Source organism: Conger conger, chromosome 4 (assembly GCF_963514075.1).
Source record: "Conger conger chromosome 4, fConCon1.1, whole genome shotgun sequence".
NCBI lineage: Eukaryota > Metazoa > Chordata > Actinopteri > Anguilliformes > Congridae > Conger > Conger conger.
This window is the reverse complement of record NC_083763.1, coordinates 59,518,184-59,572,097: the sequence shown is the minus strand read 5'-3', so window position 1 is coordinate 59,572,097 and position 53,914 is coordinate 59,518,184. Positions and strand designations below refer to the sequence as shown.

At 41.5% G+C, this 53,914-nt stretch overlaps 2 protein-coding genes and 1 pseudogene across 5 annotated transcripts; all 3 read right to left on the bottom strand.

The window, feature by feature from the left end:
* Positions 1-4,577: 4,577 nt before the first annotated feature.
* LOC133126666 (serpin B6-like) lies at positions 4,578-13,644 on the bottom strand (annotated as a pseudogene).
* A 7,146-nt stretch (positions 13,645-20,790) lies between these two features.
* On the bottom strand, positions 20,791-23,962 carry LOC133126664 (zinc finger CCHC domain-containing protein 2-like). The gene is made up of 3 exons (XM_061239005.1): positions 23,959-23,962; positions 22,444-23,775; positions 20,791-22,038 (listed from the first exon to the last, which is right to left on the bottom strand). The coding sequence occupies exons 1-3, from the start codon at positions 23,960-23,962 to the stop codon at positions 21,977-21,979; spliced, it is 1,398 nt and encodes a 465-aa protein (XP_061094989.1). The 3' UTR covers positions 20,791-21,976.
* A 3,395-nt stretch (positions 23,963-27,357) lies between these two features.
* LOC133126930 (leukocyte elastase inhibitor-like) lies at positions 27,358-38,646 on the bottom strand. 4 transcript variants are annotated; one of them, XM_061239440.1, is made up of 7 exons: positions 38,479-38,646; positions 33,456-33,471; positions 32,772-32,893; positions 31,008-31,125; positions 30,476-30,618; positions 27,932-28,099; positions 27,358-27,756 (listed from the first exon to the last, which is right to left on the bottom strand). In XM_061239440.1, the coding sequence occupies exons 1-7, from the start codon at positions 38,644-38,646 to the stop codon at positions 27,358-27,360; spliced, it is 1,134 nt and encodes a 377-aa protein (XP_061095424.1). The 4 variants fall into 4 exon arrangements, with proteins under 4 accessions (XP_061095424.1, XP_061095421.1, XP_061095420.1 ...); XM_061239437.1 differs by lacking the exon at positions 33,456-33,471 and having other exon boundaries at positions 38,460-38,646; XM_061239436.1 differs by lacking the exon at positions 33,456-33,471 and having other exon boundaries at positions 32,772-32,932; positions 38,475-38,646.
* Between the last annotated feature and the right edge of the window lie 15,268 nt (positions 38,647-53,914).

The following is a 53,914-nucleotide window of genomic DNA, read 5'->3' as shown; positions in this document are numbered from 1 at the left end:
TCCACGCCTTCGTCTCCTCCAGGCTCGACTACTGCAACGCACTTCTCATCGGGATTCCAAGCAAGAGCCTTCAAAAGCTTCAATACATCCAGAACAGTGCTGCTAGGATCCTGATGAGAGTGCGCAAACATGATCACATCACTCCCATCCTCCACTCACTACACTGGCTCCCCATCTCCTCCCGTACAGAATTTAAAATCTCCCTGCTGACCTACCAATGCGTCGATGGCAACGCACCCCCCTACCTCAAGGAGCTGGTCAAGACTCAGCCCCCCACCCGCAGTCTCCGCTCATCAAACACTTACCTCCTCAAACCCACCAGGACTAAGCTGGTCACTATGGGAGGCCGGGCCTTCTGTTCTGTCGCCCCTGAACTGTGGAATGCCCTCCCTGCCCACCTAAGAGCACCACAGTCAGTCGACTCTTTCAAGAGCGGTCTTAAGACCCACCTATTTGGAAGAGCCTACCCACATTTTTAGTTTTAGTGATGATGATGTCTGGATACTACTGTTTTATTTTGCTGTTTTTAGTTATTTTTATTTTTATTTGTATTCTCTGATGTTTTTGACTCCTGTAGCACTTTGAGATTCTCGAATGGAAAGTGCATTATAAATTAAATCCATTATTATTATTATTATTATTACAGTCCAACTCAAACCTCTGGTCAGAGACTTAACACTCCTGACCTCTACTGGTTTGGAATGGTACACACTGGATATAATAGCAATGCAAAGGCATTGGAGAGTCTATAATGGTTGGCATTTATAATGAATCCCATTTAAACCCTCCTTATATCCAAGATAAAATAATTACCTAGCTTCCATACTGTAAAGAGATTTTTTTTACATTTTAAGAAATAAGTTAGTAAACATGAGGCGATGTCTCTCGCCAGTGTTCAGTGCAAAAAATACCAAAAGCCACAGCAAAACACCTCAGTGGAGACGAGAGATTCTCCCTCAACTACGACTGGGGAAGTATCAGGCACAATTATTCAGATTTGCCAGACCCTCAAGCACATTTAAAAATGTGAAACAGGACACGGGGGGGGGAGTCTCTGGAAATGTAATTGTTTTGCAGAATAAGAGAACGCTGCAGTGGTCTTCTGTCCCTTCAGTCAGCATTGTCAAGCGCTTCAGAAGAGTGAGGGGTAACATACTTCAGCCGAAAGCCACCTGAAAGACACACAGAGGAGGGCATCACTGCACGTGTTACAGGAGGAGACAAGGAAAAGAAAGGAAATAAAACAACACTACAACCACCATGGCCTCTACTTCACTGGCAGCAGATACTGTTGGGTGGGAAGAACCAGTTTCCATTATCTAGAAATTAAGAGCATTTGCAGTGCATTTTTTTAACCAACTGGCCAAATAGGCTATTGTTTTCGACTGCGCAGCAAAAATGCAAACCTGATACACCTGCAGATTCCTACACAGTCAAGCATGTTTCGTGGCATTTTTTCTCTTTTGTAATCTTTTGTCCCGTTCTTTATATCCAGATGGAAAATGTGTTGCATCATTAAAGGTTTATATTGTTATGTTTCTCCACCTTGCATATGACATGGAAGAGATGTTGATGAAAGCCACAGAAATAGAAAGGTAAAATAATGTTTACTTCTACAAAGAAATTACACCTGGTAAAAGTACTGATGATTTTAATGGCAATCTTGTGCCGAATTAAAATTTCTACAGCAAAGGCATGCGAGCAATCAAAATTGAAGACTGAGCTGGTCAAGCTGGACATTATCTGGTCTAGTAGACTATGAGCTGGTCAACCAGCATGGCCAAATAGCTGTCTAGCTGGGTATGAGCTGGTCAACCAGTGAGTGCTAGTGGCCTGACTAGCTACCAGCTAATAGCTGTTTCAAAACAGTTTGAGCTGGTCAAACCATGTTGAGCTGGGGGCTGGTCAGCTAGCTTGAGCTGTTTTTTTCAACGGGGTCTTTAGACCAAGTAATTTACACACATAGGCCTGTGCTAACAAAAAAATGTGCTTTTAAACAATGCAATAGGCTAGCCAACTGCATTTATTTACAGACAATAGTAAGAATATGAAGAGGTTAACCAACAGAGCTATCATTTAGGATTACATTACAGGCAATGTCCCCTTTCTCTGTGTTAGTTCAATGCAAAATTGTGATGCCAAAATAATAACCCCTTGTTTAACATAGCCATCATGCTAAATCAGTCACAGAAGTCAATCGAGAGCCTAGAAGAGTGTGTTGCCAGTCTAGGATGGAGTGTAGTCATCCTAGGAGGGTGGGTTGCCAGGCTAGGTTGCTAGTCGAGACGAGTGAGTTGGCAGCCTAGGCGAGTCATTAGCCAGGTGCGTATATACACTGGTTCTCATTTGCACCTGCTGGGTCATCAGTGGCTATACTGTCATTGGCTTAGTGTCATAAGTAAGTAGCCGCCTTCAAACTCTCATACATCTGATTTTTGGCACAAATCAAGCACCATAGTGAAAAATAATGGGACGCACCTATAGTGTCCAGTGTTCATATACTACGAGGAAGAGAAATTTAAGATAAGTATACAAAATTGCATGAGGCCCATTGACCTTAGCTGAGAGCCACCTGCAGCTCTTTGGGTGTTCTTCAATGATATTTTTTTACTTCTTGCATTTGTTGCTGTGCCCTTGAAAAATATTCAGCAGGCTGGCCATACCTGGGAAGGTTCACCAATGTTTCAAGTGTTCTCCATTTCAAGATAATGGCTCTCAGGGTGGCTTGGTGGAGTCCCAGAGCTTTAGAGTGGCATAGACTTCACTTGAGCCCAATAGAGATGCTGTGGCAGGACTATAAACTGTTTATGCTTGAAAACCTACCAACTGGTCTGAATTAAAGCAGTTCTGCAAAGAACAGTGGGTGAAAATTCCTCCACGGCGATGTGACTGATATTAAAATATAGGAAACAGGTTTTGTTATTTCTGCTGAAGGTGCCAGTTATTTAGGGGGTGGGGGTAAACAAATAAAAGAATACAAGTTTTGAATTTTGTGGGCAGTGGGTGGGCCCAGCTGGAAACCAGACACAGGAGTCAGCAATATTCAGAAAAAAATCAATCTTTTTTTGGGGGTTTTGCTGATAGCGCCCCCCCTCAGGGCAAGGGTAGGGAAAAACAGGAGAAAATAAAAGGGCCATTCAGGCAAAAATAACTTGGGGTCTTCCCAGAGCGGGGTATTCTTCAGGGCCTCCTTCCTCCTTCCCTCCTGGGTCGCGTCAGGGCTGGGGAAAGCACAAAGGGACAGGGTAATTTGAAGGCGCTTTATTATCCTCACATGTCCGTTGGTAAAGGTGGGGTCTCCCTTAGGATCAATCCTCCGGGTCAGTACGGCAGACAGTCAGTACGGCAGACAGTCCTTCCTCTCTCTACCTTCCTCAGAATAGGCGCCGACTGACTTCGTTTGCAGCCCCAACCGCACCTTAAATATCTCCTCTGCTCATCAGAGAAAAAGGCAGCAGCTGAGTCAGTGTTCATGGGGGTTCACTCACGTGCGCTGTCCACGGTCCTGGTCTGCAGGTAGAGGGATTGCTCTCCAGGGTGCTGATCTCCCCATCACCTCTCTGGGAAAATAGACACCTTCGTGTACCTCTCCTAAGGCATAACGTAGGCGTGGCTGCATTGCCCGGGTCCCTCTGGGGTTTTCCACCCACGTGGCGCAACATGCAGGAGCAGGGGCGCCACAATTTACTTGTGCAATAGTACATTTTGTCAAGAGATTTGAAACCATGCAGTGTGACCAACATGCAATAATAGAGAAAGGGGGAAATTTCACCTGACCATGACTTTGGGGAGCACTGTACATAATAATCCTTCACCATTGCTCACATAAATCATTTTGTCATATGAATGTTGTCTGCTTGAATTCATGTAAATGCTTAATGGTCACTCCGATGGCAAACTCGACTTCATCTCTGTCCCTGAAGAGGTGCTTTTATATGAAAACAAGCAGCTGGCAACTGAACATTTCAGAAGAGAAAGTGCTAATCTATGCCCCTCCCAAATTGGCTGTAGAGTTTGCAGCATGATCGTCTCTGCATCATTGTCAAGCATATGGAGACATTCAATTGTGGATTTCTATGAATCATGTGGCACATAATTAGTCATAGATTTAGCCAGATATGGAGACTTTTTTCTTGGAATGACTTTCACACAAAAAAATCTGATTGACTAGGCACCAGCATTCTGCAAGTACCAGCAGTGCATGAAATGTACTCCTCTGATGCAATGACTGAGCAGCTAAGTGAAAAAAGGAACTAACAAAGAAGGCTTTTGTACACTTATTTTCACAAATGAGAAATCTGATCTTAGTTATTGCTAGTTGTTTTTTGTAATTTTAGTGTTGAGTAAAATATAATGAACAGAAAGGAAACCTTTTGTCTTAAGCCAGGATTTATCTTCAAAGACGATACAATGGACATGAATGAAAACAATGCACTGCAGCAGGATTGTCTAAGCTCTGAGAAGCAGATAACAATGAGATATTATTTTAAGGCAAACAGCATTGCAGAGCTATTTAACATGCAGACAGTCATTCTTTAGACTACTGCTTATAACTGGAAACTGCAGAGTTTAAGACTTCAAGGGGAGCAGAAACGGCCATAGAAGAAGATGCTCTGAGTGGGGTTGTGTCTGATGAAGAACAGGAAGGGATGGTCTGCGATGAACTGATCTGGGGGTGGCCTGGCACATCCAAGCATCATGATGGCAGCAGTGGCAGCAGCAGCCTCTGTGCCCTCCTCGTTCACCCCCACAAAGACCTTGTGCACCACTTTGGACACCACCAGGTCATTGCTGGGAGACATGCCAGAGAAATCGCTTTTGGACACATCGAAGGCATCCTTCATCTCCATATTGACCAGAATATCTTTCAGGTCATAGCTCTCTTCCATCTTGAACTTGGGCACAGCCAAAAGTAACCGAATAGATTCCATCTTCTCAGGCTGTGTCCACTCGATGAGCTTGTTGTACGTGAGCTCCCTTTCCAACTGCAGGAGAAAAGAAGCCATTAATCCAGTTGAGAGTGGTGGATTTCTGAAAGCTTGTTCACTCCTTACCACATATTATCACACATTCTTATACTCTGACAAGTTTGAAACTACTGGGTATTGCCTCAATTCCCTTGTAGGCATCATTATAATTGAATTATACACCGAAATCTGTCTTACCCTCTCAAGCCCTGTGGAGTCATCCTCAATCTCACTAGGCAGAATAATGAGTGTGCTCAGCTCTTTACCAATGTAAGGCATCTCCAGAATCTGACAATTGACCTCAAACCAACGTCAAACCAAAGTTGCCTGTCTGTCCCATCATCTAAACTGGCTTACTTTCATTCTGAAAATTGAAGACGTTAAAGATCATTCAAATATATGTTTCAATCCATGTACAATATTAAAGCGGTGATATACTCACGCTATTACAGAAATATGTTGTGCTTACTGTAAGTGGGTACCCGGCAGGGGTTTTTAAAACCTCCTTTAATTTAGACAAATTATACAAAACATACAATTTCACCAGGGGTGCCCAAACCTTTGCATACCACTGCAAAAAGTAAATTTCTAAAATTGGAAAATAAAGCAGAAATTATCATTCAACTGTCATGGAGACAACGTTTCACTTCAAGACAAAGTTGGATCAGTGACCTAACTACAAACGAGGAGAGTAATCATGCTCTGGAGTCCCATCTTTTGCAAACTGATGTCAAGAAATGACAAAAGTGTGACTGAACAGCACAGAGGATAAAAGCCTTCCCCGCATTAGAGTAGGCAACAGTTCACAATTATTTTGCAGTAATGGAGTAATCTGGAAACTGAGTAAGCATGTTAGCTCATTCAATTTGAATAGCTGCTCATATGTGTCTCTCCCTTTGAATTTCTTGTCCCAATCAGCCTTAAAATAGATAGCATTCACCAACACCAGACTGGTCATATTGTCAACAGCCCCTTTCGACAGCAGGTTCTTGATTTTATCTACAAGAAAGCACAATAAAGCGGAAATATATAGATGGGATGGTGTCACACAAGTACATTAATTAAGATACCCAGCGACAGATATAATGCAGTATGTCTTGAATAATGCAGATGCGATTCATCGTCAACACCTACAAAATGCAGAACATAAAGTTTAACAACAAAGAAAGGCATCAGGTGCCAAATATGTTGTAAAAAACAATACTTCATAAAATATACGTGAAGTCAATGTTTAGAGTATTACAAAACATGAACTACATGTCAAGCAACTATGAAGATATTTTAGTCTAGAACATCGTTCATACAATGATTTTATGACATTATTGGAAGACGCTCTTATCCAGAGCGACAAACAGTTGATTAAACTCAGGAGACAATCCTCCCTGGAACAATGTAGGGTTAAGGGCCTTGCTCAAGGGCCCAATGGCTGTGTGGATCTTACTGTATCTACACCGGGATTAGAACCACCGACCTTGCATGTCCCAGTCATTTACCTTCACCACTACGCTACAGGCGGCCACGATGATTGATTGTTGCTGGAAGGCACTGGTTCTTCAATGTTTTAATATCAGGACCCAAATTAGAGGTTTTGTGCCTTTCAGGCCTTCCAATGTACTAGCACAGTCTAGTGGACTATAGACCCATTCCAGGACCCACTTTGCAGCCAGCACTCCTGCAACCAATTTTCAGTTTCAAGTCAGTTTAAAAAGCACTGCTGTAAAGCATTCACAATTATAATCATTTATCAGAGGCCAAACAATGGAAACCAATAACCGCAAGCAGCTGTCCACTTCTTGATCATTTCAGTGGAATACGTAGGACAGAGGATCTGCAGATTTCAAATGAAAGTCTCCTGAACCTGTAGATGTGTCTGTAACTGCAGTTATCTTGAGTCTGCTTCTCCACCCAACTGTTAATCCTCACCCTTTCATCCTCTGCTTTTGATTTGAAGTCAACAGTCTCCAGCTCTGCCTGTGTCCTGAATGTATTTCTACAGATTTACAAAGACAGTGAATGCTTAGCTGTGTCTGGCTTTCACCGAAAAATTGATTATTTCCAAAGGAATATATCAAGTTCTTATCAATGTTTGGGAGAAAATCATCCATCCATCCATCCATCCATTATCTTAACCTGCTTATCCTGAACAGGGTTGCAGGTGGCATGGAGCCTATCCCAGCAAACATTGGGCTAAAGGCAGGAATACACCCTGGACAGGTCACCAGTCCATCACAGGACACACACACCATTCACTCACACACTCATACCCACAGGCGATTTAGACTCTCCAATCAGCCTAACCTGCATGTCTTTGGACTGTGGGAGGAAACCCACGCAAACACGGGGAGAACCTGCAAGCTTGCAAACCGGGATTCAGACCCAGGACCTCCTTGCTGTGAGGCGGCAGTGCTACCCACTGCACCATCCGGAATCAATTAATTTGAATTTTTTATCTTTGAATTGAGGTCAACATCTCAAAATTAAAATCACAATAAACATGGAGTATGAAATAAAATAGGGATTCAAAGCAGGAGCACACCAGTCACTGTGTCATGAATTATGTGTTCATATTAAAATCATCATGTCAAGTTTAAGGTCTTTTTGTTAATTCCTCCAACTGCCCAGCGCAGTCACTGGACTTTAAAAAGTACCAGGTCACTGCAATTAAGGTGATATCCATAGGATGTGCTGTAGACCAGAGAGCTGAGTTAGTCATCAGAGATAGATGGAGCAAGTCTTTGAAAACACCAGTCATTTCGTTTATATGAAGTTCAAGGAGTACAGATTACATAGTGTTAAAAGCAATCTGGAAGGCGTGGTCCAGGGTAGGGGCACAGAATAAAATTTTACAATCTGGTAAAAATGAAGAATGTATAAAAAGCATACTGGGCCTATGGCAGAGTCAAAAATATGATACAAAAAAACCATCTCCCATATGTTTGCATGTTTCTGTGAGGAAAAACAGCGTACCCTTTGAATGTTACATTGCCATGTACACACATGCGTGAACATGCATTATGAGAAAGAGAAAGAAAACAGATCACTTTGTCCATCTAGAAACAGAGACTAAAAGACTACATACAATGTAAATGTAAATGTAAATGTACATACAAGATGCAAAAATGAATTCACAGATCATTGAACAAACTGATAGATGTGTTTACAATGAAAATAAATGAGAACATTTTGGGAAATATACCTTTTTTCCGACTTTCCGACAAGATGTTCCATTACATTTTAATTTTTGTTTTCATTGTCTAATTTACACAAGGTATTATGGGTGTTTGAAATACACGTGCAGGAAGAAAATGGTGCAAAACCGCTGTAGCCATTCATTTACGTTCCTTAAATGCATATAAACTCACCAAGCACTTTATTAGGTATTTATTGAGCTTATTTTTTAGACTTCTACTGCTGTAGCCTATCCACTTAGAGTCATGATGCATTGTGTGTTCAGACATGCTCTTCTGCATACCACTGTTGTAATGTGTGGTTATTTGCATTACTGTCACCTTCCTGTCAGCTTTGACCAGTCTGGCCATTCTCCTCTGATGTCTCTCATTAATAATAAAAATGTTCCGAATACATTACATTACATTATTGGCATTTGGCAGACGCTCTTATCCAGAGCGACGTACAACAAAGTGCATACCCATAACCAGGGGTAAGTGCGCTGAAAGACCCTAGAGGGAAGTACAATTTCAATTGCTACCCGTACAACAAAGATAAGGACAAGGGCCTATTTAAAAAAAAAAAAATTATTATTTTTTTAAATCAACAAATAAACAAACAAACAACAAAGCAAAAGTGACCAAACTTAACTATCCAAATACTGCTTACCTAGCCAACCAAAAATACCGAAACACTACGAAAATCACAAAGACAACAATTCAGGTTCACAGGGAGGTAGGGAGGGATGGGGAGAGGTGCTGCTTGAAGAGGTGCGTCTTCAGTTTGCACAGATTCTACAGTTCTGACCTCAATGGGGAGTTCGTTCCACCACCGTGGAGCCAGAACAGACAGTAGTCGTGAGCGTGAGGTGGAGGTTCTGAGAGGGGGAGGTGCCAAGCGGCCTGTGGAGGCTGAACGAAGCGGTCTGGCAGGGGTGTAGGGTCTGATGATTTTTAAGCTGGGGAAGACCCCTTAACTGCTTGGAAGGCTAGCACCAATGTTTTGAATTTGATGCGAGCCATGACAGGCAGCCAGTGGAGGGAAGTAAGCAGGGGGGTGACGTGTGAGTATTTGGGAAGGTTGAAGACCAGATGAGCTGCTGCATTCTGGATAAGTTGGAGGGGTCTGATGGCGGATGCTGGGAGGCCAGCCAAGAGGGAATTGCAGTAGTCCAGGTGGGACAGAACCATCGCTTGGACCAGGAGCTGGGTCGAGTAGGGGGTGAGAAAGGGGCGGATTCTCCATATGTTGTATAGGAAGAACCTGCATGGCCGGGTCACCGCTGCAATGTTCTCGGAAAGGGACAGTCTGCTGTCCATCACCACGCCGAGGTTCCTTGCACTGGGTGATGGCGTGAGTGTGGTATCCCCGAGGGAAATGGAGAGATCCAGGTGGGGAGAGGTATTAGCAGGGATGCATATCATTTCAGTCTTGCCTGGGTTGAGCTTTGGATAGTGGTTGCCCATCCAGCTCTGGATGTCACTCAGGCAAGCAGAGAGCCGGGCAGAAACCTGTGTATCAGATGGTGGGAACGAGATGAAGAGTTGGGTATCATCCGCATAGCAGTGGTAGGATAGCCCATGTGCAGTGATCACAGGGCCAAGGGAATGAGTGTAAAGAGAAAAAAGAAGCGGGCCTAGGACTGAGCCCTGGGGAACTCCTGTGGCAAGGGGCCCAGGTGTCAATACTGTACCAGCCCAGGCAACCTGGAAGGAGCGACCAAATAGGTAAGATTCAATTCAGTCCAGGGCTGTGCCACAGATGCCCGTTGCTGACAGGGCGGACAGGAGGATGGAGTGATCCACAGTGTCGAAGGCAGCAGAGAGATCTAGAAGAATGAGGACAGAGGACAGGGAGGCTGCTCGTGCGGCATGGAGCGACTCACTGACGGAGAGGAGCGTGGTCTCTGTCGAGTGGCCCGATCTGAAGCCAGACTGATGGGGGACTAGCAGGTTGTTGTTAGAAAAGAAAGAAGAAAGTTGAGTAGAAGCAGCTCGTTCTATGGTTTTAGAAAGAAAAGGAAGAAGAGATACCGGGCGGTAGTTCTGGATGATGGAGGGATCCAGGGTAGGCTTTTTTAGCAACGGAGTGATGTGGGCCCTCTTGAAGGATGCAGGAAAACAGCCGGAAGACAGGGAGGAGTTGACAAGGGAGGTGACAAATGGGAGAATGTCAAGGGCACAGGTAGGGCGGTGAGAGAGCAGGAGTTGAGAAACATCAGAGTCTGTAAGGGGGGAGAAAGTGGAAAAAGAAGGGATGGGCCTAGAGGGGGGGAAGGGCACAGTGAGGGGGGCAGCGGTTATAAAGGATCTGCGGATGACTGTGACCTTCTCATCGAAAAAGTCAGCAAAGTCATCAGCAACGAAGGAGGACTGAGGTGGAGGAGGCGGTGCGTTGAGGAGAGAGGAGAAAATGGAGTTTCCGGGGGTTAGAAGTGGAGTTCTGAATTAGTGCTCAGTGAGTGGATATGGAGCACTCTCTTTTCAGCCCTAGTGCTGCATTACAATAATTGCAATATGTTTTAACTAAATGCTCACCTCCTTCAACTGAGGAATATAAAATAAACTATTGTTGATACTGTGCTAAAATTGCAAATAAATAAATCCAATCTTAAAAGTATGATCCATTTGGTCAGCATCAGTGAGTACAGGCTGGAGGCTTACAACACAGAAACTGTTACAGAGAACAGATCACAAATCACAGTGCAATTACTACCTGATTTCCACACTCAAAGTGTGTCATTCTCAACTCATCTGATCCTGCAATAATCAATTTTAACTTTGTCTTCTGTCCACTGTGCATACATTCCTTTACAAGTATGTGCATGTATTGGCAAATGTATTGGCAAATCTGTGCTATTCATCAACAAAACATTACCTCCACAAACTCGTAAGACTGCTCCCCATACGGGCGATTTGCCAGGCTCAGTGCTGTAGGGGTCCTCGCACGGGACTCCAAATTATGTAGGGTCCTCGCACGGGCCGCCAAATAACGCAGGGATTTTACTCTCTACGAAACCGGGGCGCCAGTTAAACGTTGTGTAGCAGTATAACTGCAAAAAGTAATCAGTCTCATAAAATTACTATTATCAGAAATATCTAACCACAAATTTAGTATTTTAATTAATAATTAAAGTAACCAATATTAATGATTAAACATACCGATAACCTGAAGGTTGGAAGTTCTTCGAAAGACTGCTTTAACTCGGCTCTCATGTCTATGTGATTCCAAAACGGACACCGGGGTTTAATAAAATATATTTATTAAACAAACATACAAACACATAACAGATAAACTAACGGGAAGTTAGTAAGGAAATTTAGTTGGGTAAATTAGTAGGTTACGTTAGGGCGTGTATGTGTGTGTGTGGGCGCGCGCGAGCGCGCGTGTCGCTTGAACAAAGGAAAGGTGGGAGTAGCTAGCTTGAGTAAGCTAGAGTTCTGGATATGGTAATGAGTTAGAGTTAGCTGTGAGATGGGACTACTTGAGTAGTTTTACTCTATATATGCGCAAAAGACGGCGAATCAATTCACGTACATATATATGTAGCTAACCAAACACATTTCAATAGTAGGATGGTAAATATAGAAACACAGATTCACGAAAACAGCTAAGACTAAACTAAACACTGGCTATGCCTGAATGTTTGTTCTCTTACTGAGTCCATACGCATTGGATCCAAAAGACGTGCTGTCCTTATGGGAGCCACGATGGTGCTGTGAATGCGTGTCCTGGAGAGATGCGCAGGCTGGGGCGTCTTAGCCGCGCGCTGTCGTCTGGTCCACTCGGTTGCTGGAAGGATGTTCGCTTGTCCCTTTTCCGGGTGGAAAAGTTCGTTGCTGTTGTTCGATGGTGAGCTTTGCAGGAGTAAACTGATGTAGCGTTCCGCGTACACCAGTTTCCACTCGCTATAGGCGACGAAGTTACCGCGAGGTAACTGGGTGTGTCCGTAGGCCTGGTAGTGCGCTGTGCAGCATTCAGCCTCTGTCCGAGTCTCGGAGCAGATGAGCTGAAGCGAATGGCCAAAAAGGGTGCGTCGAAGAGAAGAAGCAGAAGAGGCAGAAAAAGCAGAAGAGCCAGAAGAGAGATCCCAAGAACGTGTCTTGCTCTTATACGGGACCGTTTATTGCTCCCGCCATTACGGGATTGGCTGAACCAAGTTAGACGTCATTCGTGGTGGACGTCGCAGAATTTTCCTGTGGGAATGTGGAAGTTGTAGTCCCTACAGTGCATACGGGGCACCCTCTTTGTTGAGTTCAGACATCAGTTTGTTGAATCTAGCATGAATGTCATCATCAGCTTCATGAAGGGGAGACTGAAGACAGGCACAGACAAGCACTTTGTGACACAGATTTCCTTACAGAAATGCAAGTAAGGCATCTCATGCTTCAATTTCTTCTGATTAATTAATCTTTTTTTTTTGTGATCAACTTTTTATTGCTTTTTATAAACAAGGGGGGGCGGGTAGATGGTTACAAAGGTACAAGGTATTTGTAAAGTACATACATCCAAGGATGGGTGGAAAGAGAAAAAAAAATTTAAAGGAAATTAAAATACAAGATAACACGTTATCATATTATACAGGGGATTCTTGAATTTTACATAAAAATACATTCCATTTTTGTAGAGTGGATTTCTTGGCTTTGTTTAATCTAGCAGTGTGATATTCCATGTTCACAACATCCACCAAGTAGCTCTTCCAAAATGTCCTAGGTGGTATATGAGGGTTGATCCATAGTTGTAAAATAACTTTTTTTGGAAGCTGTGAAACCTGCCATCAGCATTTTCCTTTGGGTTACAGTATGTTCTAGGTCAGAGTCATCATTTAAGAGGCAGAGGTGTGGTGTTTTTTGAATATAGACACCCAGCAGTTTTGATAGTTCATTCACTACACACGTCCACAGACGTCCATGTGCACAAATGTGCCTGGTAGGATGATACATATATTACAAATGTAGTTCGAAGCTCGTTTCACTTGAAACCATCTAAAAGGAATTGCATATGCTCTGTGGATAGTTTTGTAGCGGATTAGCTGGTGGGCTAAATTTTTGGAGCTTTGAGATAGGTTAAGCCAGATAGTATCCCAGTCTAGATCTTGATTAAATGCGGACAGTTCCCTGTCCCATAATTTCTCTATGTATAAACATGAAGCAGATTTATGTACCAAGGCATTGTAAATGGAAGAGACTCTGCCTCATAAATTGTCAGAAGGCTTAACCCATTGCAACATTGGATGTTCTCTTGGTGGGCTGTCCCAGATTAATGAATCATTTTGATGATCCCATTAGAACTTTCTATTATAACAAAAAATATATATAATCTGAAAGAGCTTGTTTCCTGACAAGATAAATTGTCCTATCTTTATTGTCCTATTAATCAAAAAATAGAAATAAGATCTACATAGAATACTAAAGGGTCCTTTGTATTAAGGACACTTAAACCTGGTAACTTCAACAAGCCAAAGGAAGAAAAATTACCTCGGCGATAATGTAGCTCACCCAAAATCCATTGTTAACACAATTTACAGACATCCCTTGTGGTTAGTAAATTCAGCTGCAGTTACATGTTTTCTCGCCTTCAGCATCCCTGGTGGAAGCTGTCTTTTTACTTCTTGTTGTTGCAGTCCAGGAGCTTCACGTTTCTTCTCTTTTCTAAAGCGAAGCACCTATAGCATCATCAACATTTTAACACTGTGATGACATGCACGTAGACATCTTTAGTAGACACTGAAAATCAAACGACAGTGTGGCTATAATCCTGTGAACATCATATCAACCCTTGCGTCAACATACTCTTAACAAACTTTTTATTTCACTCTGGATTGACCATATTCATAGGGGAAAAAACTTGGCAAAAGAGAACATTTAACATTTGGAACACTGATGTGTTCATATACCTACATTATTATGGATAGTACTGTATTGTACTGGTGATTGCGATTCTATAAATTTATGTTGCTATTTGACCCTGCCTTGGCTTGGTCTCATATGTAAAAGAGGTTTTAATCTCAATGTGACTTCCTAGTCAAATAAAGGTTAATATATTTGAAACTGTATAAATCTGGCATATTTAAAAGCTCTCTTGGAGCAAGCTCCGACTGTACATGTACAGTCCCCTCCAAAAGTATTGGAACAGCATGTTCAATTCCTTTGTTTTTGCTATACACTGAAGACAATTGAGTTTGAGGTCGAAAGATGTACATGAGATGACATATCCGAGTTTCAGCTTTTAAGAGGGGAAATCATTGGGGATAGCATGTACAACTGTCCTGAAAAAGAAAAAAATCATTGGTGTATCATCAAATAGGTTGATCAAGGAAAACAGCAGCAGTTGAAAGAAACATTGTGAGAGCTGTGAAGAAAAACCCCAAAACATCAGTGAGTGACATCAAATCTCCACAGGGCAGGGGTGAAGGTATCTTAATCAACTGTTTGGAGAAGATCTAGAGAGCAGCAATATAAAGGCTATACTGCAAGATGCAAACAATTAATTGGTAGTAAGAATTGGTAGGCGACATTACAATTAGCAAAGAAGTACAGAAATGAGCCACAAAAGTTCTGGAACAAAGTTTTATGAACTGATGAGACCAAGATCTACCAAAATGATGGAAAGCCCAAAGTGTGGAGAAAGAATGGATCTGCTCATGATCCAAAACACACAAGCCCATCTTTGAAGCATGGTGGAGAAGGTGTCATGGCTAAGGCTTGCATGGCTGCTTCTGGAGTGAGCTCACTCATGATGGTTGCAGCAGGATGAATTCAGTAGTCTTCTTTATCATGTAGAAAGACAATAACCCAAAACACACTGCCAACACAACATTGGCCTTCATTCATTTTATCTTCTGAAGAGGAGATTGAAGGGAAAAACCACCCGAAACAAACAACAACTAAAACAGGCTGCATTAAAATCAAATACTGATGCAACAGTTTGGTGAGGTCAATGGGTCGCAGGCTTGATGCAGTTATTGCAAGCAAGGGAGATGGTACCAAATATTAAGTGTTATTTATTTTCATTTACTTAAATACTCCAATCCAATCTGCTCACCTAAAAATGGGCAGTCTGATACCAAAGGTTCTATGTTCTCAGTAGTTTAACACATCTAGGTGTAAATACCAGGAAATAAAAGCTGAAATCCTGAAATCTTGTCTTCCTGTTCATCTCAACCCCAAATGTATCCACAGTATTGCACAAACAAATGAATTGGCCTTGCTATTTCAATTCTTTTGGAGGGGACTGTATCTCAAATAGTACTGTGTAAAAATTATTGCACAATTATTGCACAGGACAAGAGCGGCCCAACCCTGAACACACCCATTTCATAACCAGATTTTTAGCATGTTGGAAGACTCCCCTTATGACTGTGTTGCAACATGCAGTCTAGCACGCAGCTGACTTTGACTTCCAGCTCAATAATATTTTAGTTCAATCTCATAGATTTACAAAGGTGTATAAAATAGCAAATAACTTGATATAAGAATATAAACCAGTCATATCGGAGAAATGGAATCAACTATCTTTACTGGCAAGTATTTTTACTGTATCGTGAACATGAACAACATTTAAAATTCACTGTCAGTCTTGTCAATGGAGCAAATGAGCTTGTCAATGCACTACTGCCACATTTATCTTAAAATGTATGCAGCCATGTTGGTGTGTCCCTCTCAGCTGTGAAGATTGCAGACTGGGGATGGCGGTGGTTGCTGCTGTGGTCGTGGGAATGCAGAATGGAATTTGTGAGTGCATCCACTTGGATTTTTATTTAACTTTCTTTACTTTGTTTGGCGTCCCCCTGAGATGGACTGCAAGACAACCGCCAATGCAGCCTACACCCAGCAATGGCCCAGCCGTGTCCTGTGTCATACTCTGCCCAAAAAAAATTATGGGAACACTTAATCATCACAGTGTAACACCAAGTCAGTTAAACTTGGTCAATCAAAATCAATATCAATCTGTTCATTTAGGAAGCACAAGTGATTGTGAATCAGTTTCACCTGCTTTGGTGAAAATGAAAGTGACAACAGGTGCAATGGAGATGCCAAAGCAAGACAACCCCCAAAAAGGTCATGGTTTTGCATGTGGTGGCCACAGACAATTGTGCTCACAGCCCAGCACCGTGCAGCTCGATTGGCATTCGTGAGAGACCACCAGAAATGGCAGGTCTGCCATTGGCGCCCTGTTCTCTTCACAGATGAGAGCAGGTTCACACTGAGTGCATGAAAGAGTCTGGAGACGCCATGGTGAACGTTATGCTGCCCGTAACATCATCCAGCATGACCGGTTTGGCAGTGATTCAGTGATGGTCTGGGGAGGCATATCCTTGGAGGGTCACACAGACCTCCATGTCATAGCCAACGGTACCCTGAACGCTGTGTTAGGTACAGGGATTAAAATCTTCAGACTGATTGTGAGACCTGAGGAGCATTACATTACATTACATTACATTAATGGCATTTGGCAGCCACTCTTATCGACATACAGTTGATTAGACGAAGCAGGACAGAATCCTTTGATTGTAAAAGAAATTATGAATCTCATTTGGCTTCATCAATAAAAGGGTTCCAAAATATTAGAAAACGGTTTTGAGTAGGGTGATCGGGTGATGAGCTGCTTCCACTTGACTGACACACCTTGAGCAGTGACTCTCCTCCCACTTTGGCGAGCAGTTAGTCTCAAAATTACCAGAGGCATCGGGATCACCTGGAAAATATTAAATCAATTGCAAACCAGCTCGAAACACGCCACATACTGGCAGGAAAATATAGCCCCTAGTGCATTCACTTATGTATTATCAGTGGTTTCACAGGCAACAAAACAGCTTCCATTGTCATCTTTCTCCTGACAAATTCGACAATTACATTTCCATGTGTGGGATCAATAAATTGTATTTCACCTCTCCATTAATCAACCTCTACATTTTTTTTTTATATATATAAATTTATTTCTGATTTTTCACTTTTTCTCCCAAGTTAGTAGCCAACTGTACCCCTTCTACTCCAATTAGTTAGTGTTAGATACACCATCCACATCCGGCTCGAGGGAGAACCGTCAAGCTGTCTCGTCTCACAATCACGACCGTGATTCCGAGGCATCCAAGGTGCTTATTGTGCGACAATCAGCGAACCCTGCCAAGTCCCTCCCTCTGGAGCCAATTATGCCACTCCGCGTGAGCCGGCCAAACTTTTGGCAGGACCGGGAATCGAACCTTGGTCCTCTAACAACTTAGAGGTTGTGCAAAATCAACCTCTAAGTTGATTAATGACAGATATGCAGGATTTGAATGCTATGGAAGGATTCTGATCCATGAGCAGGCCTGCTATGCCAGGGTAAACTGCCAGGTAGTCTGGTCTGGAAGCAGCAAGAGCTGAAAGTGCTGGGCGTGTTTTTAGGTACTTGAAAATAAACATGAAAATAAATTGGAAAGGTGTGAGTGAAAAGCTTGTGCGGAAATGTCTAGGTGGCTTCCTTCACAAGTATCTTTTAGAGGTAGGGTGTTGATTTGAAATAACTTAATGGCATCAGGTAGTGGCACAAGTTGGCTCTGCAGACACCACCTGAAGGATTCCTCCATTCAGAGTAATGGTTCATTTCTTCTGTTCAGGGCAGCACAGGCTTAGGGCAGTGGTGCTGTATCTGCCCCTGCAGGAGGGAGTACAGGGGCTCATGGGCCTAGAGAGTCATGGCTTTCTGGTTACAGGAGGCTCCTGTATGAAATTGATGTGAGTTGGAAAGAGACTAGGTCTAGAGCTGGACTGGCACTTGTTCCTGATGGAGCTAGAGCCTACACACAGCTGGTTTCACTCACTTTTAAGTCTCTGTGTTGTGGGAATGGATCGATGCACTCTGTGCGAGACCATATGGACAGTAGAAGAACTGCTTTCAAAAAATCAGCCTACTCTAATTTTGGCCAGTGTAGGGGCCCAGTTCGAAAGGGCTGGTCTGACTTAGCAATGCATTTACGCAAAAAGAATAAGTAGTTCAAGATGGCATTTGCTTAGGTATATTCCGAGAAAAAATATAGTTCTCGAAAATGGTTGACGGATTACAAAATAAACTAGTCATAAAACAGTCATTACTTCATAACCAGGTGGGATATTTGGTTCCATAAATATGTCTGTATTGAATAATTTGCAAAAAACAAACTTGTATTTCTACCAAATATAATGAAAGTGAGATAAGAAAAATAAAATGTTCTCATATTGGAACATGATTTTCTGACATAGAGAAACGGTATCAAAGATAGTTAGTATAAGGCTTTTATTGTCTGTGGCGAGGTGTGGGTTGTAAACAGTGAGCATGGGAAGGGGGGGGGGGGGGGTTGGGATATGCGAAAAGAGACAGGATAAGGATTTGATGGGGGAGTTGCTAAGCTAACAAAGACGGCATTTAGTTAATGTGTTTTTAGCAAACACGACATTAGTCATTTTAAGATTTAAGCTAGCAATAAAGAATAGCTAGGCTATTTGAAATGCATCAGGCCTTCAATGTGTGGCTCCAAGGTGTTTCATTACTGTTGAATCGAGATGTTAATGAGTCTTATTTTCACTTGCATAATGCCTATTTCTGTTATTTAATCCAATCAAAATGGCAAATATAAATGTGTAAAACCGGCCCCCGATGGTAAGATATAGCCACAGGTGGCGATATAGGGTAGTCACCACTTGTATCCAAGATAGATAGGCTATAGTCCAGTGTAGCCTAAACATTTAAGGTACAATAGGTAAGATTTTTGTGTTAAGACATTGTTACAAGACCATTGTAAATCCCTTCCTATCATTGAAAAGGCTCACTGACATGTTGATTCTGGCTGTGTTTATAGTAAATTCTGGTTTCAAAGTGTACATTTGTCGGGCAGTTCTAGAGAAACTGTGCCAAAGCCAATAACCAACAGATTTTTGAGTGCGCAGCAAAAATATGCAAAAGAAAGATTGCCACAGCAATGTTTACTTGATGTTTACTTACTTTCCAGGTGTAATTTCCTGTATCTAAGTACTGATGATTTATCTAAATATCTAGGCCTACACCAGAGCCATGCAAATATTCTACTGAATTCTTTCCACATGCAGTAGTCATATATACTTAAATAAAACATGTGCTTTTAAACAATCCAGTAAGCTAGCCAACTACATTTAGTCACAGTAATGAGAATATCGAAGGTTAAGCAACAGAGACATGAGATTACATTACGAGCGATGCATTAGTTCAATGCAAACGTGTGGGTAATCAAACCCAACCCTACCTGCTGGCACAAGCAACGGATGGGAAGGTTCCAGTGAGAATGCTCAACACCAATGGTAAAACAGTTTACATTTCAATGTTTTCACATACCTTAAATTGAAAAACTGGTGCAACCGACAGGAAAACGCTCCTTCTTTAAGGTGAATTATGTTATAACACTTTAGGACTGAAGTAAAATAGTCAAAAGTTGTAGTCTACGTAAAAGGAGAGTGAACAAAACATCCCTTTCATTCGCTTTCCTCTAGCTACGTTAATGCATTCAAGCTGCGTCATTCACAATTTGTATCAGCAAGGCTAACAACTCCGTTTCTGCTTACAACTTCGCTTAAGCTTGATGTCGTTTAATGTTAGTAACGGTAGACTAAGGTGGTCAATCTTTGTAACTCACGTCAGCTATAGCTCCTATACTCTAATTAACTAACTACAAGCAGACCAACAGGGACCAAACTTCCGACATTGGTTGGAGCTGAGAAAAAAAAAAATCCCTCAGATCAGTAAAATCAGTTTCCGGGGTTAGAGGAAAGAGGAAGGAAACCCTCAAGGAGACTCCAAGGACAATTATTTAGATTTCTAGTGCCTAAACTGGGTCTTTTCTTGTCTGACAATTAAAAACAATTGAGGTCATTTCATGTTGGTTTTTTGACTGCTTTCTTATTCAATCACAACCCCGCACTGTGAATCTATTGGACAACATGCCACTAAAGAAAACTTTGGTGTAATATTGTAGGTGGTGCACAGATTACAACATTGGTGGTGTATTTTATTTATTGCTGTTAATTCCAGGAAAACAAATCAACAATTTGCATAAAATCCAAATTCTTTCTAGAAATATATTTGACCTTTCCAGTAACATTTAGATATCAAAGAATACAGTAAACATACAATGGAAGGTAAAAATATACCCCCTGTATATACAGTACAGTTTTTTCAACCTTAAAAACAAATACAACTGGCAGGTTCATATATACAACAGGCATAAAGGATCACATTGTTCTCCACCAACTTTTTTTTTTCCAATCTTGTTTTCCGATTTACCTAAATTAATTCTGCTGCTCTAGTTTTTCATATACACCAATACAAAGACCTCTCTACTTTCTTCAATACAAGCAGAAAGGATTCATACTACTTCAGCAGTTGAAAGCGCTTAGATTAAAACCACTCTTCAACATTTAAACTTAAAGCAACCAATAAAAAAAAAAAATACATTTTTATATCCGTGTACACTCATGAGTGTTTAACATGTATGTGTTTACATTGCACATACCCACCCATGACAGAAGAATCAAAACCATTTATTCCGAAAGGACTTGGCAGAAAAAAGGGCTTGCAAACCCCATCATCTTCAACTGAACAATAGAAAACCCAAGGTTCAATGTTATTATCTCATTCATGTTTTGATTTTGTTTCAAATTTGGTTGAATATCATGCATTGGCTGAGAGTTTCCACCATTTGTGCATGTACATATGTACACAAACACGCATAATGCAGTCAAATATCAATGCTGCATAAACCAAAGAAAAATTCTCCATGAAAGTTTCTTCCATCATGGCTAGTACAGGCAGGTCAAAATGCTTATAGACAGAGATCTACCTCAAGGAGCTACTGAATGCCTTCTGCTAATCCCTTGGCATCTCCACTGGCTGCGAGCTAAGCAGCGGCTCAAATTGGCACCACCTGGTGGCCAAAACCTGCAGTGCATCATTTCCAAAATACTGATTAGACCGCAATAGAACAGAATGTCAATGTGTCTCCCGCTCTGTCCATTCTGCCTCAGTGCACTTAGGGACTTCAGAACTCCTGGTTGCTATAGTGCATGTTGCCAAATAAAAATAAAATACAGCAGCGTTTAACTTAATGACATGACAGACATGATGATTAATAGTGTCTTAGCACGCATTTCACATTGTATCAAGTGGCAAATGCTTCTGGATTAACCCTTTTCAAAATAGAAAGATACTGCCGAATTCCATAAGTTTATGAAATCAAAATAATACATTGTACATTCAAAACACTGTGCCAAAAAAAAAAAAAAAAAAAAATCTCAGCATTACATTTTTAATGTTTTTGTTTGCATTTATTTTCCTTGCTGTACGACAAAAAATGAAACCAAAATAAGAAGGAAGCATAAATATTCTTTAGTGTAAAAAAGGCATTGGAGAGTCTATAATAAATCCCATTTAAACCCCCCTTATATCCAAGATAAAATAATTACCTAGCTTCCATACTCTATACTCCATACTCATACTGGTGTTTTATTATTTGTTTATTTCTATCTATCTTTTTTTTTTTTTTTTTTTTACATTTTAAGAAATAAGTTAGTAAACATGAGGCGGTGTCTCTCGCCAGTGTTCAGTGCAAAAAATACCAGAGGCCACAGCAAAACACCTCAGTGGAGACGAGAGATTCTCCCTCAACTACGACTGGGGAAGTATCAGGCACAATTATTCAGGTTCGCCAGACCCTCAAGCACATTTTAAAATGTAAAACAAACAACAAAATAGTGAAAAAGGACACGGGGGAAAAAAAGCCCTCTGAAAATACAAAGGTCTCTGGAAATGTAATTGTTTTGCAGAACAAGAGAACGCTGCAGTGGTCTTCTGTCCCTTCAGTCAGCATTGTCAAGCGCTTCAGAAGAGTGAGGGGTAACATACTTCAGCCGAAAGCCACCTGAAAGACACACAGAGGAGGGCATCACTGCACGTGTTACAGGAGGAGACAAGGAAAAGAAAGGAAATAAAACAACACTACAATTCCCAGCCTGCCCCTACTGAGAGAGCTTTTCCATTTCAACTTGACTGCGAGACATTTCGTTCAGGTCGTTTTTGCTTTGTGCTTTTTTCTCTCTTTTTTTCTGAAACCCTGCCATACAGATTGGGCAGTCCAGAGCAGGTTCCCGAAAGCTTACAAAGCAGGTGCCTTGTTTTTTTTTTTTGCAAGTAGAAAAAGTGTCTGGTTGCTTCCCCAGCCGATGGTCTTTCTCTAAGTGACTGATGGTCAGATTTCACTTTAGGGGTGGCTGCTGGGGCAGTGGGGGTCCTCTCCACCCTCGCCCCCTGGCTGCGGCAATATTACCTTTCTGTGCTGCGTCAATGGAAGGCTGTTTGCAGTCCTGGGCGAAGTGCCCACTGACCCCACAGTTGTAGCAGGATATGTTGCCGTTCTTCTTCATGCCCACGGCCATGCCGCCGCCTCCGGGCATCATGCTGACCGAGGGGTACACAGGCGGGAAGAAGCGGTTGAAGGCTGCCATCTGCTGCAGTCCGTATCCCGCCTGGCTGCCCAGCACGTGGTCCGAGTGCGAGTGCAGCAGGGGCGGCGGGGCGCTGGCGTAGGCCGAGGGGCCGTGGGGGAAGAAGGGCAGCTGCCCCGCCCCGTTGCTCTGGTGCGCCTGGCTGAGGTAGCTGCTGCTGCACAGCGACGTCAGGTGGAAGATGGGCGGGACGCTGAATACTTGGCGGGGCAGCTGGGGCGGGAAGTAGTAGTTGGGGGCGTGGCCGCTCCCGCAGCTGCCGCGGCAACCGCAGGTTCCGCAGCCCGGCTGCTGCGACGGGGTTGGCTGCTGCTGCGGCTGCTGCTGCTGCTGCTGCTGCGAGTTGCCACAGCTGGTGCTGTTGATGTAGGAGGTGCTGTCACTCTGCGCGGTGCTGTGGGTGAGGGCGGGGCTTGGACTTGGGGCAGGGCCCGGCGTGTGTGTGGGCACCACCGGTGGTACCATGGCCTGTACTTGACTGGCAACTGGGCCGCCCAGTGCCCCCACAGAGGGGATGGCGGTGGAGGGGGCAGGCAGGCTGTATGAGGGGGGCAGGCCGGAGGGCAGGGGCAGCCCCGGGGCCTTGGGGTGGGTTTCAGGGAGGGGCAGGGAGGGGGGCAGGGCGGAGCTCATGACAGGCTCGATGGGCGGGTAAGCGGGCTGCAGTGGCGACACGTAGGCGGGGCCGGGCGGGAGCACGCTGATGGCCCCCACGGGGGGCTGGTGGGTGGGGGGGACGCAGCCCTCTGAGCTGACGGCTGGGGTGGCGGTCTTGAAGCGCTGGACGAGGGGCTGCTGCAGGGCCAGGGTCTGGGGGCCGAATGCAGGGAGCAGCGGGCTGGGGTCCGGGGCCTGCTTCTCGGCCTCTCCACCGGCTGCGGGGACAGTCACCATCAGACTTCCCGTCGCCTTGCTGTCTGCTGCCCCCTCAGGCCCCACCGCCCCCTTCTGGACCAGGTACGGCATGGGGCGCATGAAGGACAGCTGGGGGAATCTGGGAGCACCCAGGGAGCTCTCCAGGCTGGAGCGCACCTCCTTCAGCGGGACGGGCACCAGGGGGAGCACCGTGGAAAAGGCAGCCCCACCCATGCCTTTGCAGGGGAGGAGGTGCTCCGTTTTCCCCCTGCTAGAGTCATCAGAATGACTGTCTGTGTCTGTGGGGAGAGGGCAGAGACACAGGGTCAGTATGGCAGAATGGCACCACTACCTCACACTGCGCAAGAATTCTCTCTTAACAAGTCCTGTCACTTAAAATCTTATCTTTCGGCCTCTCAAGCAGAAAATATTTACACATACAGTTTTAAGTCACTATTTTAAGTCATGCAAGAAATTCTTACCCATTTTCCGAAATTCTTAGAAAAGTTTCAAATTTTCATCCCTTTGGCAATGTTTTTCTAAACATGAGACTTAAAGGGACAATAGGTAAGATTTTTGTGTTAACACATTTTTACAAGACCAATGCAAATCCCTTCCTATCATTAAAAAAGGCTCACTGTCACATGTTGACTCACCCTCTGCCTGTGTTTATAGTCCTTAAAATTCTGGTTTCAAAATATACAGTTGATGGGCCATCACTCTGTACCAAAACATTGCACAGCTGTACAATAATTCGAGCTCATTGGTTGAAAAATGGTTCTAATTGCCACAGCCAATGGCGTGGGGGCTTATTCAGATTGTTCAAGTGTAGCTGCCTAAATTGAGACAATACAACATAGTAGCCAGCGTTGGAGCATTGTTGCTCACGCGTTGTGTCTCAGGTGGACATTTGTCAATTCGGCAAACTAACTAATAGCTAATTTGCTTGTTGCCACCGATAACAAACTGGTATCGTTTTATATCTAGATATGTATTCTCTTTAAGCAATATACAGTTTCAGTGATCGCTTGTCTGGAGTGCAATTTGGGCAGCTACACGTTGCTTTTATCTCTTTACATGTTGAATTATGCTTGTTTAGCTAAACCTTTATTTGTCTCAAACCGTAAGTTGCAGTTGCATCGTTTGTGGTACACCATCAGATCTTAGTTATATAGCCAGCTAGTTTCATAGCCAAATAAGTTGCTTGCTCATAATATAGTTGGTTAGCTAAAGTGAAAACTTCAAAAAGACAAAATGTATAAATAGTGTTGTGCAGCATACTAAAGTCAACAGTTCATAAAGTCACCTGTTCAGCGAAAATGCTCTTACTAGAACACTATGAAAAGACTGTCGCGTTTGTCACGGTCAACTTTCCAAAAGAGTGCATGTTGTGGTTTGAGGGTGTTTGTTGCTCCAATTCCTCTCTTGACCGTTAGGAGTCTGAAATTACCTATTGTACCTTTAAATACTTGTTGAGACGGACTTATTTTTGGGGGTTTTGAAGTGCAACTGTTTTTCACAGCCACTTCCGCACACATTAAAACACCACAAACAAAATCATAATAATCATAAACTATTTTCAGAGAACAAACAATAAAAACATAAAGCAACAGCAAACAGTCCTCCTGTAGCTGAAATAGCTAGGCAGATAGCAAAAGGATGATCACTGGCATAAAACTTTAAATAGCTACAACACAGCCAGCTAATTCTCCAACCAAAAAACACAGAAATATAGTTAGCCAACTGAATGCTAACAATAATAGAGAACCCAGCTGAAAATTCCAGCTCAGGCCAGCTGAGATTCTAAGATGGTTTTTGACACTTCTAGCTGGTCATTTCTGGCCCATGGCATATAAAAGCTGGCCTCTAGCTGTAATTTGGTGGACTAGCTGTCTATGTAGGCTGGTCAGCAAGTGAAAAGCGTCTCCGATCGCCTTGGATTTACTGTCTGGGGCTAGAGATGACACTGCCTGAAGAAGCAGTCGGAATTGATAATAAACAGGGTACAATTGGCCACCAAATTGGGAGAAAAATGGGGAGAAAATGGCATTATGCAGCAAATAAACATACTCGCAGAGCACTTTATTAGGTATTTATAATTTTTTTATTAGGTTTTCTGCTGTTGTGGCCTATCCACTTAGAGGTTTGATGCGTAGTGTGTTCAGAGATGCTTTTCTGCATACCACTGTTGTAATGTGTGGTTATTTGCATTACAGTCACCTTCCTGTCAGCTTTGACCAGTCTGGCCTTTCTTCCCTGACCTCTCTCATTAACAAGGTGGGGTCATCCCTATGTTCCCACAGCCCTATGTTCCCACATTTCTAAGATTAAATTTTTTTTCAAAATTAAATGTTTATTATTGATCGTGTAAACTGAACTTTATATATTTAGATGTCAAAATAGTCCTCAAAGGACAGCACTTGCAGATGCCTGTTCCTGGCACATAAAAGGTTGAAAAGTACTGATGTAGAGCCCTTTCCAGTTTTAAGTGAACTGCATAGACACGCTCCCAACAAGGTGTTTCTGTCTGCAGAACTGCGGCTGACTCTATGTTTTTTTTTTTTATTCTCTGCAAACTCGTGGAAATCCCAGGAGATCAGCCGTTTCTGAGATACTCAAACTGGCAGCAACAATAATTCCACGATCAAAGTCACTTAGATCATATTTCTTCCCCATTCTGACAATTCTGTAGTCTGAAAAACAGATTGACCCCATCTGCATTCTTTTATGTATTTAGTTGCTGCCACATGTTTGAGTGATTAAATATTTGCATTAACAAGCTGGTGTACAGGTCTTCCTAATAAAGTGATCACTGAGTGTACACTAAGTAATAACTACTTTGGGCTCTCAGTAGCCTACCAGTGACATGTTGGATGCAAGGAAATTTCTTATGTTTATTTCAATAGCGAACGTCATGCAACAGATGAAGGAGAGGAGCATTGCTGCCAGTGCAGGCGTTTCCTATTAGGGGTAGACATTTTAATTATGTTTTGTAATATAAAACTAGTTTTTTTTGTTTTATATTTAGTTTTTTGTAACTCCATCAGGGATTTCTGTTGAACAAACGTATTCCCCATGACGTAAGCAAAAAAGCAGTAGTTGTGCTCTGATAATAGTTTTGTGCATACCTCCAGATTATGTGCGTGCTCAAAGCATGGCAAAGTAACTTTGATCATATTTCTTCCCCATTTGGTCTGAAAAACAGCTGAACCTCTTGATCACATCTGCATGCTTTTAAGCATTTAGTTGCTGCCACATGATTGGCTGATTAAATATTGCATTAATAAGCTGGTGTACAGGTCTACCTAATAAAGTGGTCACTGAGTGTGAGTTAATATGGAATACATTTGATTCCTCTAATTTTGCTGATGCTTAATCCATACCATAGTAAGACCATTCAGTCAAGTTTGCAGCCATTCAGATTTATCTTTACAGTAACTTTAAATGGTCTTCATGAACTGGACTTAAAGTCCTGTGAAATGAAACAGGAGAGTGTGGGCTTTGTGCAGAGTGTGCATAGATTTCAGAGGAGAGTGTTGCTAATCTACAAGTGCCACCACATATGTCTCGAATATGGAGAAATCACGAATATAGAGTTTCATGAATATCGTGAAAACACGATGTGGCTGCATCCTGCTAAAACACTGGTTTTTCATGGAACATATTTGCCACCGTTTTAGCCAGTTATAGAGATTTTGGTTGGCAAGACTGTCCCAAGTAACACCTCTGGTTGATTGGGCACCAGTAGTCCAGCTGTACATGGAAAGTTCTCCTCTGATGTAATTCAGAAAATATTATTCAAATATTATTCAAATATTGAATGTCTCGACATTATTGCTTTAGACTCCAGTTTATTAGTAGAAACAGCAGAGTTTAAGACTTCAAGGGGAGCAGAAACGGCCATAGAAGAGGATGCTCTGAGTGGGGTTGTGTCTGATGAAGAACAGGAAGGGATGGTCTGCGGTGAACCTAATTGGGCCACATCGAAACTTAGACTTGACAGCAGTGGCAGCAGCAGCCTCTGTGCCCTCCTCGTTCACCTCCACAAAGGCCTTGTGCACCACTTTGGACACCACCAGGTCATCGCTGGGAGACATGCCAGAGAAATCACTTTTGGACACAAGGAAGGCATCCTTCATGCCCATACTGACCAGAATATCTTCTAGGTCATAGCTCTCTTCCATCTTGAACTTGGGCAGAGCTACATTTACCTCAGGAGTACCCATATTTTCAGGCTGTGTCCACTGAATGAGCTTTTCGTATGTAAGCTCCCTTTCCAACTGTCGGAAAAAAGAAAAGAAAATTGCAAGTGTGGGATTCTCAAAGTTTAGAAACTCTTTATCATATACCATACTCTGCCAAGTTTGAACCCAGTAGGTATCGTCTTGATTGCCTTGGAGCCACGATTATAGTTGATAAAGCCATTCAATTATTGTACCACAAATTCAGTCTTACCCTCTCAAGCCCTGTGGAGTCATCCTCAATCTCTCTGGGCAGAATAATGAGCATGCTCAGCTCTTTACCAATGTAAGGCATCTCCAGAATATGACAACTGACCTCCGGAATGAACCCCAAACCAAATTTGGCCTTCTGGTGCATCATCTGTACTGGCTTACTTTCATTCTGAAAAATTCAAGATGGTGGAAGTCTTTCACATACAGTTGTAAGCAAACATCTGGGCACCCCTGGTAAAAAAAATAATTTATAATTAATATCTTGGTGAACAGAAGCAAACCTGAACTGTAAATGTTAGTTAAACATGAGACCTTTCTGCAAATTATAACTGTTTATAAATGATTTTAAAAAAGGAAAAGGGCCCAGTGCAAATGTTTGGGAACCCTTTTGGATTATTCTTTGTTACTCTTTTCAATGAGTCAGGCGAATATAATTTCAGGACTGAACTTTTTATTCTTTTAACTCCATGACTAAAGTATCAAACTGCAGTGGCTGTTCTGTCTGGCGTGAACAACCATGGCTTCCTCTAAACAGTTGTCCAAGGATGTCAGAATGAAGATGGTTCATCTGCACCAAGAAGGGGAAGGCTACAAAAACTCTCAACATTTCAAACTGCCTATTTCCACTGTGAGAAACATTATTAGAAATGGGAAGATAAATAGAATAGTTGAAGTCAAGGCAATTTTCAGACAGAATGGCCAGAGGAACCCACACATCACTACAAAAGAGCTGCAAAAAAGAGGACAACAGGACACAGGACAACAATACAATATACTTTAAATAACAAAGACATTGGTAAAGACATGGCAGAGTTGCCAGAAAGAAGCATTTCCTACGATTTCAACACAAAATTATAAAAAAGAAAACATTCAGAAGCCTGAAGCCTTTTGGAACAATGTGCTTTGGACTGACAAATCCAAAATTGAACTTTTTGGCCACCACCAAAGAAGGTATTGTTAGGGGAAAATGCCCTTTTTAACATTTCACAGGTGAGCATCGTCTGATGAAACGGATCCAGTGAAAACACAACAATAGCTATTCTTCTCTTTAACTTTCGTATTTATTTGCAAAGAAATGACAGAAAGTGAGAAAGCTTACTGGCTTTCTGATTTGAATCAGACACAGTAAGACTCTTATACACACTTTTCCTGAAGGGGGGGCTTTACCAAAACAAAAAGACATGAAGCTGGCCATGAACATTTATCAGTATTTTGTCTTCTGAATACCCCTTGTTGACCTTGCTGTAAGACCAGAATGTGCTAGCTGAGAAGGCGAGACATTAAGGTCAAAGGCTGTCTGCCTGCTGGAGAGAGACAGAGAAAGACTCATAGTAAGCACTTAATTCAGAAAGTGGTCTCATAGTAATAAGGATTATCACTAAAAGGTTATTTGTAATCATGTGATTGTCTTTATGTTAACACACATTGTCAAATCAATTAAGAAAATTACCCTTACAGTATCTTTTTGAGAAAAAGTGTGAAGCCTTTGTAAAGAAGAACACCTTGCCAACTGTTGTGTGGCAGCTGGGGGCACAGAAAATATTGTGTGAGTGGAAGGAAGAATAGATTCCACCACATATTAAGACATTCTAGAGGCTAATGTTCGAAGGTGAGTCTAGACATTGAAGTTGAAGATTGGGTATTCCATCAAGATAATGATCCCAAGCATACCTCAAAATCAACCATGAAGTACCTCTAGGAAAGAGAGATGAAGGTTTTGGAATGGCCACCACAGTCCCCAGACTTGAATATTATTGAAAATCAGTGAAGAGATTTCAAACATGCCATACATGTTAGAGGTATTCTGCCAGAAAGAATAGGGAACATTCCAAAAGTGAGAATTGAAAGACTCTTAGCTGGCCACAGGAAGGCTTTGCAAGCTGTTATAGTTGCCTGCGGAGGAGTTACAAAGTACTAAATGACAGGGTTCCCAAACTTTTGCACAGGGCTTTTTCTTTTTTCTTTTAAATCTGTAAAAGATTAATGTTAAATAAATTAATAACTGTAAAATAAAAAGTAATCTTGCTTTAAAATGTGTCATGTTTAAATTTGTACCATTTTGAGGTCAGGTTCCCTTCTGTTCACCAAGATATTCATTGTGAAAGCTTTTTCACCATGGGTGCCACAAAGATTTCTTACGACAGTATAAGTAGTGCAAAAGGTTGTTTTTTTCACTTGCACTTCTTTTCAAAATCAACAAAACATGCAATTTGACCAGGGGTGCCCAACCTTTTGCATAACATTGTAAAATGTAAAGATATAAAATAGAACACAAGAAAATAAAGCAGAATTGATCATTCGTCTCTCATGAAAGGAAACATTTCACTTCAAAATAAGGCTGGATTATTGGCTAACACTACAACACTCAGATATAATAAGAGAAAACATGCTCAATCTGCAGTCAGTTCTTCATTAACATTATCATAGAAAGTGATGTCAAGAAAAGACTGAACATCATGGTGGATGAAACCTTCTCTGCATCAGTGCAGGCCACAATTCTGAATGAGAACTCTAGTCAGGAAACTGAGTAAGCATGAGCTGTTACCTTGCTCAATTCGAACGGAACTTCCTTTGTGTTGGCCTCTTTGAATTTATTGTCCCAGTTACCCTTAAAATAGATGGCATTCACCAACACCAGTCTGGTCATATTGTGAACAATCCCTGCTGCCAACAAGTTCTTGATTTTCTCTATAAAAAAATGACAGGAAGTGTTGTACAGATGTGACTGTCATAGTACTGTATAGTAAGATATACTGTGAAGCTACTGAAAAACTGCATTGTTTTGGATATTGCAGATGTGGATCATGCAGAAGTTCATATTCGTTTCCACACCAAACACGTGGCAAGATATTTGAACTGATAAAACCCAGTAGTCTTTGTCTCCTTGATTTCAGTGGAATACATAGGCACTGATGTAAAGCATTCACATTTGTTATCATTTATTAGATGCCAAACAATGGAAACTGACAACAGCAAGCAGCTGTCCACTTCTTGATCATTTCAGTGGAAGATAGAGGATCTGCAAATTTCAAATGAAAGTCTCCTGAACCTATAGATGTGTCTGTAACTGCAGTTACCTTGAGTCTGCTTCTCCACCCAGCTGTTAATCTTCACCCTTTCATCCTCTGCTTTTTTTTTGAAGTCAACAGTCTCCAGCTCTGCCTGATAGAACTTCTTTGTGTCCTGAATGTATTTCTACAGATTTAGAAAGATAGTGAATGCTTAGCTGTGTCTGGCTTTCACCGAAAAATTGATTATTTCCAAAGGATTATATCAAGTTCTGATCAATGTTTGGGAGAGAATCATCCATCCATCCATTATCTTAACCTGCTTATCCTGAACAAGGTCACAGGGGGGCTGGAGCCTATCCCAGCATACATTGGGTGAAAGGCAGGAATACAACATGGACAGGTCGCCAGTCCATCACAGGGCACACACCCCATTCACTCGCACACTCATACCCATGGGCAATTTAGACTCTCCAATCAGCCTGACCTGCATGTCTTTGGACTGTGGGAGGAAACCAGAGAACACGGAGGAAACTCACGAAAACACGGGTAGAACTTGCAAACGCCACACAGAGAGGCCCCGACCGACCGGGATTCGAACCAGACCTCCTTGCTGTGAGGTGCTACCCACTGCACCATCCATGCCAACCATCCGTAATCAATTAATTTTAATTTTTTATCTTTTAATTGAGGTCAGCATCTCAAAATTAAAATGACAATAAACATGCAGTACGAAATAAAATAGGGATTCAAAGCAGGAGCACACCAGTCACTGTGTCATGAATTATGTGTTCATATTCAATGACTGAAATCATCATGTCAAGTTTAAGGTCTTTTTGTTAATTCCTCCAACTGCACAGTGCAGTCACTGGACTTTAAAAAGTACCAGGTCACTGCAATTTAGGTGATATCCATAGCATGTGCTGTAGACCAGAGAGCTGAGTTAGTCATCAGAGATAGATGGAGCAAGTCTTTGAAAACAACAGTTATTTAGTTTTCCTTGCATTGAAGGCTATATGAGGTTCAAGGAGTACAGATTACATACTGTTAAAAGCAATCTGGAAGGCGTGGTCCAGGCTAGGGGAATTCATTTTTGTTCCTTAAATGCATATACACTCACCAAGCACTTTATTAGGAATTTATTGAGCTTATTTTTTAGACTTCTACTGCTGTAGCAAATCCACTTAGAGTCATGATGCATTGTGTGTTCAGACATGCTGTTCTGCATACCACTGTTGTAATGTGTGGGTATTTGCATTACTGTCACCTTCCTTTCAGCTTTGACCAGTCAGTCAAAGTTTGACACATTTTTTCCACATTCTGATGGTTGATGTGAACATTAACTGAGGCTCCTGACCCATATCTACATGATTGTATGCATTGCACTGCTGCCACACAATTGGCTGATTAGATCATTGTAACAGGTAATAAAGTAAAAATGTTCCTAATAAAGTGCTCAGTGAGTGGATATGCACACTCTTTTCAGCCCTAGTGCTGCATTACAATAGTTTTTCAATAAATGCTCACCTCTTTCAACTGAGTAACATAAAATAAACTATTTTTGATACTGTGCCAGATTTGCTAATAAATAAAATCTTAAAAGTATGATCCATTTGGTCAACATAAGTGAATACAGGCTGGAGGCTAACAACACAGAAACTCTGACTGAAAACAAATCACAGTGCAATTACTACCTGATTTCAACACTCATAATGTCTCATTCTCAACTCATCTGATCCTACAATAATCAATTTTACACACATTCCTTTCCAAGTACGTGCATGAATTGGCAAATGTATTGGAAATCTGTGCTGTTCATCAACAAAACATTACCTCCACAAACTCGTAGGATTGCTCCCCATACAGGCGATTTGCCAGGCTCAGAGCATACGGGGCACCCTCTTTGTTGAGCTCAGACATCAGTTTGTTGAATCCAGCATGAATGTCATCATCAGCTTCATGAAGGGGAGACTGAAGACAGGCACAGGCAAGCACTGTGTGACACAGATTTCCTTACAGAAATGCAAGCTAGGCATATCATATTTCAATTTCTTCTGATGAATGAATCATTTTGATGATTCCATTAGCACTTTCTATTATAGCAAAACAATATATGAAACTAAATTCTATATAAGATGTAGCACTGTATCAAAGCCTGTCTTAACAATTATGTCTTATAAATACAATCTGAAAGAGCTTGCTTAAAAACTTTTTCCTGACAAGATAAATTGTCCTATCTTTTTTGTCCTATTCATCAAAAATAGAAATAAGATCAATGTAGAATACTAAAATACTTAAGACACTTAAACCCGGTACCTTCAACAAGCCAAAGGAAAAGGAAGACAGTGATAAAAAAGGAAAGATATTGATTAACACATTTCAAAAAAGACAAGAATTTTGGGATTGAGATTTACATTTAAAGACCAAGGGCCTCATTTATAAACGTTGCGTATGCACAAAAGAATGCGTACGCCACTTTCTAAGCAAACTTTGGCATTTATAAAAAACGAACTTGACGGGAAAATGTGCGGTCCTCCACGGAAACTCTGACCCATGCGTACGCACATTAACTGGAGAAATTAGAAACTGTTCCTTTAATGCTCGTGACGTAAGACCAGGAAAACGGGAAGTGAAACAGGATGTAAAAAGGTATAAAGATTTGCCGGGAGTTGTGGCTGGGTATGGCTGCTGTAAGGACGTGCTTCGTCCCTGTTATACTTATTAAAGTGTTGTTGAATCTCGCTATACGGGTTCTCTCCCTTCCTAAGTGCAACACAACATTTGTCGACGAGAGAAGTCGAAAATGATATACAACAGATGCCACTGTGTAAAATAAATCGAAATGCATTGTTGTTGATTGTACTCTTAAAGGGTTCTGATTTTCTGCATGTTTACACTAGGACTCGGAACTATACTGTACTCTCAGGTCCTCTTTGCACTTGTTCTTGTGTTTAATTTGCACTTTGTTGTACGTCGCTCTGGATAAGAGCGTCTGCTAAATGCCATGCAATGTAATGTAATGTAATGAAATATTACCTCTCACGTATCATATACGAAGAGTTAATTTGCAAAAACGGATAAAAGCCTCTCTTACAACGAATAAACAAACAGCGGTTTGATTGATGCTCCCTGGAGTGCCCAAAAAATATGATTTAGGATGATAAATATGAACGGAGTTGTTGTAAAATCCCTCAAATATGTAGACGAATTGTTAAACAATACTTCATGTTATTAAATGTATTCTCATAAATAATATGGTGAACAGTCGGACAAATTGCGCTGCACTGATGCCGTTTACAATGCGTCAGTCGGGCAGATACGAGCATAGTTTCATATATTGTTATCATATTCATATATTATGTTTTATAATGTGTTTATTGTGATACATTTTTGTTCGTTTTATCTCTTAATTTTGTAACTGTGTTTTCAATGGTGCTAGACAAATAACGTGTATTATTATTTATTATTATCATCGTCATCATCACATTCGTTGTGCAGAAATGTTCGTCATTTACAATCAATCAGGATAATTCCCACACCTGTAGCTTTTCAGAGGCAATCAAATGGCTGAAATCCCTTTTCTTGGCCTTCTTTTCAGCGTTTGCCATTGTCGTCTTCGTGAAATGCATATTCATTAGGGGTGTTTCACTGCCTATTTATAGGCAACTGTGGGCGGGACATGAAGCTGGCAAAGTTGCGCCACATTTAGAGTTGATTGTGATTTATAAAGGAAAACTGGCGTGGGACGTGCGTATGCACTGTTTTATAAATCAGAATATTTTTTTGCGTACGCACGTCCTAGGTTTCATGCTTACGCAAACTTTTGACGTGAATCCTAAGCACAGTTTTATAAATGAGGCCCCAAATGTCTTTAAATTAATATTTCGAAAGACATTTTCTAATGTATTTAAATGTCCAATACAAAGTATACAAAAGTATAAGTACAGGGAAGGGCAAAGACAAACTCTGCAAATTGGAAAAGCAAAATTACCTCAACGATAATGTAGCTCACCACTCACCCACCCAAAACCCATTGTTAACACAATTTACAGACATCCCTTGTGGTTAGTAAATTCAGCTGCAGTTACATGTTTTCTCACCTTCAACACCCCTGATGGAAGCTGACTTTTTACTTCTTGTTGTTGCAGTCCAGGAGCTTCAGGTTTCTTCTCTTCTCTAAAGCGAAGCACCTATAGCATTATCAACATTTTAACACCGTGATGACATGCACGTAGACATCTTTAGTAGACACTGAAAATCAAACGACAGTGTGGCTATAATCCTGTGAACATCATATCAAGCCTTGCGTCAACATACTCTTAACAAACTTTTTATTTCACTCTGGATTGACCATATTCATAGGGGGAAAAACTTGGCAAAAGAGAACATTTAACATTTGTAACACTGATGTGTTCATTTCACCGCCATGTGTTATGTTCTGTCATACTGTATGTATTGCAATGCACTTGAAATTGTATATACCTACATTATTATGGATAGTACTGTATTGTACTGGTGATTGCGATTCTATAATTTTATGTTGCTATTTGACCCTGCCTTGGCTTGGAGGTTTTAATCTCAATGTGAATTCCCAGTCAAATAAAGGTTAATATATTTGAGAAACTGTATAAATCCGGCATATTTAATAGCTCTCTTGGAGCAAGCTCCGACTGTACATGTACAGTCCCCTCCAAAAGTATTGGAACAATGCTCAATTCCTTTGTTTTTGCTATACACTGAAGACAATTGAGTTTGAGGTCAAAAGATGTACATGAGAGGACAGATCCGCAGAGTTTCAGCTTTTATTGACTGGTATTTTTGTAAAACAACTTAGTACATATCACCTTTTGTATCAGACCACCCAATTCTTAGGTGAGTAAAAGTATTGGAATGTGACTTTACATGTGAAACAGGTGTTTCTTTTTTCCAAGATGTGTCCTGTTAGATTGATAGGTTAAACAATAAATAGTTCTGAATGTCTACTCTTGGTTTTAGCCTTAGGTTTTGCCTGTGAAGACTGCATTTGTGTTGGAAAAGATGAACCAACATGAGAACTGTCTTTGGGAGAAAAATAAAACATTTTGAAGCTTAGACAAAGGGGAAATCATTGGGGATAGCTTGTACAACAACTTGGAATGTCCTGAAAAAGAAAGAAACCGCTGGCGTATTAAGCAACAGACATCGAACATGTTGATCAAGGAAAACAACAGCAGTTGATGACAGAAACATTGTGAGAGCTGTGAAGAAAAACCGCAAAACATCAGTCAGTGACATCACAATCTCCACAGGGCAGGGGTGAAGGTATCGTAATCACCTGTTTGGAGAAGATCTAGAGAGCAGCAATATAAAGGCTATACAACAAGACGCAAACAATTTATTGGTAGTAAGAATCAGAAGGCGAGATTACAATTAGTACAGCGTCTGCCAAATGACTAAAATGTAAATGTATGCAGCCATGTTGGTGTGTCCCCCTCAGCTGAGGAGATCTCAGATGGGGATGGGGGTGGTTGATGCTGTGATTGTGGACTGCAGAGGGGAATTTGTCAGTGCATCCCCTTGGATTTTAATTTTACTTTCTTCACTTTGTTTGGAGTCCCCCACAGATGGACTGCAAGACAACCGCCAATGCAGCCTACATCCAGCACTGTCCCAGCCGTGTCCTGTGTAATATGTTACTCCCATTTCTCAGAGTGAACAGACACTGCACTAAACATTATTAGCCCTGCCTCTGTTTACTGACCGTGCTGCCTACACAATGGCGGTACATCCTCACAACAGTGGTCAGAATGGTTTTATCTTTTCTTCTTTTAAAAATTTTTTTTTTTCCTCCAAAATATTAGAAAACGGTTTTCAGTAGGCTGATCATCAGGCTGTGACTTGCACCTTAAACCTAAAAGAGCTGCTTCCACTTGACTGACACACCCTGAGCAGTGACTCTCCTCCCACTTGGGCGAGCAGTTAGTCTCAAAATGACCAGAGGCATCGGGATCATCTGGAAAATATTAAATCGACAGAAAACCAGCTCGAAACACGCCAGATGCTGGCTGTAAAATAGAGCCCCTAGTGTTACCCTTGGCTGTACCTGTATCAGCAGGCTTGCACTGCCAGGGTAAACTGCCAGGTAGTCTGGTCTGGAAGCAGCAAGAGCTGAAAGTGCTGGGCGTGTTTTTAGGTACTTTGCAAAACATGAAAATAAATTGGAAAGATGTGATTGAAAAGGCTTGTGCGAAAATGTCTAGGTGGCTTCTTCACAGGTATCTTTTAGAGGTAGGGGGTTGATTTGAAATAACATAATGGCATCAGCTAGTGGCACAAGTTGGCTGTGCCGACACCAACTGAAGGATTCCTCCAGTCAGATCACTGGTTCATTTATTCTCATCAGGGCAGCCCTGGCTTAGGGCAGTGGTGCTGTATCTGCCCCTGCAGGAGGGAGTACAGGGGGCTCATGGCTTTCCGGTTACAGGAGGTTCCTGTTTAAAATTGATGTGAGTTGGAAAGAGACTAGGTCTAGAGCTGGAACGGCACTTGTTCCTGATGGAGCTAGAGCCTACACACAGCTGATTTCACTCACTTTTAAGTCTCTGTGTTGTGGGCATGGATCGATGCACTCTGTGCGAGACCATATGGACAATGGAAGAACTGCGTTCAAAAAATCTGCCTCCTCTGATTTTGGCCAGTGTAGGGGCCCAGTTCGTAAGGGCTGGTCTGATGAAACTGGCCCATTTAAGGAGGTACTGAAATGACTTAGCAATGCATTTACGCAAAAAGAATAAGTAGTTCAAACTGGCATTTGCTTCAGTATAGTCGCAGCAAAAATATAGTTCTCGACAAAAGCAGATTACAAAATGAACTTCAACTTCAGTAAACTTCAACTGTCATATTGAAACATGATTTTTTTTGATGTAGAGAAATGGTATCAAAGATTGTTAGTATATGGCTGATGAGAATCTAAACTGCTGTTTTTGCAACTTTAGTCTTTTTAACAATCTGGCATTTTGGGTATGATATACAGTTTTTCTGTGTGATATAAATATGAACGCAACAATAATTTGACACGTCAACTCAACCACAAGTGGGCAGAGTGGATAGGATTTTTTAAAAGGTGTTTTTGCATAAGGTGTACCTAAGAATGACACCCTCTCCAGTCCTGGTGGGAGCACATGCCATTATGAAAGCCATTGTCTCCTTACTTTCTTACCTGTCCTTTTCCCAGGTAGCCTACTGATTAAGGTGATTGCCAGCACCTGAGTGGGACATTTTAATGGAGGCTGATTCCAGTCATGCTCTCTCTCACAGAATGGCTCACTGGAACTGGCGTGCTGATGCTTCTTCAATAGTTTGTTTGCGAATCTCTTTTACCAAAAATAAATCTTAATTTCACTTTTGATCCGTCCACCTCACTTTGTGTTTGGTCAGTAACAAGCCCTGGCTGTAACAACATTCAGTAAGTCTTCTCAATGGATGATCCCTCTGTAGCTTATTAATGCAGTTGTGTTGTGCTGGGACGTCTGAGAGTGGCACTGTGCCTGGGTGAACTCACCTCAGCTATCTGTGTAGCTGTGTTCCCCCGGGCGCCCATGTACACCATGGCCAGAGCTGAGGAGATGCTGAGTGGAGAGTAGAAGATGTTGTCCGTTTTCTTACTCTCACTTATCTTCTTAAACAGGTCCAAGGAGAACTTGGTATTTGCAGCACCCAGTGACTCCATTGTTGGTCTCCTGGAAGGGCAATCATTTCAGAAAGAAATGCATCATGCAATAGGAATGAAATATCTTTTTGCAACAGTAGAATAATATAGAATATACAGTTCTGGAAAGCTATAGCTACATACACTTGACTCACTCTTTTAAATACTCTTTACATACGTTTGCTTGTTGGTTAAGAAGGAAAACAGTTTTTCACTTTTCTATGGCTGCTATACCTTTACCAAAACTGGTATTTCCAGACACGGCTGACTATGATGAGAATCCCACATATAATATCCACTTTTTTATGAATAGCAATTGCATTCAAGCACATTGCCCTCCATAAGTATGTTAATGGTAGTGTAGGAACTACAACTCCCACAAGACAATTCCGCGACGTCCAACCCGCATGACGTGTAGCTTGCTTCAGTCAATCCCGTAATGGCGGGAGCAATAAACTTTCCCGTATAAGAGCAAGACATGTTCTCGGTTTCCCTCTCTTCTTCCTTCTCTTGTTCATTCCCTTCTTCGACGCACCCTTTTTGGCCATTCGCTTCAGCTCATCTGCTCCGAGACTCGAACAGAGGCTGAATGCTGCACAGCGCACTACCAGGCCTACGGACACACCTAGTTACCTCGCGGTAACTTGGTAGCCTATATAGCGAGTGGAAACTGGTGTACGCGGAACGCTACATCAGTTTACCTCTGCAAAGCTCACCAAGGAACAACATCAACGAACCTTTCCACCCGGAAAACATCCACCAGCTAACATCCTTCCAGCAACCGAGCGGCTAAGATGGGAACGCCCCAGCTTTGCGCACCTCTCCAGGACACGCATTCACAGCACCATCGCGGCTCCTATAAGGACAGCGCGTCTTTTGGATCCAATGCGTATGGACTCCGTAAGAGAACAAACATTCAGGCATAGCCAGTGTTTAATTTAGTCTTGACTGATATTGTGAATCTGTGTTCTATATGTGTCGTCTTGTCATTGGAATGTATTTTGTTAGCCATATATATACATGAATTGATTCGCCGTCTTTCGCGTAGGTAATTAGAGTAAAACTACGCAAGTAGTCTCTTCTCACAGCTAACTCTATCACTGACACGCCCAATTTACCTTTCCTTTGTCCAAGGGACATACACACACACACCCTAATAACTTCCCGTTAGTTTATCTGTTCTGTGTTTGTACGTTTGTTTAATAAATATATTTTATTAAACCCGGTGTCTGTTTTGGCGTCACATAGACATGAGAGCCGAGTTAAAGCAGTCTTTCGAAGAACTTTCAACCTTCAGGTTATCGGTATGTTTAATCATTAATATTAGTTGTTTTAATGATTAATTAAAATACTAAATTTGTGGTGAGATATTTCTGATAACTAATTTTATGAGACTGATTACTTTTTGCAGTTCTACTGCTACATAACATTAACTGCCGCCCCGGTTTCGTTGAGTAAAATCCCTACATTTATTTGGCGGCCCGTGCGAGGACCCTACAGTAGAGTGATAGGTTTTACATTGGTGCTACTGGTGCCAGTCACTTTTAGTATTATAGTATTACCACACTCGATTTAAAATCATCTTGGCTGTAACATACAAGCCTGCATAAGTAAGGCATTTAATCGTTAATCGTTTAATCATTTAATCGTATAGGCTAATTGATATTATGATTACCATTCCAGGATTAGTGCAGTGTCTACTACGTTAAAGACATGTCTAAAGAATATCTCACTGAAAGTTGATGCCACGCAAGCTGGTTGAATACTCACCTAGTTCTCTTATTGTTTCTTCCAATTCCTATTTTCTTCCAATTTCTTTCCAATTTTCTATTTCTAGTGGTGTCTAGTCAATCACAGACAATGAGTGAAGCTGAAACTTCACAAGGAGTACTTCTTAGCCAGGCACGCCCACATCGTACAGTACGATCTGTCCACAGAAGTACACACACTAAACTTGGAAAACCGCCTGTATGGAAATCGGTCATTCGTGTTTGCCCTGTTAAACTTTTATTTTTGTTTCTTTGTAATGTGACTGCAGATGAGATTATGGAGATATAATCTCCAGATATGGAGACTTTTTTCTTGGAATAATTGTCACACAAAAAAAAATCTTTGAATGATTGGGCACCAGCATTCTGCATGTACCAGCAGTGCATAAAATGTTCTCCTCTGATGCAATGACTGAGCAGCTAAGTGAAAAAAGCAACCAACACAGTAGGCTTTTGTGCACTTTTATTTTCACAAGGTTACTGCTTCTTGTTTTTATTACTTGCTTTTTGTCATTTTACTGTTGAGTAAAATATAATGAACAGAAAGGAAACAATCTTTGGTCTTAAGCCAGTATTAATCTTCAAAGAGGATACAATGGACATGAAAGAAAACAATATACTGCAGCAGGATTGTCTAAGCTCTGAGAAGCAGATAACAATGAAATATTATTTTAAAGCAAACATCATTGCAGAGCTATTTAACATGCAGACAGTCATTCTTTAGACTCCTGCTTATAACTGGAAACTGCAGAGTTTAAGACTTCAAGGGGAGCAGAAACAGCCATAGAAGAGGATGCTCTGAGTGGGGTTGTGTCTGATGAAGAACAGGAAGGGATGGTTTGCGATGAAATGATTTGGGTACAGCATGTCACATTCAACAGTAATGATGACAGCAGTGGCAGCAGCAGCCTCTGTGACCTCTTTGTTCACCCCCACAAAGGCCTTGTGCACCACTTTGGACATCACCAGGTCATCGCAGGGAGACATGTCAGTGAAGTCGCTTTTAGCCACATCGAAGGCATACTTCATGCCCATACTGACCAGAATATCTTCCTGGTCATAGCACTCTTCCATCTTGAACTTGGGCAGAGCCACATTTACCTCAGGAGTATCCATATTTTCAGGCTGTGTCCATTGAATGAGCTTTTTGTATGTATGCTCCCTTTCCAACTGTAGGAAAAAAAGAAAATTGCAAGTGTGGGATTCTCAAAGTTTAGGAAACTCTATCATATACCATACTCTGCCAAGTTTGAACCCAGTAGGTATTGTCTTGATTGCCTTGGAGGCAGTATTATAGCTGATAAAGCCATTCAATTATTGTAACCCAAATTCAGTCTTAACCTCTCAAGCCCTGTGGAATCATCCTCAATCTCTCTGGGCAGAATAATGAGCATGCTCAGCTCTTTACCAGTATAAGGCATCTCCAGAATCTGACAATTGACCTCCCAAATGAACGCCAAACCAAAGTTGCCTGTCTGTTCCATCATCTGTACTGGCTTACTTTCATTCTGAAAATTGAAGATGTTACAGATCATTCAAATATATGTTTCAATCCATGTACAATATTAAAGCGGTGATATACTCACGCTATTGCAGAAGTATGTTGTGCTTACTGTAAGTGGGTACCCGGCAGGGGTTTTTAAAACCTCCTTTAATTTAGAGAAATTATACAAAACATACATTTTCACCAGGGGTGCTCAAACGTTTGCATACCACTGCAAAAGATACATTTCTAAAATTGAACACAGGAAAATAAAGCAGAATTTATCATTCAACTGTCATGGAGAGAACATTTCACTTCAACACAAAGTTGGATCATTGACCTAACTGCAACACTAAAGAGGAGAGCAATTATGCTCTGGAGTCCCGTCTTTAGCAAACTGATGTCAAGAAATTACAAAAGTGTGACAACAGCACAGAGGATAAAAACCTTTCCAGCGTCAGTGTCGGCAACAGTTCATAATTATTTAGGAGTCACAGAGTAATCTGGAAACTGAGTAAGCATGTTACCTTATTCAATTTGAATAGCTGCTTGAACAGACTGGTCATACTGTTAACAGTCCCTTTCGACAGCAGGTTCTTGATTTTATCTACAAGAAAGCACAATATAATGCAGTATGTCTTGAATAATGCGATTACTCTTTAAGAGGTGTGGAACATGCACAAACAGAAAATTCAACACCTACAATGCAAAATGCAGAACATAAATCTTTTAACAACAAAGAAAGTGCTCAGTGAATGGATATGGAGCACTACCTGCACATTCTAGTGCTGCATTACAATAGTTGCAATATTTTTTTACTAAATGCTCGCCTCCTTCAACTAAGGAATAGAAAATAAACTATTGTTAATGCAAATAAATAAATCCAATCTTAAAAGTATGATCCATTTGGTCAGCATCAGTGAGTACAGGCTGGAGGCTTATGACACAGAAACTGTTACAGAGAACCTATCACAAATCACAGTGCAATTACTACCTGATTTCAACACTCATTCTCAACTCATCTTATCCTGCAATAATCCATTTTAATTTGTCTTTTGTCCACTGTGCATACATTCCTTTACAAGTATGTGCATGTATTGGCAAATCTGTGCTATTCATCAACAAAACATTACCTCCACAAACTCGTAAGATTGCTCCCCATACAGGCGATTTGCCAGGCTCAGAGCATACGGGGCACCCTCTTTGTTGAGCTCAGACATCAGTTTGTTGAATCCAGCATGAATGTCATCATCAGCTTCATGAAGGGGAGACGGAAGACAGGCACAGACAAGCACTTTGTGACACAGCTTTCCTTACAGAAATGCAAGCAAGGCATATCATGCTTCAATTTCTTCTGATTAATGAATCATTTTGATGATCCCATTAGCACTTTCTATTATAACAAAAAATATTTATAATCTGAAAGAGCTTGTTTCAAGCTAACTTTTTCCTGACAAGATAAATTGTCCTATCTTTTTTGTCCTATTCATCAAAAAATTGAAATAAGATCTACATAGAATACTAAAGGGTCCTTTGTATTAAGGACACTTAAACCTGGTAACTTCAACAAGTCAAAAGGAAGAAAAGGAAGGCAGAATGATAAAAAGGAAAGATACTGATTAATACATTTTTAAAAAGACTTTGGGGTTTTTGTCTACAAGTAACTTGAGATTTACATTTAAAAACCAAATGTCTTTAAATTAATATTTCTAAACACATTTTCTAATGAAAGCAGGTTAGGTTAGGATAGCAGGTTAGGATAGCAGTGTGGCTATAATCCTGTGAACATATCAAGCCATGCGTCAACATACTCTTAAACCTTTAATTTCACTGTGGATTGACCATAGTAGTATATACCTACATTATTATGGATAGTACTGTATTGTACGGGTAATTGTGATTCTATAATTTAATGTTGCTATTTGACCCTGTCTTGGCTTGGTCTCATTTGTAAAAGAGGTTTTAATTTCAATGTGACTTCCTAGTCAAATAACGATTAATATATTTGAGAAACTGTGTAAGTACGGCATATTTAACAGCTGAGGCGGCACGGATGGTGCAGTGGGTAGCACTGCCGCCTCACAGCAAGGAGATCCTGGGTTCGAATCCCCGTCAGCCAGGGGAGTTCTCTGTGTGGAGTTTGCATGTTCTCCCCGTGTCTGCGTGGATTTCCTCCGGGTACTCCGGTTTCCTCCCACAGTCCAAAGACATGCAGGTTAGGCTGACTGGAGAGTCTAAATTGCCCGTAAGTATGAGTGTGTGAGTGAATGGTGTGTGTGCCCTGCGATGGACTGGTGACCTGTCCAGGGTGTATTCCTGCCTTTCGCCCAATGTATGCTGGGATAGGCTCCAGCCCCCCTGCGACCCTGTTCAGGATAAGCTGGTTAGGATAATGAATGAATGAATATTTAATAGCTCTCTTGGAGCAAGCTCTGACTGTACATGTACAGTCTCCTCCAAAAGTATTGAAACCGCATGTTCAATACCTGTGTTTTTGCTATACACTGAAGACAATTGAGTTTGAGGTCAAAAGATGTACATGAGATGACAGATCGGATTTCAGCTTTTATTAACTGGTATTTTTATAAATATCTGTAAAACAACTTTGGACATATCACCTTTTGTATCAGACCAACCAATTATTAGGTGAGTAAAAGTATCGGAACATGTGACTTTATATGTGAAACAGGTGTTTCTTGTTGCCCAGATGTGTCCTGTTAGATTGATGGGTTAAACAATAAATAGTTCTGAATGTCTACTCTTGGTTTTAGCCTTGGGTTTTGCCTGTGAAGACTGCATTTGTGTTTGAAAAGATAAACCAACATGAATACCAGAGAGCTGTCTTTGGGAGAAAAGCCATTTTGGAGCTTAAGAGGGGGGGACAAGAGGGGAAATCATTGGGGATAGCTTGTACAACAACTTGGAAAGTCCTGAAAAAGAAATAAACTGCTGGCGTATTGAGCAACAGACATGGAATAGGTTGATCAAGGAAAACAACAGCAGTTGATGACAGAAACATTGTGAGAACTCTGAAGAAAACCCCCAAAACATCAGCCAGTGACATCACAATCTCCACAGGGCAGGGGTGAAGGTATCTTAATCAACTGTTTGGAGAAGATCTAGAGAGCAGCAATATAAAGGCTATACCACAAGATGCAAACAATTAATCGGTAGTAAGAATCGGAAGGCGAGATTACAATAAGCAAAGAAGTACAGAAATGAGCCACAAAAGTTCTATGGACTGATGAGACCAAGATCTACCAAAATGATGGAGAGCCCAAAGTGTGGAGAAAGAAGGGATATGCTATGATCCAAAACATACAAGCCCATCTTTGAAGCACGGTGGAGAAAGTGTCATGGCTTAGTCTTGTACGACTGCTTCTGCTCATGATGGTCGCAGCAAGATGAATTCAGTAGTCTTCTTTATCATGTAGAAAGACAATGACCCAAAACACACTGCCAACACAACATAGGCCTTCATTCATTTTATCTTCTGAAGAGGAGATTGAAGGGAAAAACCACCCGAAACAAACAACAACTGAAACAGGCTGCAGTAAAAACCTGGAAAAGCATCACAAAAGAATGATGCAAAAGTTTGGTGATGTCAATGGGTCGCAGGCTTGATGCAGTTATTGTAAGCAAGGGATATGCTACCAAATATTAAGTGTTATTTATTTTCATTTACTTAAATACTCCAATACTTTTGCTCACCTAAAAAATGGGTAGTCTGATACCAAAGGCGCTATGTTCTCAGTAGTTTAACACATCTAGGTGTAAATACCTGGAAATAAAAGCTGAAATCCTGAAATCTTGTCTTCCTGTTCATCTCAACCCCAAATGTATTCAGAGTATTGCAAAAACAAATGAATTGGCCTTGCTATTTCAATTCTTTTGGAGGGGACTGTATCTCAAATAGTAGTGTAAAAATGATTTCACAATTATTGCACACGGCCCAACCCTGAACACACCCATTTCATAACCTGATTTTTTGCATGTTGGAAGACTCCCCTTATGACTGTGTTGCAACATGCAGTCTAGCAGCTGACTTTGACTTCCAGCTCAATAATATTTTAGTTCAATCTCATAGATTTACAAAGGTGTATAAAATAGCAAATAACTAATTTAAACCAGTCATATCGAAGAGAAATGGAAGCAACTATCTTTACTGGCAAGTATCTTTACTGTATCGTGAACATGAACAATATTTAAAGTTCACTGTTAGTCTTGTCAATGGAGCAAATGAGCTTGTCAATATACTACTGCCACGTTAATCTTTAAAGTGCATGCAGCCATGTTGGTGTGTCCCTCTCAGCTGAGAAGATTGCAGACTGGGGATGGGGGTGGATGCTGTGATCGCGGGAATGCAGAATTGTTTGGCAATGTCATCGCCAATGTTGCCTACACCCAGCAATGTCCCAGCCGTGTCCTGTGTAATACACTGCTCAAAAAAATTAAGGGAACACTTAATCATCACAGTGTAACACCAAGTCAGTTAAACTTCAGGGATATCAATCTGTCCATTTAGGAAGCACAAGTGATTGTGAATCAGTTTCACCTGCTTTGGTGCAAATGAAAGTGACAACAGTGCAATGGAGATGCCAAAGCAAGACAACCCCCAAAACGGTCATGGTTTGCATGTGGTGGCCACAGACAATTGTGCTCACAGCCCAGCACCGTGCAGCTCGATTGGCATTCGTGAGAGACCACCAGAAATGGCAGGTCTGCCATTGGTGCCCTGTTCTCTTCACAGATGAGAGCAGATTCACACTGAGTGCATGAAAGAGTCTGGAGACGCCATGGTGAACGTCATGCTGCCTGTAACATCATCCAGCATGACCGGTTTGGCAGTGGTTCAGTGATGGTCTGGGGAGGCATATCCTTGGAGGGTCGCACAGACCATAGCCATATGTCATAGCCAACGGTACCCTGACTGCTGTGTTAGGTACAGGGATTAAATCCTCAGACTGATTGTCAGACCTGAGGTGCATTACATTACATCACATTACACTAATGGCATTTGGCAGCCACTCTTATCGACGTACAGTTGATTAGACTAAGCAGGAGAGAATCCTTTGATTGTAAAAGAAATTATGAATCTCATTTGGCTTCAATAAAAGGGTTCCAAAATATTAGAAAACGGTTTTGAGTAGGGTGATCATCAGCAAATTAGCAGTACGCCATAGACTAACCTGCGACTTGCACCTTAAACCTGGCACCAAAATAGCAATGAGCTGCTTCCACTTGACTGACACACCCTGAGCAGTGACTCTCCTCCCACTTGGGCGAGCAGTTAGTCTCAAAATTACCAGAGGCATCGGGATCATCTGGAAAATATTAAATAAATTGCAAACCAGCTCGAAACACACCACATACTGGCAGGAAAATAGAGCCCCTAGTGCATTCACTTATGTATTATCAGTGGTTTCACAGGCAACAAAACAGCTTCCATTGTCATCATTCTCCTGACAAATTTGACAATTACATTTCCATGTGTGGGATCAATAAAGTGTATTTCACCTCTCCATTAATCGACCTCTAAGTTTTTTTTAAATATAAAAATGTATTTCTGATTTTTCCCTTTTTCTCCCAATTTGGTAGCCAACTGTACCCCCTTCTACTCCAATTAGAGTTAGTGTTAATATACGGGTGCGGGTTGTAAACAGTGAGCTTGGGAAGGGGGGCGCTGAATTTTTTTTAACAATCTGGCATCGCAATTTTGTGGTTTTATTATGTCACAGTTTTTTTAATATAAATATAATTACCAAAAATAAATCTTGATTTCACTTTTGATCCACCAACCTCACTTTTCTGTAAGGTCAGTAAGAAGCCCTGTGAGACGGGTGCGTGGGGGTTGGACCCAAAATGCACGACTCCGAAACAATAGTAATATAAAGACCCCTCAGGGCTTTATTCGGGACGAATCCCAGGGGAGTAGTCAACACAAGCAAAGTCCATACACGTAGATACAGCCAAACAAAAAGTAAACAAACAAAAAGCACGGTGCCGAGGGAAGAGGCAAATTCGTAGTCGGTAAACGTGCAGGGAGGTCCGGTAGCAGGAGAGCTGTCAGCGGGGCTGAAGTACAGGCGGACGGCAGGCAGAGTCGTAGTCGAGGGCGATGCGGAAGTCGAAACCATAAAACAATCAGCGAGGCAAAAGTACAAAGACGGTAGGCGAGGACGTGGTCAAAAACAAGCGGTGGTCAACAAAACAGAAATCAATAAACTATGGTCGGTAAACAGGCTTGGATCGTAACGTGTAATCAATAATAGAAATGCTCAAGAGTTACTTTGGAGTACAAGAGGCAGACAATTTCGCGAAGAACAGTTGCGCGACTGGGCTATAAATGCGGGTGTAGACAAGTGTAGACAATTAGTTAGAGCGTAGCAAGGAAATGGAAAACAGGTGCGATGGATGACAAGTTTAACAAGGAGATTAGTAATCGTTAGTAATAAACCTATCCTGCCCTAGCATTAGTAAATTAGTAAATGACATGCACGAGAAACGTAAGGTAACATGAACACATGATTAGTCTTGTTAGTTTCTACCCAATCCTGATCTAGCGTTAGTCGTTTTAGTAAATAGACAAATGGAAATAATTAGGGAGTGAATGACAGAACGAGAGAGAGAGAGAGAGAGAGAGAGAAAAGGCGGAACGCAAGGTTTGCGGAAAAACATGTAAAAGTGTATGCATAACAACGACCAGTTAACGTAACAATAAACATGCATCGAAACATAACACAAAGCGAAACTAAGACGATAATCACTCAACATAACCAGGTAATATAATCGTAACGAAACATAACTAGACATGACGAGAAAATAAATCGTAACAAGAAATACACTAAACAACATGACGAACCTAGACTAACATAATACATGATAAGACACTACGTGACTAAGACAACATGAATAAACATAAAACATGGCGAGACAGACCTGAAACGTGACACCCTGGCTGTAACAACATTCAGTAAGTCTTACAACTATGCACACACTATACTGTACTCCCCGTAAATTATTTCAGATGAATTTATCCCAAAAGTGAATTATGCTGCTATTATTCATATTGTTTGGGAATGTGTGGCAGCTTCATTATTTTGGAGTATAGTTGCTAGAAGAATGTCTGTAGTGTTGGCGGCCGCTGTTCCATATTCCCCTGTAATTTTGTTATTAAATGATTACTGGGTTGAAACTGACCATCAGGCAGTGTCAGTGGTTATCGGCTGCGGAAGTGTGTCCATAAACACTAGATGTAGTCTTACCCTTTAATTTCTAAAGTCCAGTCATTTTTGACCAGGAACACCACAGGTATAGAAAAGTTAAATAAAATACCTACATTTTTATGAAAATTGTCACATTTTATTTTGTGTGTTGTCCTGTGTGGACAAAGTCATGGAGCCTTAAGAAATTACCCTAATCATATTAAATTAACGACATTTTTCAGAGAGAGAACTTTTAAATCGGTCAAATTCGACCGGAACACAACAGGAGGGTTAATAAAATTATTATCGCTATTTTTCTGAAAGAAGCAATCAAGACACGGATCATAAAATGTTATTTCTAGATGTTCATCCGTTGCTTATTCTTATATCAACATTATCTGGCCCATTTTAACTGATGACCTAATTTACCTGACTTCACCCTTCAGTTTTGCCACTAAATACTGTGACACAAGATCACAGAAAAGCACCATATGATGGGTAGTGGAGAGCGGACAATTTCAAGTTTCTTGAGGGGATATCATAGCGCAGCTGCGACACATCAGTAGGTCACTGTCGAGTGTTTATATTTTTTCATTATTTTCCCCAGATAGCAAGATAGCAAGTATCTCTGGGCCAGATATGCGCCGAATATGACCCAAAGTCAGGCGGAACTGGTGCAGATCCAGATCGGAGTCGCTTGCTATCTGGGTTGCACCCTTTCAGTGCTGTTGGAGTGGCAAATTTAGCTGCGGGTGGCAAATTTTACATTTGGTTTTATTTTCTTGTATCTGCTCTTGCGTTCTTAGAGAATTATGACTTATTATTACTTACTTTAGAAGGAACATATTTCTCATGTCCCTATCGTAAGTTCATTTAAAACCGACACAAGATCAGGACTAATTGCCGGCTTTTAAACGCATGCCAAAGATCGCCAAACACAAATGAAATTATTTCAGTAACATTTCAAGTGATTTTAGTAACGTTTAGTAGCAATATTAAAAATGCAAAGTTAACGTTTAGAAGTCACACCTCTCAAGAGATAATTTGAGACACACCATGCCATCTTTGCGGGGAACAGCTTGCCCTTGCCTGTCAAACCTGATAATATAGCTACGGACCAAAAGTTGACACTGTTGCAGAATTGGGTGGGAAGAACCCGTTTCCTTTTTTCAACAATTCCAAGCATTTTCAGTGCAGAGCCATGCAAACATTCTACTGCATTCTTCCCACATGCACATACGTAGTCATATGCTAAAATAAAACATGTGCTTTTAAAGAATACAGTCGGCTAGCTCACTACATTTAGTCGCAGTAATGAGGATATCGAAGGTTAACCAACAGAGACATGAGATTGCATTACGAGCGATGCATTAGTTCAATGCAAACTCGTGGGTAATCAAACCCAACCCTACCTGCGGCACAAGCAACGGATGCGAGGATTCCACTGAGGATGCTCAACACCAGTGGTAAAACTGTTTTCACATACCTTAAATGGCAAAACTGGTGCAACCGACAGGAAAACGCTCCTTCTTTAAGGTGAATTATGTTATCTAGGTGAAACCCATCTAACACTTAAGGACTGAAGTAAAATAGTCAAAAGTTGTAGTCTACATGAAAGGAGAGAGTGAACACAACATCGCTTTCATTCGCTTTTCTCTAGATACGTGAATTCAAGCTGCGTCATTTACAACTCCGTTTATATTTACAACTTCGCTTAAGCTTGATGTCGTTTAATGTTAGCAACGTTGCAGTAAGGCGCTCAGTCACTGTAACCAACGGTTGCTAGCTCCTATATTCTGATCAGCTAGCTACAAGTAGACCAGAAGGGATAGTTTAACCAGAAAGGACCAAATCAGGCAGACCCGTTGTAAAATCAGTTTCCGGGGATAGAGGAAAGAGGAAGGAAACCCTCAAGACTCCAATAATAATTATTTAGATTTCTAGTGCCTAAACAATTGAGGCTATTTCATGTTGTTGCTTTTTTCTTGCTTTCTTATTCAATCGCTACCCCACTGTGAATCTATCGGACAACATGCCACTAAAGAAAAATTTGGTGTAATATTTTAGGTGGTGCACAGATTACAACATTGGTGGTGTATTTCATTTATTGCTGTTAATTCCAGGAAAACAAATCAACAATTTGCATGGAGTCCAAATTCATTCTACAAATGTAGTTGACCAGTAGACAACATTTAGATATCAAAGAATACAGTAAACATACAATGGAAGGTGAAAATATAACCCCTGTATATACAGTACAGTTTTTAAACCTAAAAAGTTCAACAAAAACTGGCAGGTTCATATAGTTTTTCATACACACCAATACAAAGATCTCTCTACTTTCTTCAATACAAGCAGAAATTATTCATACTACTTCAGCAGTTGAAAGCTCTCAGATTAAAACTACTCTTCAACATTTCAACTCAAAGCAACCAATAATAATAAATAAATAAATAAGTTGTATTATTATAAAAATCTGTGCACACTCATGAGTGTTTAACATGTATGTGTATACATTGCACATACCCACCCATGACAGATAAATCAAAACCATTTATTCCGCAAGGACTTGGCAGAAAAAATGGCTTGCAAACCCCATCATCTTCAGTTGAACGATAGACAACCCAAGATTCAATGTTATTATCTCATTCATGTTTTGATTTTGTTTCAAATTTGGTTGTATATCATTTGGAGTGTTTCCACCAATTTTTGCATGTACATATGTACACAAACACACATAATGCAGTCAAATATCAATGCAATGAAGTTCTCCATGAAAGTTTCTTCCATCATGGCTAGTACAGGCAGGTCAAAATGCTTATAGACAGAGATCTACCTCAAGGAGCTACTGAATGCCTTCTGCGAATCCCTTGGCATCTCCACTGGCTGCGAGCTAGGTGGTGGCTGAAATTGGCACCACCTGGTGGCCAAAACCTGCAGTGCATCATTTCCAAAATACTGATTAGACCGCAACAGAATGTCAATGTGTCTCCCGCTCTGTCCATTCTGCGTCAGTGCACTTAGGGACTTCAGAACTCCTGGTTGCTATAGTGCATGTTGCCAAATAAAAGCAGCGTTTAACTTAATGAAATGACAGACCTGATGATTAATAGTGTCTTAGCACGCATTTCACATTGTATCAAGTGGCAAATGCTTCTGAATTACCCTTTTTCAAAATAGAAAGATACTGCCGAATTCCATAAGTTTATTAAATCAAAATAATACATTGTACATTCAAAACACTGTGCCAGGAAGAAAAAAAACAATGTCAGCATTACATACATGTTTTTGTTTGCATTTATTTTCCTTGCTGTACAACAAAAAATGAAACCAAAATAAGAAGGAAGCATACATATTCTTTAGTGTAAAAAAGGCTGTAATGATACGTCTGCACACCATGTAACTCATTCAAGGAAAATAATGGTTTAATGTTAGATGGTCCACCTTGTACAAGGTGTACAAGGCACCTTGAATGCCTTGCTGTTCAATGTAAACCACCTTTCCATATGACAATAGTACTTATCTACCGGCCACCCAAACTTAAACCAAATTCTGTCTTCATCTCCGAAATCCACGACCTTCTCACAACACTCTGCACCTCATCCTCAAACATAATAATCCTCGGAGACGCCAACATCCATGTTGACAACCCCTCCTGCCCCTTTGCATCTGAATTCCTGCAACTCATCGACTCCCTCAACCTCTCACAACAGGTCCATGTCTCCACACACAGGTAGGGCCACACACTGGATTTGGTCATCACTGACACCGCCCTGGTCAGCAATCTGGTCGCCTATGAAATGGGCGTGTCCGACCACAAGGTAATTTCCTGCCATTTCCCCCCTCCCACACTAAACCCAAACGTCAAATTCATTTTAGAAGCCTAAAAAACATTAACCCCTCAACCTTCTCTCCTCTGCCACCCATTCATCAGCCACTGAATCAGTGGCATTCTACAACTCATCCCTGAGCAGTCTCCTGGACACCCATGCCCCACTACAAACTCGATCCGTTACCTTCTCTCGTTCAGCTCCATGGTTCACCAGCGAGCTACGAAAAATGAAGACGGCTGGGCGTGTCCTTGAGCGGCGTCATATTGCCTCTGGACTAACGGTCCACAAACTGGCCTACAGGGACCATCAAAAGGCCTATTCAAAGGCACTCAGTGAGACACGGGCTAACTTCTTCTCTAACATCATTAACAACACCCCTGGCAACTCAAAACAGCTCTTCTCAACCATAGACCACTTCTTAAAACCACAAACCCCCACAAACAGAGCAGCCACAATAGAACAGTGTAACAAATTCCTTGCGTTCTTCAGAACAAAAGTTGAAAACATTCGTTCCTCCCTCTCCGCCCCCCCTTCTTCTTCATCCGGGCCGACTGTTAGCCCACAGCCTGGGCCTTCCCAGCCTCTCTGCTGTTTTTCTCCCACCACGCAGCAAGAGGTTGAGGACACCATCGGCCGAATGAAGCCTTCCACCTGCTTCTTGGACCCCCTTCCCACAGCCCTGGTCAAACTGCACATCAAAGCCATAAGCCCCTTGATCACAGAAGCCATTAACCACTCCCTACAGTCCGGCCACGTCCCACCAGCTCTGAAAATGGCCATTATCACTCCCCTTCTCAAGAAACCCACCCTAGACCCGGAACTTCATGCAAACTACAGACCCATCTCCAACCTCCCGTTCCTCTCCAAGGTCCTGGAGAAAATAGTCGCCACCCAGCTACAACATCACCTGAACAGCAATAACCTTGCCGAAAAATTTCAGTCCGGTTTCCGCTCCGCCCACAGCACTGAAACAGCACTGGTCAGGGTCACCAACGACCT

Bases quoted from the DNA above. Each gene is read 5' to 3' on its own strand.
- LOC133126664 (XM_061239005.1), bottom strand. The intron at 22,039-22,443 runs GTAATATTGCCG...TGTGTCTTTCAG, and splicing joins CATTGACGCAGCACAGAAAG to GTGGCTTTCGGCTGAAGTAT.
- LOC133126930 (XM_061239436.1), bottom strand. From the start codon at position 38,646: ATGGAGTCACTGGGTGCTGCAAATACCAAGTTCTCCTTGGACCTGTTT. The intron at 31,126-32,771 runs GTAATGTTTTGT...CTAAATCTGTAG, and splicing joins AATCCTACGAGTTTGTGGAG to AAATACATTCAGGACACAAA. The intron at 28,100-30,475 runs GTAACAGCTCAT...TGAATTTTTCAG, and splicing joins TTCCGTTCGAATTGAGCAAG to AATGAAAGTAAGCCAGTACA.